We start from the raw sequence: 71,034 nt of genomic DNA on the forward strand, positions 1-71,034 counted from the left end.
TGGTTCTCCACATGCTTTTGCGGCTGGTTCCCGCTGGCCTCGGCGACACCGCCGCCGATGTCTTGGCGCCTTGCCTGCACCTATGGCTTGCATTGTCCTGGCAATTGAGTCATGTGCCTATGCTGCGCCCGAAGGAGACACCTCGATGGTGATCGAAAGGGCCCGTCGAGCAGCCGCTAGGTACATGCCGGCGAAGGAGGAGCAGTCATCGATGGAGCCATTAGAGACGGAGAACAAATCATCTTCCCAACACATGCTCTTCGACCTGCCAGTAGGGTAGGGAAAAAATGGAGTGACGTCAGGGGAGAGTAAGGAGGGGGATAGCTCAGCGCTGGTAGGGGAGGTGGCTAGTGGTGCCAGAGCGGCATCCGGCAGGCTAGCCAGGAGGGAGTAGGCAGGTGGCATTGAGGGAGGGAAGGAAAGGAGCGGCCAAAATGTCGCCGTGCCGTTGCCGACGGATGTAGAACCACCCGTGCAAGAGCTACACATGCCAGATCCGTCTGTAGGAGGCGCCAGCTCCTACGATGGCTGCACAGCGGGCTCATCCCCACCGGTAGCCACGCTCGGCCCAGAGTCCAGCGGCGGCGGCGGTGCCCAGGTGGGGGTGTATTTATGGGGGTATGGCCCCCAGTATCCACATGACAAGACGTGGGCCGCACTATCAGAGGTGGCCTAGCCCACAAGATCAAGGCATGCGGAGCACGACACTGGTCGGCGTGCACCGCAAGGCTACAATAAGATATTGTAATACCAAATAGGATATTTTTCTTGTAACCCTACCCCTCCAGAGTATATAAGAAGGGGCATGGGTCCCCTAGACGATAGATCTGATCATACGCAATACAACCCACCAAAAGACACAGGACATTGGGTATTACACTAGGTCGACGGACTGAACCTGCCTAATTGTTGTCTCTTGTGTTCTGTGTCACTGTCCAGTTCCCTCACGCGCACCTCCACCGATTCATCTACTACCGTGGACATACCCCTCGATAGACTGCCGGCTGTATTTCATCGATAGTGGCGCGCTAGGTACAGGGTGTGCGTGCTGATTCCATAGTGAACCAGATGGAAATTTTTTCTTCAACCAACATCGCCGACACCTTGGCATTCGGCGACAACTCAATGTTGGCACGCAACAGATTGCTTTCTTCGGTGAACGGTTGCGCGTGTTGGAGTTCGATGCCTTGCCATGCGCCTCCAATAGACGCAACACGCGACGACAAGATCAGGAATACGTGCAAGGCGGAGTCAAGCAATCTAAGAAAGCTAAGTCAAGTCGCTTCCTAATTAAATATTGTTATACTCCTAGATATATCTGTATGTCTACATTATTTCTATTGGCAGCAACCCGATTTAATATGCAAGATAGTTGTCACGGATCATGATGACCCGTAATCAAGAAAGGCGGCCGATGATAAAGCGATGTGGAGCAGTGTTTCCACCAAAGATGCTAATCGGCCGTACAAGCTAACTGGTGTAATCGAAGAAATATAGAAGCACGTATTCATCTAGATCTATGAAGCCGTGGGATCCAAGCTAGTAATTAGAATAGCAGGGCTCCCTCATACTCATGCATGTACATGCTTAATATGTGCGTACGCGTTTGTGTTTCTAGGATCCGATTCCAACTCGATGTCGAAACATGCAGTTTCATCAAAAGCTAAGTCATGACCTTTCCTATTTTAATTAAATATTCCATATAATGCGTCTCCGGATGTCTCTACATCTATGTGATGATTAATGGTAGGATCTCGATTGTGCCCTGTCATTAGCATCGACTCATCGGTGTCATGCGTCGACCAGCCTATCATCATCTCACATCGGCCCACGCTGATGACACCCGTCGATCCTCATTGACGCCCCCATCGACGGATCCAACCTCGTCGCTATCCACAGTGACACTTGGCTCTGTTGATCCCGTCGGCGGTGCAGACCTCAGTTTCGACTCATCAACGACACATTCATCGGGCCTTATCGCCTGCTGGAGACAAAGCTACTTGGCACTACTACCTTTCCCGATTAGCAAAAGCAAGAAGATCTCGGACTGCGTCTCGCCTCGGTTGGACACGCCCAAGGGTTTTGCCTCCCAATGCGAATTGACTCCGTTAGGCTCCGACTACGCCCGTTCACCTATGACTCCGCATACTCGTCCGAGCGGTTAAGCGAACCGTCCGAGCTATCAAGCGTACTCGTCCAAGCTGTTAAGCGAACCGTTCAAGCTATCAAGCGAGCCGTCCGAGCTGCCAAACGAACCGTCCGAGCTATCAAGCGAGCCATCCAAATCACATCTATCTACTCGGACATCATGACTCGCTGGCTCCTCTACTCCACTCGGCATCAATCAAGCTAAGTCATGCTTTAATATTCTTCTAAATATTCTCTAATCTTCATACGTCTCTAATGTCTCTTTATGCTGTTTTCTCCATAATTATTCTCCAAACGACTTTTTTCTCCACGTATACCATCTCAAAGATGACACACGCTTTTGACTTAATAAATCCTCGAATAGTCATGTTGACGCTCGGATGTCTCCAGAGACAGCCCTGTCTTCGGCTTCTCCCTACACATGCACGAGCGTCTGCCCTTGACGTTACGGATGGTCGGCAGCGTCTCCTTGGCAACGCTTTGTTCTTCCTATACGCACATGGGCTCCTCGCTCCGCGTTATGGTTAACGGGCTAGCTATGGCTAGAGACTCAACTACAAACTAACTATTCAGATGGTTTATATTAAATATAAACACTTCATCCAAAAACGAACATAATGTTCATCTACAACTGATCGCCGAGCTGCATACGCTATTTCATCACTGCTGATTTTCCTCCGGGTTTCATATATTTTATTTTTACATAATGAACTACTCATTCTACATATTTTTATTTCAGGGGCTTGGTTCAGTCAACGAGCTTGGATCCGTCAGGAAGGACAAGAGGATCATCGTCTGGGTGGTCGCACCAGCTGGCACTCGGACTTCACCGTCGATGAACTGGTCGGACCGTTTGGTTTATAGACTTCATCGCCGACCAGTTGGTTGTACTGTTCGACGCTCACTTTCGCTCAGGCATTCACTTCACCGCCGATCAGTTGGTTGGACTGCTCGATGCTCATCACCAACCCGTTGGTCAAATTGCTCATCGCTTTGGCTTCATCGACGGCTATGCTGGGGACTTACCAGCTATGCTGGGGACTCCTCGACGCTTGGATTCTTCGTGCAAGAGTCACCAGCTAAGCTGGGGACTCCCTTAGCGTTTGGATTTTGCTACGTATCATCGTCGTGCTTTCAAGTTGCTCCATGTTGTTCGGATTAGGGTGCTGATCTTGGATAGCACGTCTAGGGTCTTGATACGCACATGACAGATGATGTTGGCAAGCTTTTAAGCTTATTTTCTTTGACCATGCTAAAAGATTAATTTCTTCATCTTTCAGCAGGCTCGGGGACTAAATGGCTACACTTCACCTGACGGTGAATGTAGTGCTCTTTTATTAATTTACCCTCCTTATTGACTAGGTCATGGATGATTCCTCGCAAATGGAGTATAAGTGGCTACACTTCATCTAAGTTGAAATTTTTTTAAATTTTATCTTGAGCTCCTTACATCCTTCTGGTAAGCCTTACTCACGCAAATCCAAGGCCTACCGACCAGTCTGCTTCAATCTTCACCGCTCAGATTACCAGTCAAACTGGTCGGTTTCAATCTTCACCGCTCGGTTTCATGATAAACTGCTCGGATTTGATCAAGACGGCATCACCAAGCGGATACAAGATGCTCGGGGACTAGCTATGGGGGTATGACCCCCGGTATCCATATGACAAGACATGGGCCGCACCATCAGAGGTGGCCCAACCTACAAGATTAAGGCGTGCGGCGCACGACACTGGTCGACGTGTATCGCAAGGCTACAATAAGATATTGTAATACCAAATATGATATTTTCTTGATAACCCTACCCCTACAGAGTATATAAGGACGGGTAGAGGTCACCTAGACAGCAGATCTGATCATACACAATACAACCCACCGAAAGACACAGGACGTGGGGTATTATACTAAGTTGACGGCCTGAACCTGCCTAATCGTTGTCCAGTTCCCTCACGCGCACCTCCACCGATTCATCTACTACCATGGGCATACCCTTCGGTAGACTACCGACCGTATTTAGTCGACAGCATCCCCCGACGTCGACAGGAGGCGGTGTCCGAGCATCTTTCCCGTGAGCGGCTAGGACCTAGGCATCCGCGCCAGTCCCGCCGGAGCCATCAGAAGAGAAGGAGAGGGCCGCCGGCACCGAGGAGCCAGCCGGCGGTGGCATTGGGGAGCCGCGTCCTCCTGACGGCGTAGATCTGTAGCCTGAGGGAGTAGTGGTGGAGTCTATAGTTAATTATTGTGTGGATGTTGTCTCTTGCCCGTTACCATCCCGACGCGTCTCATCTAGAAGATGAGTAAAGATGGATATATACTTTTTCTACATATATCGAGGCCCACAAGCCAATGGCCCTGTTCGCTTTTCTTATAATTCGTCTTTTCCAGCTTGTTTTTTTAGCCAGAACAGTATTTTTCTCTCACAGTAAATCAGCCAAAACCATGTTTCGGTTTGTTTTTTCAGCGAAGCGAACGGGACCCATGTCCACATTAATACTATGGAACCAAAGTTCGGTTTTGTTCTTTCGGAACTATATGGTTCGCTGTAATACTTTTGAGCTAAGTAGGAAGTTTGCCACCTAGTAAGAGCAATAGAAAAATATACCGCAGAGGTGTAGACGTGCTTTTCCTCTATCCATGTGAGTTTAGGGAAATATGACTTTTTTAAGCCCGGAGCCCCGGACCACCTTTTGCCCTACCATATGAGTTAGGCATTTGTTTTACAAAAACTGGATCGGAAGGTATAGTATTATTCTTTTTCCCTACGCATCTGGGAAGGCATCGCTCGCAGAGTCGCAGTGCAACGACAACGAACAAGGCATTTCGTTCCTCCCGTGCACGTCTCCGACTTGCCCAGCACCTCGGTGCGCAGCTCAGCTCTCTCTCTCTCTCTCTCGCGTCTCAATAATCCTACTACGGAGGAGTAAGTTCACCCACCAGGCCACCACACTCACCGACACGGCGGACTCACCTATCAGACAATTTGTGGGCCCCGTATAGCAGAGTCAGAAGCTGGTTTCTGTTTCCTTCCCGTACCCGCAACAACGGAAACAACGGCCCCGTCGCTTACCCCACAAAAGACCAACCGGAGCGAGGAGAGCAAAAAGGGGGAGATAAAATGAATTGAAACGAAGAGCGCGACTCGCGACGCGAGGGAACTACCACCGGTCTCGGCGCCTCCGCGGCCACAGCCTCTCCGATCTCGAGCGCGGTCCGGTCCGGCTCCTCCCTGCATCAGCTCGCGAGGCCCTTGGAGCTTCGAGTCAGATCCGGGCGGGCGGCCCAGGGTGGCTATGGTGCCGTTGAGCCGCGTGATGTAGGGTTTTCGAGCGCCGCAGAGTGGGAGTGGGAGCGATGGGGCGCCGGAAGATGTCCGCGGCGGCACCGCCGTCTCGGAGCTGGTCCAACGTTGGCGGAAGCGTCATCCCCGGTGAGATCCGTGGCTTTGTTCCATGTGTGGCGTGAAGGCGCTGTGAGGTGTTGTGGATCGGCTTTGTTTCATGTCGAGCTAATTTAAAGGGCGTTTGGTTTGACCATTCTAAATGAGGTGCAATGATTCCATTCCTCAAATTTGGTGGAATGACTCCATTCGTAGTCCTAATTATTAGTTTGCGAGGAATGAATTATTAGCTTGTAAGGATTGAGGTGATGATGAATAGCCCATTCTACTCTACCAACCAAACAAAAAAAAAAAGAGGAGTGAGAAGATGATGGACTAACTCATTCCTCAAACCAAACACCCGATTAGCTTTTGGTTTAGGTGTCTAGCTGATGACTGGTGCTGTTGGTCTGTTTTCCTTTTATCTCATGTATTTGTTTATTTTGCAGAACTTCGAGCGAAACACAAAATGGACTTGGAGAATTTGACACTGACAAAACAGCCACTCAGAACATTGCATTATTTCCTGTTAGCCATGTTACAATACTTGAAAAGATTAGCGACATACATCCTGAGTAAGGGTGGTTTCTTCTTTCTCCTAATTGTTTTGTTGGTAGCTTCTGGAATCTTACTCGCCGTTTCGGATGGCCAGAATAAGAAGGTGTGTTGCATGTCCTTCTCATGTCTTTGTCTTAATCTATGGGATATGGATAGTCATTTTCATAAGAATGCATGGTGCTGTATTTTTTTGATAGCATCTTGGTAATGTATTTGAACACTAATGTTGTTTGGCTGACATGTGTGCAGCATGTGCAGGAATTCCTTAATTATGCTAAATTTGTGTTGTGGTGGGTTTCATTAGGTGTGGCCTCATCAATTGGACTAGGCAAGTTGTATTTTCACACCTCTCAACACTGTGGACTTTAAAATAAAAGCAAATTAATAAAATGTCGCTGGAGTTTGCTTATTTACCTCTTTGGCCTGTCCTACAAATATTCGGTTATCATGTCTTAACTGTATAGTCAGTGTGGTATGCTTGAAGGCTTTGAAACATATATATAAAAAAAAAAGGACGTACCCAGTGCAGAGAGCTCCCGCTCTGTGCGGGTTCTGGGGAAGGGTGTCAGTGGCAAGCCTTACCCTCGCCTGTGCAATGCGAGGAGACCGCGACTCGAACCCGGGACCTTCCGGTCACAGGCGGTAAGACTCTACCGCTTGCACCAGGCCCGCCCTTCTTGAAACATATATACTTCAATAAATTATTTAGGCAGAAAAAAGGGGTACTTTATTTTGGTCTTCATTGCTGAACCTAGTGTATCAAAGGTACGATATGAGCTATCCTATTCCTGCTTAGTTAGTGTTTGCAACCTTATTAGGACTTTATAAAGAAAACAGTTGAAGGTGGGCACCAATTGCCAGATTACATATAAAAAACAGACAACAGGAGAAATAACTGGCACTAGCTTGCAGTGAATAGTGGCTTAACTGTTTTCCTTTTTGATACCGTAATTATTTGTTTCTCAATATCTAGTTGTCACATGATCTAGAATTCTAGATCCTTGCCAGTTTTTTGTGAATGATTCATCAGTAACTGATTCTTCATCTATTTCAGTACACTAGATTTAGTTACCCTACAACAATTTACTGTGCTGGCACTTTTTCTTTTCTTTTCTTTTTTGCTGCATGTACGTAGCTGTCTATGCAGAGCAGCGACATCAGATAAGTATGCAGAAAGCTGATGCAAGTAGTCATGCCTTTTTTGATAAACATGGTCTGTTTGTTATCTGGATTTTACTGCCTACAATTAATGCTTGTTAAAGTTGGAAACTGGGACATGTAAATTTGGAATATTTTATTGCTGCAACAGAGAAGAAAACTCATTTTCTAAGCTGACGATTTGAAATTTTAAATGCAGGTTCTGGTTTGCATACATTTGTGCTGTATCTGGGTCCTCATGTTGCTCTGTTCACTATTAAGGCTGTTCAATGTGGTCGAATTGATCTGAAAATGGCTCCATATGATACCATACAGCTAAAGGTTGGGCCATCATGGCTTGACAAGAAATGTTCAGAATTTGGACCGCCTGTGTATCCAGCATCAGCTCATTCAGTTAGGATCCCAGTTTTTGACTTATTACCTCAGATACAGCTGGAAGCAGTTCTTTGGGGAATTGGGACTGCGCTTGGCGAGCTCCCCCCTTATTTTATATCACGAGCAGGTAAAATTGCAATGCCTTTGTTTTTCCTTCTAAAATTAAGTAGTGATATTATTATATAGAGGAGCGGCGCAGTGGTAGATCCTCCACTTGGGGCCTGGGGGTCTCAGGTTCGAACCAGCCTCAATGCAAAATTGGCAAGGGAGATGTCTAGAAACCTTCTCCAAAGTCCAAACCTACCTTTGCATGAACTTTCATCACTGGGTGGTATGTCCGTTCAGTGATATTCTATGCTATATTCCTCGACAACTTTTGCCAATTGCTGTACAGAAGTGTTACTAGCCTCTGTATTGCTTCTAACTGAACTATTTCAATTACAACAGATACATCTTTCCTACAGTTTTACTATGTAGCATGCTGGCTCTCTGTCGCTGCATTCATTTAACTTTGACTTCATGTCCTTTTAGAGCCCCCAGAATATTTTGCATAATTAGTATATGCTATATTGCTATGTTGAGTTTTCCCCCCTTAAATTCATAAAACTCATCGTATGACTGAATAATAGATCAATGCGAATAAGGCCGTGCCCATTTTTCTTGACATGCTATAGCTGATTATTTGAGGTTCTGTGGAGCTTCAATCAGAGTGATGGATTTTAGGGAAAAACTATTTCTAGGAATGTTGCCCGTGAGTTCTTGGGAAGAATTGCTAGTTGTGGCATTCTGTTTCTGTTCTTTTAATCGGTTTAAGCTGCCTAACCGAAATGGATGTTGTGTCATGTTGCAGCTCGCTTATCAGGAAGCGAGTCAAAAGCTGTTAAGGAGCTTGATGCCGCTACTTCCAAAGAAGATGGGCCAGTAGCATCCACTCTTAATCGAACCAAGCGTTGGCTTCTCTCTCACTCTCAACATCTCAACTTCTTCTCTATCTTGATACTTGCTTCGGTTAGTCTCCTGTCTTCCTTCCTTTGTTAGCAAGTTCTTCAATGTGGATATTTTACACCCGTAATTTATGAACCATTTGACCTTCTGCCTTCACAATTAATCTGTTTTGCACCTTTTTTTTGCGAATATCTTTTTTGCACCTTTGGACCATGTGCAAGCTTTAGCTCCACATTTAAAAGCTGTCTAGATAAAATTAGATAAAATGACACCAACAAATAAGCGTATGGAACATTCCCTGTACAGCAGTTACCATAAGTTCCTCTAAAGGATTTTTATTCTATTTTTAAAAAATATTTGCCTAATTTTGATGCTCTTATTAGGTTCCGAATCCATTCTTTGACCTTGCTGGTATTATGTGTGGGCAATTTGGTGTGCCTTTCTGGGAGTTCTTTTTTGCTACTTTGATTGGGAAAGCCATAATCAAGACTCATATTCAGGTGAGGTATCTAATCTCATACTGTTATCTTATAATAATAATAGCCAGTAGTTATGTTTATTGTGATTTGTGTGTGCCTTTGTTCTACTTGTTGCCACACACTTTATTGTTAGGGCGTGTTCAATCTTTTGTAGAGATTTCCAATGATGGTTAGTGGTCTTTTTAATCTTTGAGTCGACATTCATTTAGTAACTTAATTAGATGGAAATGTTCTTCCATGTTGTATAGTTTTATATGCTTGTATATCATCATTCTTATTGACTTGGATTCATATTTTGAAATCTTACTGTCTATCTGAGAAAAAGCCAACAACATAATTAGATTTAGACTGCATGCTAGTCTTGTTTGATATTTAGGACGTGCACATGTTAGGCCTTGAAAGCTTAGCCCCTTGGATATGATTTCAGCACAAACTATGTCAGGATTCTTATGAGTTGCTTTGATCTATTAGTATAGGATGAGCGCTCAGTGAGTTGTGTCCTGTTTATTTCTCTACCCCATAATTAATTCTTGAATTCCTACTTGCAATAAAACTAATGATAGTTCAGTAATGGAACACAATGTGATGAGCTGGATTTGGTTTGATTCTGTAGGTTTATTTAGTATCCATAATTAGAGAATATAAAATCACTGACAATTAAAATGAACTCTTATTCCTGAAGCACTCACTAAAATTAATTGTGATACCTCTCTGGTTAAGCTTATTATGGTACCTGACTTCCTGAATTTTTGAGTCATTTTGTTTTTGTCAGGTGGTTTTGACTCCAATAGTGGTCTGACATGCATCATTTTTCCTTCTCTCGCAGACACTCTTTATCGTGTCCCTGTGCAACAATCAGCTCTTGTATCTTATTGAAAAGGAGTTAATCTGGATATTTGGTCACATTCCTGGGTTTTCTGCCACCCTTCCATCTGTGATTGCCAAACTCCATGCTGCCAAGGACAAGTATCTATCACCACCAGCCCCAGTCTCACCGTCCTCACAAATGGGGGTTAGTACCTTCAGTTTAAATCTGTGACCCTTTGACTTTGAGCTTGAATGACCTGTCTTACCCGCCCTTAATTATTCATCTCATTTTCTTATTGGTTCAATAATTGTACCATGTACAGGAGAAACAGTGGAATTTCTCTTTTACATTTGTCTGGAACTCTATAGTGTGGCTTGTGCTTCTGAACTTCTTCATTAAGATAATCACGTCAACAGCACAGGATTGTCTTAAAAAGCAGCAGGATATGGAGATGGAACTTATTTCCGATTCCCCGCTCCTGGACCATTCTAAAACTAACTAGTGGCGCAGCTAGTGGTGTTTATTCAGCTGCTAGCTGCAAAGATTCGCCTGAACTCCTGGCTAAGCCACTGCAGATGATTTCAAGTTCCAACAATTAGTATTAGTAGTTATTCGTCTGTACAGTGAACAAAATCATGGGCTTGGTTAACTAGTCAGGTGATGGCTGCGACCTTTTGTCATTGTGCCTGTACTGGCAGTTCCTCGAGGAGTCATTCTGTTTATTTTTCGGACATCTACACGGATAAACAGTAGGGATTGTTTATGGACCACGGTTGGCTTTGCCGAGATGTATCACTCATACCTGTTCCTATTTATTTTGGGGACTTGAAATGCAATAGAAACCTGGGAGGATTCAACAATGATACATCACTGTGTCAAGTTTACTGTGTTCATTTGTTTTGCCATTGGCGGCAGCAGAAGCAAGCGCGCCTCATCGAATTTGCTAGCTCCGCCCTTGGGGTCACGGTACCAAAGTCTTCCGGAGCAGGTGGTGCATAGTCTCCGGCGGAACAATACGAATCATGTTGCACTAATGGATATGATAGATAATGGGTGTTATTTAAAGTACGAGTACCACAGATACGATTTGCACCAAATTAGAGCTGCCACCAAGAAATCAAGAAAGGCTCGTCATCCCACCAGAGTCCAGACCAGCGAAAAACTCTGACGTGCAATCAGCGGGCATTCATCTTAAGTTCTCAACGTTTTCAAGGTACATATGCTAGCCAATCAGCAGGTATATGATATGAACAAGCGAAGATATGAGTCGTCTAGCATTTCGGCGTTCGGCTCGTCGTTCGCTGTCACCTTGTGATTTGTCATGGATCGAAGCACACGTGCAGTGCAGCTCTCTGGAGTCTGGATCTCGCGATCGTGTCAGGTGGAGTGCGATTACACCTCAGCAAAAACCAAGCTAAGCAAACTGTACCGCAACTTTTTGTGTTGTACGTACTGCCGCCGGGACTCGTTAGAAGGAGGCGAAGACCTTTACTTCCACGGAACCAAACAACTGTGATAGTTGTAGAAATGTAGAATACAAACAGAACGCGCATGACATATTACTGGCAGTCGTAGTGCGGCACGACGCCGAAAGTTGTAGCAAAGATCAATGAAAAAAATTCCAAAGTTAGTATAAAGCTTAGTGCTCTCACGCGGGGAGGAGCGAAGACAGAAAGACACCACATCCCCTGTTTACCAAGCGTTTCTAGCACTACTCCGATCAGAGTCATTGTATACTTTTGCATAAAAAGTCTCTGGTCGAGTAGTCTTGTGTGAAAAGGCTGAAAGCAACCAATACAAAAGAGCGATCGCTACCTAATGCCGTGCCTAAGCGTCATTGTAGTTTTTGTTTTTCCAGACGCCGTGCCTAAGCGTCATTGTTTGTTTTTGTTTTCCATACAATTTTCATACTAGGGAGTTGGTCCATTGTTTGTTTTTGTTTTCCAGACAATTTTCATACTAGGGAGTTGGTCCATTGTTTTTGTTTTTGTTTTCCAGAAATTTTTCATACTATAGGGAGTTGGTCCACGGCGCTCCAGCGTTAGCTGCTGGCAGCCAAAGGGTGGTTTCAACTACTTTGCTCGCGCTGATCACTTGAGAAACTCGGAAGGAACAAAATTCGGGCATCTTCAGAAACGCGGCAGCACAAGCAAATCAGTCTCTGTCGAGTGTCGACAATCAAGCAAGAGGGCGGGAGGATTGCAAGAATAAGAATCGCACTTAGGTTGCCTTTTCAATTTAGGGGATAAATAGATCTTAGCCTTACCAGGCCTGTTCTTGTAATCTACTGGAGTATTCCCTGAAAAAGGGCTGATCGTGTAGACGAACCATGTTTTCTTTTCAATATATAGTATATAAAAATGCACAACTCTTCTGCGTATTCAAGAAAACGCATCAAAAAAGGAAAAGAAAAGGACAAACGGTGTACTCCATATTCACATCAGGTCACTTCCAAAACACCAGCAGTTTCCTCGAAGATTCGCTATGCACGACGCCACGACCTGCCAAGAATGAAGGATGAAGCATGTACGTGTTCCCACTGCCACCGGTCGTGGCACGTCAGCTGTACAAGGTAATGCACTAATGCTGCTGCTGCTGGCACGGAGCCGAGCGTGGATGCACAGATTTTTCGTGGGAATCACTGTGGTTCCCCGGTGGCACGAGGCCGAGTCGGCGAGTCCTCGACCCCGAGCCTCCGTCCGTCCGTCGCCCAGGAGGCGGCAGGCCCTAGTCCCCGCCGCTGGAAAAAGGCCAATTCCGGTCGTAGGCAGCGTGTCACGTCATTCGCGAGCGTGGAAAGGCCTTTTGCCCTGACGCGCACACGCTCGCGGCGGCAGCGAACGGTTACTTGGCACGTCTTTTTTTTTTTTTTTTTTGAGAACGTCATAGCAGAGCACTTCTGCTGTTCTGCAGCTGGTGCCGCAACCAACTGCAAGACACCCGGGCCGGACGGGACGGCCCCTGCTCTCTGCCCGTGGGGGCGGCTGGCCCCTGACTGAGTCCCTGACTATATAAATTGATTGACAAGAGAGACCAAGGGGTTCCATGGACTAAATTTTAGTCTACGTCGGTTCGGATGCTATTTAGAAGAACTAAATATGAGTTAATTATAAAACTAATTACATAGATGGAGACTAATTTACGAGACGAATTTATTAAGCCTAATTAATCCGTCATTAGCATATATTTACTGTAGCACAACATTGTCAAATCATAGACTAATTAGGCTTAAAAAAATTCGTCTCGCAAATTAGCCACAATCTATGCAATTAGTTATTTTTTCGTTTATATTTAATATTTCATGCATGTGTCAAATATCCGATGGGACAGGGACTAAAATTTCGCGTAGTAACCAAACACCCCCTAATCAAGTCTCCCAACCCAGGTCCTGTCTTGGTCCCCAATCCAATCCAGCATCCACCATTGCGAGAGATCATCAGAGTCAGAGGATCGCGTCCAGCCGAAGCGAAGCGGAGGAGAAGGGTCGGAGGCGTGGGATTGTGAGGTGGGCTGATGGCGGCGGCTGTGGCGGCGGGGAGCAGCGATGTCGAGTTCATCCGCGCGCGCAGCGACAAGCGGGAGTACCGCCGCGTGGTGCTCGCCAACGCGCTCGAGATCCTACTAATCAGCGACCCAGACACCGACAAGGTCCGTCGCCGTTCGCCTGCTCTGCTCCTCTCTCACGGGCCGCGGCGCCGCGATATCGAGGAATGCTCGTGGGCCGAAGGCTTACCGATCATCTAGTTTGCGCGATTGATTTGGTTGCTAACCTCTCTCCGCTTCTCGCTCTGCTCAGGCGGCGGCGTGCATGGAGGTCGAGGTGGGCTCGTTCAGCGACCCGGAGGGACTTGAGGGCCTCGCGCACTTCCTTGGTGAGTTCACTACTTCACTCCTCTCCTCAGTACTACCCCCATCCCCCCTCGCTTTGCTCGTTGCCAAAGCTTTGGTTTCTCCTTCGATTCGTTGCGTGCTCGTGCTGATCGAATCAGCAGTCGGATTCGTGTTGATTCGTGGAGTGAGGATCTGGTCTAGGGCTCTAGCCAATGATTGGGTGGGGGATTGCAAGCTGCACCTGGCCCCAGCGCGGCACTTTCGCCCTGCGATTCGCTCGATCGCTCGCGTGCGGGCCTGGCGTGGATCCCCTTTTGTGATCCGGCTGCGGTCTCGGATTGCCTCTTGGAGAATCACGGAGACGCCAGCTTGGCTACTAGAGTTGCCTTTGTTCGTGGTGCTTTCCTCGGTCAAATGATGACGTTGCGTACTTTCAGTCTAAGTGCGCCGTACTACTGTACTTTTCAGCGAACTGTTGCTCGCGCAGCATTTCATAAGCCAAATTTTAGCATAAGCAAACAGGTTAATGGATGTTCCTTCTGTAGCTCGGCGTGTTCTGTCCGTCGGATCAAACAATTGACGGTTTGGATGTACAGCATAATGATATAATCAGAGCAAGAGAGCTGTGCTTGTTTTTGAGAGCGTCCATGATGATCCTACGGCCTGTACGTGCATCCCTTGTGTCCCAAGCTTTTTTGGCCAGGGCCCAGGGGCAATGCATCACTTTTCTCACAAGTCTTAAAAATTGTTGGGTCATGTCAGTTTATAGTAAGTCTTTAAAATTGTTGGGTTAACGTAAGGCCATGTTTAGTTGCCCACCGATTTGGCGCCGCCGGAGTTTTTGGCACTGTAGCGTACTGTAGTATTTCGTTTGTACTTGGTAATAATTGTCCGATCGTTGACTAATTAGGCTCAAAACGTTCGTCTCGCAAAGTACAACCAAACTGTGCAATTAGTTTTTGATTTCGTCAACATTTAGTACTCCATGCATGTACTGCAAGCTTGATGTGACGGGGAATCTTCTTTTTGCATAGTGTCAAAGTTGGGAGTTAGGGGTGAACTAAAACATGGCCTAAGTCGCCTGGTCGGTGACACTATTGAATCGCATCTATACTATGGAGCGATTCAGGAATTGTTTACTCAGGACAGGACCGTGTTTTCCAAATAAATCCAAATTGCTCCTGGACCTTGCTGCCTGGTAGGATCCTTGCCAGCTTCCTCGCTCCTGTTTTATATGATGGATGGGGGACTGTCACAACAGTCCGTGCAGATCTTTATGTGCAGAGTGCAGACTGCAGCGGGCGGGTGAGTTTCACTAGTCACCGCACAAAGTAACGTAGCACTGTGGTACACACGTGGGACTACCAATTACGCAAGCACAAAGTAACGTAGCACTTGCAGGATTGTGCCCAACTGACAGTATTATTTGCCATGCATGCAAGGCAACCTGACAGTCTACGCTAGAGTGGCGTGGGGCGCTGTTTTTTGCACAATGTGTTGCTGTAATCTTGAGACAACATCGTATAAAAAGATGTTTGATGGATACCAGTGTCATTGAACCAAAATTCATTTTCTTCTAATCATAGTCATGATTTCTTAGAAGGGCGGGCCTGGTGCAAGCGGTAGAGTCTTACTGCCTGTGACCGGAAGGTCCCGGGTTCGAGTCGCGGTCTCCTCGCTTTGCACAGGCGTGGGTAAGGCTTGCCACTGACACCCTTCCCCAGACCCCGCACAGAGCGGGAGCTCTCTGCACTGGGTACGCCCTTTTTATAGTCATGATTTCTTACCATCTGTTGTAATCTTGACAATACACTATCTGTTTCTTTGTTTTCTTCCTTGTCTTGGTATTGAGTTATTACCATGGTCTTGCTTACAGAGCACATGCTATTTTATGCCAGCGAGAAGTATCCTGGAGAACATGAGTACACGAAATATATCACAGAGGTACATTCTATTCATCAATTCCAATCCAAGTGTGTGTGTGTGGGTGTTAGGGGAGGGGGGGATTCATTCTCATTTCATTTTGCCAAAAAAAATCACCCTCTGAGTTCAACAATTAACACAAATCACACCACCATATAGATTTGAATGAGTTCGACTCAGTTGCAGTGTGCTCTATATGATTTTAGAAGATGAGCCTGTCATAATGTGAGACCTGAGTTAGTGAAAAGACGAGGGGAAATGCTTTTTTTTTTAGGGAAGAGGGGAAAAGACGAGGGGAAATGCTTTGATTAGACAGGTAGTGTTTTATGACTCGTGCATTGTTCGGGGAACACTGTTTGTAAGGTTGTACCAAAAGGCCATACGGGCATGGTGGTTAGAGTACAGCTCAAATGGTTCAACCTACCAGTCTTACCATACATGAGTAATGCAAATCTGTAGCCTGTCGTGATCTCGAACAAAACACACTTAGCTCTGCAGCTTGTCTCTGTATGGATATTTTGGTGGTGTCTTGTTACCCTTACATGGCATGGCAAATGCTGAAAAAAGGCAATAAAAACTTCCTTTCATAAGTCAATGAGTTGCTAAGCTCTCTACACCTCGGACAGTCTCCTGCCTTGAATTCTGTTATTATGATTTGTTTAGAAGTTGACTGGGCACCTTATATTTTTTCAATAATATTCCTGGCCACTTTCAGTGTACATTGGTTACAACTTTGACTATTTGGTATGGTGTAAAAATATCAGCATGGTGGCTCTTACAATGCATATACAAGCTCAGAGACAACGAATTTCTTTTTCGATGTCAATGTGGACAATTTTGAAGAAGCCTTAGATAGGCAAGTTTCTTGAGCAGTATTTTGCTCTCAGTTATCTATGTATGTTGGATAAGCTTCTGAGTTATGTTATGTTATGTTATGTTCTGCATTACTGCATGGTTATTCATTGAGTAAAAATGTGGTTATTCCTGATGCACAGATTTGCTCAGTTCTTCATTAAGCCACTGATGTCACAGGATGCTGTTCTTAGAGAGATCAAAGCTGTTGATTCTGGTGAGCAGTTGTTTTGTGCATGGTGACTCTATTTGCATTTGACAAGGCATATCCTTCTATTTGTATTCCAAATAAAATAAATAGTAATCCCTGGTTCCAAAATGTAAGTCGTTTTAGTTTTGCCCTAAATCAAACTTCGTTATCTTCGGCGAAGTTTACAGAAACATGCACCAACATCTGCAATATCAAATAAATGCACTACCAAGACATATTCCATGGTGGATTTAACAAAACTAATTTGATGTCGCAGATGTTGGTGTATTCTTCAATTAACTTGCTAAAAGTTAGAGAAGTTTGACATAGGGCAAAATTAAAATGACCTTATGTCTCAAAGCAACTAGCTTTGATGGTTGATTATTTTTATACTAGTCTGAGCTAACAACCATAATAACTATATAATTTGCAAATGTTTTATTTGTAGTAAAGAGTTCCACGTCCTGTCTAATTTGTCTATTTTATTGACCTTACAGAACACAAGAAAAATTTGTTGTCTGATGGCTGGAGAATGTATCAGGTACTTGGAAGTTCAGCATTGTCAGTTAAAGATACATCAGCTAATAATTTTGCATTCTGTGTCATCTCTCTATCAGAAACAACAGTCAGTAGTGCATAAAGGCATTTTGAGTACACAATTTTCTTATTTGCAAGGTGTGCTTCTATATATTAAAATAAAATAACAGTTTAAATCTTTAAGGCAGTCATAATTATGTTACAAACAAAATCAACCATAGTTTGCATTATCAAAGTTTTGGTTCTCTTAAATATCCTAGCTTATCAAATTAATCTTACAAGTTATGCTTCCATATTATGAGAACACCACTGTAATTTTTTGTAGCAATCATACTCACTTTGGAACAAGAATCGACCATACTTTGTATTATCTAAGTCTTGCTTATCCTCAAAATTTCTTCCAGTTTTCAAACTTCAAACTTACCAGCTCACTTTAAAGTTTTGATCCAAAAGCCATGCTACATTGTGGCCTCAGTTTCTTTCTTTTTTTTCCTCTCACAGCTTCAAAAGCATCTGGCTTCAAAGGATCACCCTTACCACAAATTCAGTACAGGTAAGAATGCTCTATGTTCAGATAGTTGCAGTGGGTGCTCATTTTGGCAGCTTATTATCTTTGTTAGTTGTTGGACCTAACTAGTTTGGGAAGCAAGAATTATGCAAAGAGAAGAGCTGAAGGAGCTAGTAGTAGTATTGCTTTTCAATCACTCACAAAGGTTACTCATACATGGAGGTAGTACCCTCCTTATATAGGCATTTAGGTCTGGCTGCTTCAGTAGTCAACATAGCTACTGTAACCAACTTTCTATCAGTACTTTTTCTCTCTCTCTGGCACAAACACAGCTGCTATTCATTGCATTAGAAGCATAGATCTGACTGTTACAACTCAGTTCAAGCTAGCAATCTAGGGTCATCTTCTGGCCATGCATTATTGTGTATTCATGGGAGTTTTTAATCCCAAATATGTAATAAGTTTTGGATTTGTCATTTTGATTTTTCTAATTTCCCATTTAATATATCAGGAAGTTGGGAAACACTAGAAACTAAACCAAAAGTGAGGGGCCTGGATATCAGACTTGAACTTCTGAAGTTTTACGAGAATTATTCAGCAAACCTTATGCACCTTGTTGTTTATGGAAAGGGTAAGTATTGCAAATTAGTACATTGGAGTACATAAGCCTATTTGTTACTGATAAAATGATTTTGTAGAGAGCCTCGATTGCATTCAGGGCTTGGTTGAGCGTATGTTTAGTGGCATAAAAAACACTGATCAGAGAAGTTTCAAATGTCCAAGTCATCCTCTTTCAGAGAAACATTTGCAGGTAGAAGATGGAATGCTTGTCAGTTCTATTTGTCAGCGCATTTGACAGTTCTATTTGTTAGAGAAAATTGGTTTAATGACGGCAAATGTGGGCGATTTCTGTTATACAGCTTCTTGTCAAAGCACTACCAATAGAAGAAGGGGACTATCTAAGAATTATATGGCCAATTACACCTAGCATCCAGTTTTACAAAGAAGGTCCTTGCCGTTATCTGAGTCACCTCATTGGGCATGAAGGCGAGGGGTCCATCTTCCATATTATAAAGGAACTAGGTAAGTTTACTTCCACAGTTGGTTGTTTTACTGACCTTATCTACTCGAGATATAGTCATGTCATCCTTTACTTGTCAACCTGTAACATATCTAATCTGGTTACTGTAGGATGGGCCATGAACTTAATGGCTGGAGAGAGCACTGACAGTAATGAATATTCCTTTTTCTCAGTAAGCATGAGGCTCACTGATGCTGGTCATGGTCAGTTTTGATCCATATTTGCTTACTTAAACTAGCATAACTATTTTAATTTGAAGCACTTTGATATTACTTAAGCCTTTTATGCTGCAATGATTGTACGTTGTAGAACACATGGTGGATATTGTTGGGTTGATCTTCAAATATCTTCATCTATTAAAAGAAGACGGAGTCCATGAGTGGATATTTAATGAGGTAATGGAAAGGGTCATGGCTTACATATTAAGTAATATTATATTCGATGAATTGCTTGTTTTCATGTTATATTTTCCTTTCACAAAATATTTAGAGGTTATTTGTTGCCAATACCGGTTGATAAGTCATAATATCAACTCTTCTACATGTGGTTAGCATCTTGTGGAACAAATGAATTGATTTACATTCAGTTACACAAAAAGTAAATGCTAATATTGTCATTTTCTAGCTTGTGGCGATAAATGAAATGGAGTTCCATTATCAAGACAAAGTCCATCCAATCAACTATGCGATGCATACTGTCTCAACTATGCGGGTATATTTCGCTACAACCTATAGCATGGTCCAGCTTTTGCAGTTATTTCTAATATAATTTTATCTTTATAGGTAATATATTGTCTTGTGGTATTCTCTTTCATTGACAACACTAATCAACAAACATTCTACTTAGTACAATTTCTTTATTGTGTCAGAAATCTGTTGAACTGTAACTTCGTCTGTTCATTATTATCCTTAGACTACAGTTTCAAATATTTGTAAGCTGTATTGCAGTTGTTCCCACCAGAAGAATGGCTGGTTGGAGCAGCATTACCATCAAAGTATGCACCACAAAGAATAAATATGATACTCGATCAACTATCACCTGAAACAGTAAGGTATGCTCTGCAGTCTGCCATCTATATCATTATCCTTGTAAACACTTATACATGAAATGGTTCTTTTCTAAGATATAAAAAGGGGGAGAGCTTGTAAATCAAGCAATAGAATCAAAATTATCTTCTCTTTTGCCACTTCAGTTACTGATGAGTATGCAGATCAAAAGAAAAGAGCAGCAAAGCTGTATTAAACTTTGTCAACTAGAGTACCTTCTTCAATCTCATAGTTTAGCTAGCAGTAGGAGATACATTAGTAACTCTGGCAAATCTTGTGAAATCTGCCTTCCTGTCACTGGGGGGCAAATACAACAGCCTACTCACTCTTCTCAAATATAGCTGCTCTTTGATAATCTCGGTTTATGATTTTGTTCATTCACATGTGCATATATGTATCAGAAATGCTGGGAGTTGATGGAACTGTGCTCGGATGTACAGTGTTTAATTTTGGAAAAATCATGATCTGGGAAGCTCCACATGCTTAGTGTAAGCACGTGTTTGGCCTAGCTATCTTATAATCCATACCCACCCACCCACCCCCCCACCCCCCAAAGAAAAGACCAACCAAGGACTAACTTGGTGGCTTTATATTAAGAGAAGAAAATAGAGCACTCAAATTTGCCTCGACGAGGACTTGACCTCAGTCAACTGACTCTTATAGTCCATACAATTTGGGTAACTCTTTCATAGGTGGTAGTTAAAATGTTAATCCCAGTAGCTGATTATTCCGCTTTACTTTCGTATAATCGAATTTATTTTCCATCTACTTTGCCCATTATACCATATGCATTTGTTCTTTCTTTTATGCAATACTTCTTTCTCTTTATTTAGAATATTCTGGGAGTCCAAAAAATTTGAAGGATCTACGAGTTCTGCTGAGCCCTGGTATAACACACCATATTCAGTTGAAAATGTCACTCCTTCTGTGATACAGGTTCACCTTTTCAAAAGCCCCGTTTTCTTGTATTCCCTCATCTTATTGAATTCCATCTTATTTCACCTAACCTGTTGATGTGCTAACATATTGTTATTGATTTTCTCTACTTGACAGCAATGGATTAAAAAAGCTCCTACTGAGAAACTCCATCTCCCAAAACCTAATATCTTCATACCAAAGGATTTATCTCTTAAAGAAGTGCATGAAAAGGTCAGTTTTAGAGTACCTCAATGCTAACATCATTGTACTTTTTTTACTCGAACATGCAGGAGAATCATCTGCGTACTCATATTCATATGAAATTGTTGGGACCTTGTGTAGTAAATAACTCTAACGAAAAGAACAATGTTTTACCAGGTTACTTTTCCAACAGTGTTAAGGAAGAGCCCACTTTCACAGTTGTGGTATAAGCCTGATATGCTGTTCTCCACACCAAAGGTTCACATTATCATTGATTTCCACTGTCCATTATCCAGCCACTCCCCTGAAGCAGTTGTTGCTACTGAGCTCTTTGTTGATTTGTTAGTAGATTATTTGAATGCTTATGGTAAGCACGAATCTGTAAATTTGGTGTACTTTTATATTTTTCCCATGCATAACAATCAATTTAGAGAGTACTGCCAACTTAAGGTTCATGTATACTATCTGCCTTTTTTTGCAGCTTATGATGCTCAAATTGCTGGTTTATTCTATTCAATATATCTTACTTCGGCTGGATTCCAGGTATTTTTAGTTATTATGATTGCTTATATCCCTCAGTGCACACAGTGGTGCTCCTAGCAGCTATATGCTTCACATTTATAATTATCATGCTGACTGTTGCAGTTCTGATGCAATGTGAAGTTACTGCTATTATGCTAATTTTTGTTAGAACTCTCCCATTTAACTTTAAATGTTTATTAAAGGTTTCTTTAGGTGGTTACAATGACAAGATGAGAGTTCTCTTAAATGCCATACTAGTGCAAATTGCGAATTTTGAAGTTAAGCCAAACAGATTTTCTGCCCTGAAGGTAATATGTGGATCTTATTACTTTCGTTATTGTTCTCTTTCATAATATTTCTAAGCCGCATTTAACCTTACAGCTGATATGTTATGTCAGATTTGAGTTGTTGACATGATATTTGGGAGTCTGAAAAAGTACCAAGGTTCCATGGACCTTGTGCTCTGCATGTGTTATTATTATTCATTATTGAGATATATTTGTTAGCTTACAAGTTATATGGAAGTTATGGTAGTCTTCCAAAAATCATCTAGCTAAATAGAAGGTTTTTATACTTAAATTTAGTTTATACAAATGAAGCGATCTAACATAATTCTTTTAGAAAAACAAATTGTCTTTATTTTGGTGTCTAAGCTATGCACCTAACCATCCAGTATTACAGTCTTAGTCAATACCTATTAGAGATGCTAACAAATGTGACCTTTCCAAATTATAGGTTGTTTTGGCTTTTCTAGATCTATAGTTTTTATTATGTATCTAGATTCTAGATATATCATATATCTAAGTGCATAGCTTTTCTAACTCTACAAGACGTGGAAAAGTAATGAACTTCTTTGTTTCACGTTTCACAAATAGAACAAAGCTAAATTAAGAATAAAGTGAAGTTCATGGTAACCAATAAAGGATGTAAATTTTGAATGTGATCAAACCTTGATGCGAATTTGTTGACATGAGGTCAATAGAATTGAAGCCATAAGCATCCACGTCCAGGAGGCAAGAAGCCATAAAGATATTACACACTGTCCAGAGTAGTAACAATGTGGGCTTTGGCCGTATGTGGAACCTAACCCATACTTTGGAGCAAATTTTAGGCTTGACATAACTGGACTTAGTGACTAAGTAGTGATTGGGGGTCCTTAATTTTGGGGGGCTTGGTGCTATCGCGCAACTGTGTCTAGTTCCAAGGTTTAACTGTTTTGTGATGGTGCAGTTGTTTATGCATTCATGCATAGCAAGTGGCACATTGCATCATGATGATGAAATTGAGCAATATGCACATTTCGAAAAGTCAGTGATGCTAAGGATTATCGTTATTTCTTATGAGTAATTACTGACCAACATCTTAAATCTCAGGAAACTTCTGTCAAGGACTACAAGAATTTCAATTTCCGACACCCTTATTCTCAAGCTTCGTACTATGTCTCTTTGATATTGGAAGATAAAAAATGGCCTGTAGCTGAGAAACTTGAAGCTCTTTCTAAGCTTGAATCAGATTCTTTTGCAAAGTTTGTACCACACCTACTGTCGAAAACATTTTTGGAATGTTATGTTCAAGGTTTGGGATTTGTACCGATCATAGTGTTAATTTATTTATGTGAGTCTTGAGTGGAAAATATTTCTAATTGCACGTTTACAATTCTCCTTGTAGGGAACATTGAACCAAGTGAAGCAAAATCTGTCGTAGAAGAGATCGAAAACACTATATTTAATGCCCCCAATTCTTTGTTCAAATCCATGTCTCCATCAGAATATCTGACTAAAAGGGTCATCATGCTTGAAAATGAGTTGAAATGCTACTACCAAACTGAGGGATTAAACCAGAAGAATGAGAATTCATCAGTTATCCAATATATTCAGGTATAGATGTCATTTTTTTTTTTTGAAAGAAGGTATAGATGTCTTATGTCCTTCCATGCAGTAAGGGCCTGTTTGCTTTGTGGACTGGACCTGTCTGGCGCAGGCAGCTCTCCCAGGCGGGGCTGGATGAAGCTGCCTGGCTGGTGCTGCCCAGGCCAGGCTCCCAACCAAACAGCCCTAAGTGCAATCATACCTCCATTTTTAAATATATGACGTTTAGGACAAACTATTTTGTTAAAAATAAACTAAATAGCTTGTCCTCAGCGTCATATATTTGAAAACGGAGGGAGAATTAATCAAAACTTAAGTGATTGGTGGTTTGTACTTTGTACCTTTAAATATTGTGGAGAGGATTGTTGGTGGTTCACTGGTTATCACTGAGTTGTGCACTCAGTGAAACTCATTAGATTCAGCAAGTTTTACCCCATTTATTTAACATTTTAAAGCTCTGTGATACAATATTCTGCTTACATGCAAACTAATATCAAATACTCAAACTCAACAAGAATTTATTTATAAGTCGGAATGACTTAAGTCTTCTCTGACCCATAGTCAATATAAGAATTAAACACTCTCCCTGGTTCAATATATCTGATTTTCTGATTATATATGGAATGTATCTTGCTAGGGGACATTCAAACTAACTGTAAGCATTCCAAGATACTAAGTATCTTTAATATATTCAGGTGCATCAGGATGACGCCATTTTGAATATCAAACTTGAGCTGTTCTCTCTAATAGCAAGCCAGCCAGCCTTCAACCAGCTACGAACTGTTGAACAACTTGGGTATATAACAAGTCTTTCTCTGAGGTATATGCTTGAGGTTTTTGTTACATGTACTGCTTGTCAATTTCTCCTTTTAGGAATAACATGAAGATTTAGTTCACATTTGAAAATTGAAATATCATTTATCTCTTAGCTTACAATGATTGCTACATTCTACAGATTCGACTATGGAGTCCGGGCACTCCAGGTTGTTATCCAGTCCACAGTAAAGGTACACGAGAACCTAGAGTAGTTTTTTCTTTCTTTCTTTTTTTCTTTTTTGAAAAGAACCTACAGTAGTTGTTGCTCCTGCTGATATTTTGTTGGATGCCTAGGATCCTTCATACCTTGATGTTAGAGTTGATAAATTCTTTAGGATGTTTGAAAGCAAAATCTATGAACTCTCCGACAAGGATTTCAAGGTTAGTGCCTTTGGTTTTCCATTTGCACCTAATGAATTTTTCCAGTAAACCATGTGCTTTGCAATGCAAAATTGTTGTTCCTTTTGTAAGTACACCATGCAACGCTCTTTAACATCTCCACCATTGGATTGAAAGAAGCCACATTTACCACAGGACTCACTATTGGTGAGAACATGTGGACTAGATAGTGGATCAAAAGTATGGGAAACTATGGGTAAAAAAATCAGAAATATGACGTCATAGTCTAAGTTTATCCTCATTTTTTTATTTTCCTGTAATATTGGACTATTTGTATGCTCATAACCAAAGGACCTTAATTCATATCACTAGACTAGATCTTCTGCGCTTGAAGCATTGACATGGGCTTTGTTATTTCAGAGAAATGTGAAATCACTAATTGATTCTAAACTGGAGAAGTTTAAAAACTTATGGGAGGAATCTCATTTCTACTGGGGAGAGATTGGGGCTGGAACTCTGAAGTTTGATAGAGTCGAGTCTGAGGTAAGTATTCTCCTTTCAGCAACAATGCCTGTAAAGGAAATTGTATCAAGTATAAAGCAAACAGGCTGTAGCCTTTCAAGTAAACACATAATACTGTAATAGTTGAAAATTATCACGAAATTTATAATTGTCACTACCTTATATTCAGAGGAAACAGAAATAAGAAGATTGTGCCAATAATTGTCAAGATGTATGACCTTCGCTAACAAATGTAACAGGTCGCTATGCTAAGAAAGCTCGAGAAAGAAGAATTCATTGAGTACTTCGACCAGTACATAAAAGTGGACGCACCTCAAAGGAAGACACTAAGCGTGCAAGTCTTCGGCGGCAACCATTCGGCAGAATTCAAGAAGGCAATCGCCGAAGCCGATCCGCCCAAAATGTACAGAATTACAGACATATTCGGCTTCAAACGATCGAGGCCGCTGTACAGCTCACTCAAGGGAGGTCCGGGCAGGATCACCATGGACTGACAGCCATCATGCAGCTATTCCTTAGTTTTCCTGTACTTAGTGTAATGGCCTGTGCATACGCATGAATTCGATTCTGAATCCTGCATCAGATTCGATTGCACGATTGATGCTATTCTTCACTGATGGTTTTAACCAATAATGCACGACAGCGTGTCACTTTCTGGGCAAATCTAGGGAGCTGTATAAAGTCATGTATGTTCACATGCCTGTTTGCGTTTCTTCTGACAGCTATGCAGTTTGTACAGTTACATATCCACAGTGCACTCTAAGAACTAGAAGGCGCCATGAGGAGCTAGCCGAGAGATCAACACAGCATCTACACACAAATATACAGCTTCAACCAGGCTGCCCGTGCCCGACGCCGGCCGAGAACCGTCAAGGCGCCGCCATCCGCGCGTGCATCGCCGTCCCGGCTTCAGCACGCCCCGGCGTGTTCGCGATCGGCCGCCGGCGCCCCCACTCGAAGCCGCTGCGGTGCAACCGGCACCTGAACGAGCCCCGGTGCGCCGTGGGCGAGCACACGCAGTAGTAGTGCGGCGCCGCGTGGCGCGCCCGTGGCACAGACGGTGAGGGCGACGGTGCCACGGCCGCCTGCCGCCTGACCGCGCAGCCCGGCGGCAGAGGCGGCAGCCCCGGATGGCACATGCTTCTGGGCTGCAAAAGGTGAGACGATCGGCAGCTCCACCGGCTATAAAACAGAGGGCGCCAAAGAATGGAATCGGGTTCCGGCGTTTTCAGGTGGTGGGAGATGACTAGACGTGGGGAAAAGGGCGGGGAATATTTGTGGGCAGGGTGGTATGGTATTGGTATTGGTATGGTAGCCCGCAGGCGATGGTTTTGCGAGCCGGTGTGACGTGGAGGGAAAGGTGGGGTGCGTGGCCGCCCGGGAGAGGAGTGGAGAGGAGAGCGTGGCGCGCGCGGCGTCGGCTGGGATCGCGTAATGAGGGGTGCGCGGCCGTGGCATTCTGAATTGCTCTGGTTCTTGGCTTCTTCCACGCGACCGGGGCGCGCGCCGGGCCAAAGACACACAGGACAGGATGGTGGTAGATGGTAGAGCACAACTGCACAAGCACGTATAGTTGTATATACTTCCATCCTCCCGCAGCTTTGCTACTTTGCGGCGGCGTTTCTTATCCTCTCGTTTCATCCGAGCCAAGTGGCGTGGAGGGCCCAACTGACTGCTTGGGACGTCCGGCTTGCAAAATGGACTATAGGATTATAGGAAGCGGTATTTTTTATGTTGCGTGTCAGTTACTGAGGGGCGTTACCTCTGGGATGCCATTGAAATGCTGCTCACTTCTACGACAAATTAAGGGTCCAACAAATTAAGGGTCCGTATGGTTCCATGGGGCTAAAGTTTTGTCCCTAAGTTCGTTTTAGTCCTTAAAATGTTAAATAGGGTGACTAAAACAGGGACTAAAGGCCTATAAGGACAGCTCCATCCCTCGTCATTGTGCAAGGCCTGCAGATTTTGTGCATTGATCAGGGGTGTTCGAGATCACGGAGCCAACGAAAGCGAGCCCAGCTGAATCTCCTTGTGGGCCACCAACTCATCATGGGCTGAGCCAAAAGAAAATAAGGGTATGTTTGGTACCCCGGAGCAGCACCGCCTGGCCCATCTCATGCAGATTTCACGTGTTTGATGTCCTAGACTGCACCTGGAGCCAGGCCGAACAGATGCAAAGATTCCCTTCGGGCCAGGCTGACCATGAATGCGGTTGAGTTTCATTTCCATCGAGCCTTGTGAAACGAGTTCCACGGAGGGAAATCCATAGCGTCGAAGTGTAATAAGATCGTTGTAGATCATATTACCCAAATTTCAGTCGAATACCACATCCATACAACGATAATATCAAAGTACAAATAGTACGGAATTGCATAATTTATTACATTGCCGCATTGGCGGAATCACAAGTAGCATTCATTCAGAACAGCTTGAAGATAAGATCGCCAAACTCGAGCGTAGGCACGAACCCCTTATCCGTCAAACTCCTCGGAACTATACTCCTCAGCAGAACCTGTGTGCCAAAATTTATCAGTACGATTTGTACTGACCACTCCCAACCCTATGAGCATTGCTTTGTGGAAATTGGATGTAAGTTGGATATAGTCAAAAGAAACCTATAAGGCTGGGATTTCCTATGTATTTTAGCATATCAAGTAAATAACAGTATAGCCAAGTTTCAACACCATTCCCACACCTTTTCCACCCATTCCCATTCCAGAGCCAGGTTTCGATCCTGGGATCGACATACCACCATCTCCACACCATCATCATACCATACCATACCATACCATCACTCAGTCGACAGGCCAACTCCCTCTCAGCACTGTCTCAAAGCCCGTAGCCCCTGGCTACGACCGAACACTCACTCCCAGGGGGAGAAGAGAAGGACTCATCTCTCTATCTAGTTTAAGCGAAACCCAGGAAAGATCCATAGCCGACGGGTCGGCACATGTATCGATCGATCAACCATACACTCTGCAGAGGTTTTACATAACTACAAGATCCGCCTTCCTCGCTGACCGTCGTCAACTAGGCTGATTTCGGCCGCTTACTAGCCTAGGATAATGCCACTCTACCATTCAGCCCTGGTTCACCCCAAGTCAAGTCTGGGGTGGCTGAAACTGTGAGTCATGAGCCGGGTCCACAAGGTCTCCATGAAGTCTCGGAAGGGTGTGGGGGGAATCCTCCGCGCCCCGTACCTCCTTACACTGTCCGCTATCATCCTAGCAGTAGTGGCAATATCCTACCAAGTAGTCTAGTCGTCCCGCACCATATAGGGCGAGTGGTACGTAAGGCTTCTCGGTGAATCTGAGTACTAGTAAGTCCTTAGGGGTGACCAAGCCAGAATGTCTCCATCAGGGTTTCCATTTACCGTGCCACCACAGCACCTCCATCCCGGGCTCTACCCGTCACAGGTTCACACCCAGGTCCACCTCATATATCATTTTACCCACCACAGGTATCCATTCCAGGGGTGCCCAGGTAGCACCCCATGGCAAGACTTGCCCCAGGCTCATCATATACTCCAACTTGGTCGACACAACCCTCACCCTCCACACACCAAGTTACACACGCAGCACTCTCCCCATAGTCCAAGTAACACCAGTTTCCACCACGCACGTAGTATAAGCGTAGTAAAGTATAAGTAATAAAATATATAGCAGCAAGCGTGTGTCTAGCCTAATAGCAGGGTGTGCAGGGGTAAGGTTGCGTCAAGGTAAAGGCTTTCGAGCAAGCATACTACCATGCAAGTCCTAGCATAATATAATCGCAGCAGTAAAGTAAAGCGATAGCAGTTCTATATAAGCCATGCGTAATAGGTGCTACGAGATTGGGTGGGATGTGGCACCTTCAGTGTAGTCGTCTTCGTTCTCCTCACGGTACTCACGGTCCTCGTCCATCCGGTTCTCCTCCGAGTCTGCAAACGACCGCATTATAGTCGCGTTAGCGACATCTATAGAATAGCATAAAGAAGCAATAAAAAATCAAAAGAACCAAATGCACTCAAACATGGGTCCATTGCGTAGAGCTTGATTTTAGATGAATTTTGGTCCTAGTTTCGTGTTTTTCCGAGGTTGTATGAATTAGTTATGAATTTCCGAAGATTAAATCTATTTCTAAAAATGGGAAAAGGCTGAATTAATCCTGGGCTGACACGTGTCATGCTGTGGTTGGTCCACGTGGCTTGCTGATGTCAGCATGACGTTGTCATCATGGTTCTGAGCTGACAGGTGGGCCCAGCTGACGTCAGCATGACGTCATCAACGTCGTCCACACCGACAGGTGGGGTCAAAGACTATTGGGTCACTGACAGGTGGGGTCCGGTCAAAGTCAACATTAGTCAATGACAAGTCAATGGTCAACGGTCAACGGTCAACAATCACGGTCACTGACATGTGGGCCTGGTCCTGCTGACGCCAGCAGCTGATGTCAGCGTGACATCAGCATGACGTCACCTCGGCTGTGCTGGCTTCTAACATGTGGGTCCCATGTGATGTCATCATAACGTTAGCATCTGACGTGTGGGTCCAGGGTGTCCGTGTCACTGACAGGTGGGGCCAGGTCAATGGTCAATATGGGATGGGTCCGAACTGGGCCAGTTGGTCTTCGGGTTGGGCCGGTCTGGGCCGGGCCGGGCTAGACACGTGGCACGCTATGACGCTGCCACGTCATGGCTGTGGGCTCTTACTGGGCCTCGTGTTCAGGCTGTAGGCATGGGCTCGGCTCACGGTGGACCCAAGTTCACGGTCCATGGTCCGTAGACTGGTCTACAGTGGACCGAGTCCATTGTCTGTTCCTCTCGGCTTGGCTCATATGCACCGAGTTCACGCAGGGTTGTCAGCGAGAGGGGGAATGTTTCCCCTGTCTTTCCCCCACGGTGGTGCTCCTGCCGGCGGCGAGCTTCGCTGATGAGCCTCTGTGGCAAGGCTGGTGCCCAACTGGGAAGGGAAAAAGCTACCCTAGGCCATGACGATCATGGCCCTAGGGCCCTAGGGGTGGCCGGGTTCTTCCAAGGCGTTGGCCACGGCGCCTGGCGGCTCGACGGTGCCCGCCGGTGGCGAGGTCATGCACGCCGGCCCTCCAGTACCAGGCTAGGCAAACGATGGCTCTGGTGGTCCTATGGGTGCATGATGAAGGCGTCTAGGGCTCAAGCGAGGCTTCAGACTCCTCGGTGGCCGTTAGGGGCTCCCGTGGCCATGGCGACGCGGTGTCGATGGTGATGCGCACGCTGGTGCACTATGGGCTTCGGTGGGGCGATCACGGTGTGTTACTGATGTGTGCGAGGGTGCGGGCGTTCCAAGTGGCTAAGGCAAGGTACTGGCCTACGCGCTCTAGGCGTGGAGCGCCATGGCCGACGGTGAGGTTCGGTAGTAGAGAGAGACCGGAAGAGGGGAAAAAGTTCACCGTGGGTGGCGTGGAAGACTAGATGGCGATGCCGTGTCGATGCGAGGCCATGCAGCTCCGGTGTGGCCGTGTAGTGCCGTGCCGAGCCACGTCGGTGACGAAGCGCCGGCGTCATCTTTGGCTCTGACGACCTCCCCCTCCGCGGCGGCTTCGGCGCTTTCTTCCTCTCCTTCCTTCCCCTTCTCCCTCCTCTCTCTTGGTTCTGGTGTGCAGCGTATGGCCACCAAATGGCGGCGGGTGATGGACGATCGCTAGGGCTCTAGGGCTGGGGCTCTTATAGCCGGTGCTCCAAGCTCCATGGCGGATGGCTGAGGATCGTGCCGAGCGCATCGAGCAGCTTCGCGGGGTGTGGGTGGTTGGCATGGCGTTGGCGTGGGCGCTGCACCAAGGGGGGGCAAGGCCATGGCCCGGGCGTGACCCCCTGGCCCGCCCTGCCATTGCTGTCGGGGCTCTATCGCGTGGTGGTCGTGCATGGCGTGGAGAAGAGGAATAGTAGGGCTGACTTGTGGGGTCCAGCGGCAGCGGCTGCAAGCGGAGGCAGGGAGACGTGCGGGTGTGGGCGTCGTGCGGCTGACACGTAGGGTCCAGCGGCAGCGACAGCGAGCGAAGGCGGGGCTAGGCACGTGGGCGGCTGTGGTAGCCTGGGCCTGCTTGCTGGGCCTGCATGCGCGCGTTGGGCTGGCTGGGCCGAGCAGCTGGGCTGTGAGGCCTTCTTCTCCCTTTCTTCTTTTCTTTTTTTTGTTTTTCATTTCTTTTTCATTGTTTAAATTCAAATTTGGTTTAGATTTCGAATTTAAAACTGAGGTAACTTGTTCATTGGAGTTTAGGGAATTTTGTTTAGTAATAAACTTTATAGAATTGTTAGTCATAACATAAAGCAATGAGAATCCAAATCACAATTTAAGTTAATCATGTATGCAACATCTATTTAATAGAAATTATTAATCATAATCAACATATGACATGCTATGCTTATGTATTTACTTAGGTTGGGTTACTTCTAATGCAACTCCTGGTTGGGTTACTTTATATGACACTCATCATCACATGGAGGTTTTGAGAAAAAATTTTTGTAGTTGGTATTTTTGGTGTGTGGATTGTTGGGTTGTTACAGTCCTACCCCCTTAACAGAATCTTGTCCCTGAGATTAAAGCATAACGTACTCTTCGAAGAGGTAAGGATATCGTAGCCGGAGGTCACACTCTTTCTCCCATGTTGCTTCTCTCTCGGTATGATTACTCCATTGGACCTTGCACATAGGAATAGTCTTGCTTTGGGTCTCTTTGGTATCTCTGCCCAAAATTCTGATAGGATGTTCTCTATACTCAAGTGTATCTTGAATGTCAAGTGTACCAGTTGGGACTGCTTCATCAGGTACTCTTAAACATTTACATAGCTGGGATACATGAAATACGGGATGTACACCCGTCAATTCCTCAGGTAACTCAAGTTTGTAGGCGAGCTTTCCAATTCTCTTGCAAATCTTGTATGGGCCAACAAATCTAGGGGCAAGCTTTCCTTTCACATGGAATCTGACCGTTCCACATAGCGGGGATACCTTGAGATAAACGAAGTCCCCCACATTGAACTCAAGTTCTCTTCTCCTTTTGTCAGTATAGCTCTTGTATCGGCTTTAAGCAATTCTTAAATTCTCCTTCACTTGAGCAACTCCTTCTTCGGCATCTTGAATCTTGGCGGAGTTAGAGAACGATCTTTCTCCCAGTTGGGACCACATCAAAGGTGTCTTACAAGGTCTGCCATATAGAGCTTTAAATGGCGACATCTTGATACTGGCTTGGTAGTTGTTGTTGTAAGAGAACTCTGCATAGGGTAGGCATTTCTCCCAATCAGAGCCGTAATTCAATACACTTGCGCGAAGCATGTCTTCTAAGATCTGATTTACTCGTTCAGTCTGTCCATCTATCTGTGGATGATAAGCAGTACTGAAGTCAAGTTTTGTTCCAATGGACCTATGTAGGGCTTCCCAAAATCGAGACACAAACTGAGGGCCACGATCGGATACAATACTAGAGGGAGCTCCATGCAATCTGAGAATATGTTCAATGTATAGATCTGCTAGTTTTTCGGCATTGGTCTTGGTCTTAACTAGTATAAAGTGAGCCACTTTGGTCAAGCGATCAACAATCACCCAGATGGAGTCATTGCCTTTCTGTGAACGAGGCAATCCAATTATGAAATCCATGGATATGCTCTCCCATTTCCATTCAGGAACATCAAGAGGCTTTAGCAATCCTATAGGCCTTTGATGTTCAGCCTTGACTCTGTTGCAGGTGTCACAACGTGCCACATGTCCTATAATGTCTGTCTTCATGCCTTTCTACCAAAAGTGTTTCTTCAAGTCTTGATACATCTTTGAATTCCCAGGGTGTATACAATACTTAGAATCATGGGCTTCTAACAAAATTTCCTCTCGTAAGGCTGGATCAGAAGGTACATAGATTCTATCCTTGAACCAAATGGTTCCTTGTTCATCTTCATGGTGGTTGGTCTTGTAGCCTAGTTTCATCAGACCACGGAGATATTCGATCTCTTCACAATTTTTCTGAGCTTGATAGATGTGATCTGTGAGATCATACTATATGCGGAGCTCATTCAACAAGCCATGCGGTAGTATCTCTAGTTGGAAATCATCAATCTCTCCCTTGAGCTCAGGTGGTACTGATTCAGTGATCAAGGTGTGACAGTAATTCCTGCGACTAAGAGCATCTGCGACTACATTAGCTTTTCCCGGATGATAGTGAATTTCTAGGTCATAGTCCTTGATCAACTCAAGCCATCGGTGTTGCCTCATATTCAAATCTTCTTGAGTGAAAAAGTACTTCAAGCTCTTGTGGTTGGTGTAGATATCACACTTGTTGCCTATCAAGTAGTGCCTCCAGATCTTCAAGGCATGCACCACTACTGCTAACTCAAGATCATGAGTAGGGTATCAGTTCTTGTGTTCTTTCAACTATCGAGAAGCATAAGCTATTACTTTTCCATCTTGCATCAATACACAGCCAAGTCCTTGACGGGATGCATCACAATAGACCACAAAATCTTTGCTGATGTTAGGCAATGCTAGCACAGGAGTTGTGGTAAGCTTCTATTTCAATTCCTGGAAGCTTTGTTCGCACTCGGGCGTCCATTCAAACTCCTTGGTCTTCTTTAGAAGATTGGTCATTGGATGGGCTATCTTGGAGAAGTTTTTGATGAATCGATGATAATATCCAGCCAATCCCAAGAAACTTCTGACTTCTGTCACATTATGGGGTTGATCCCACTCTTTTATAGCTTCAATCTTGGCTAGGTCAACTATGACACCTTCAGCTGATAGTACATGGCCTAGGAAGGCAACTTCCTGTAGCCAAAACTCACATTTGCTGAACTTTGCATAGAGCTGATGTTGGGCTAATTTCTCGAGCACAGTTCTCATATAATGTTCATGTTCTTCAGCGGTGGATGAATGGACAAGGATGTCGTCGATGAATACCACCACGAACTTATCCAGTTCTTCCATGAAAACCTTATTCATCATGTTCATGAAGTATGCGGGAGCATTCGTGAGTCCAAATGATACCACAGTGAACTCAAACTATCCATACCTAGTCACGAAGGCTGTTTTCGGGATGTCACTCTCTCGAATCTTTATCTGGTGATAGCCGGATCTGAGATCAATCTTAGAGAAGTACTTGGCACCTTGAAGCTAATCAAGCAGATCATCAATTCTTGGTAGGGGGTACTTGTTCTTGATGGTAACTGCGTTCAAGTTCCGGTAATCAATGCACATTCTCATTGAACCATCCTTCTTCTTGACAAACAGAATGGGGGATCCCCAGGGTGAGGCACTGGGTCTGATATATCCCTTTGAGATGAGCTCATCAAGCTATTTCTTGAGCTTAGCCAGTTCATCAACTGACATGTGATAGGGTCTCTTGGCAATGGGTCCTGTTCCTGGCAACAGATCAATGATGAACTCTACATCACGATCTGATGGCATACCTGGTAATTCTTTAGGGAATACATCGGGATAGTCTCTGACTACTGGCACATCATGAACTGTCTTCTCCTCTTTTTGTGATTCTGAACTTGCTTTAAGGGCACATAGGATAGAGGTGGACTTTCTGGACTGGGGTTCACATCTAATGACTTTGCTTGATGGGTGGGTCACTTGGATATATCTAGGTGAACATGATATGATACCTTGGTGAATGGTTAACCAATCCATACCTAAGATGACATCTAGGTTTGTGGAAGGTAATAGGGTTAGGTTGGCTTTGAAGATAAGACCCTCAATGGTAAGACTCACTCCCTTGCAGATGTGGGTGCATTTTAGGTCTCCTAATGGTGAGCTGGTGATGATAGGCTTTTCACATGGGGTTACAGATAGGTCATGTTCTTGTGCAAACTTGGATGATATGTAAGAACAAGTTGCTCTAGAGTCAAATAGAACTGATGTAGTGTTGCCATTAACTAAAAACATACCGTACACCACGTTAGGAGCAGCTTGTGCTTCCTCGGCGTCCAGATGGTTGAGACGTCCACAAGTAGCAGATCCCTTGAACTGAGACTTCTGAGCAGCTGAGTTCTGAGGGCACTCAGCGGCTTTGTGACCTGGTTGGCCACAAGCAAAGCAGGTGAAAGGTGTACCGCCTGTAGGGGTTGACGCGGGTGCCTTCCAGTTTCCAGTGCTTGGTACAGAGTGGTTCTATGCTGGGCGTTCATTCGCTGTGCGGGGACGGTTGAAACGGTCCTAACTGTTGCGGTCCTGAGCATAACAGTCCCGGGTGTAACGATCCTGAGCAGGGCAGGAGTATTTAGCGGTGTAGCCTCCACTTCCCCTACTCGATCTAGGGTTGTCATCCTTATTGTGACGAGAGCGTTCCCTAGATGGTGCATCTCTATGGAACCTCTTGTGATCACGGCCACGGAAGGACTCCTCAGGCTTACGCTTCCTCTCCCTGTACTCTTCTCCAGCTTTAGCACGATCTTTCTCGATCTAGATGCAGCGATCCACCAGAGCACACAATGTGTTGCTCTCAATACCGCCAAACTTTAGCTTGATATGCGGGTTGAGTCCCTTGCGGTAATAGTATAGCTTCTCCTTCTCAGAGTTCACAACATAAGAAGGTGCATAGCACAGAAGGTTGGTGAAACGAGTAGTGTACTCAGTCACCCTGTCCTTTCCCATCTTGATGTTGCGGAACTCCTCGGCTTTGGCCTCCATGATACTCTTGGGAATGTGATACTCAGTGAATGCTTCAGCGAACTCATCCCATGAGATGTGGGCAGGGTCCTCATGGGAATCACTGAAACTATCCCACCAGGCGCATGCTGCACCCGTGAGCTAGTGTGTGGCAGCTCTGACACACTCATCATCAGTGAAAGTAGTGAGGTCAAGCTTCTTCTCCATTTCCTTGAGCCAGTCATCGGCTACAAGCGGGTCAAGGTCGGTGCCATCATAGGTAGGTCACCTCAGCTTCAGAAATCCCTCTAGCTTCCTTTGGAAGTCGTTCTGCTGACCTCCCTGGTGACGGTTTGCTCCTTCAACAAGAGCTGCAAGAAGCTGGGTCTGTTATGCCATCACTTCTGTTAGGTTCGGTGGTGGTGGTGGTGGAATGTTCTCCTCAAGCGGCGGAGTATTCTCCAGGTGGAAGGGTATCCCTCCACGTCCACGGCCATGGCCACGACCATGGTTGTTGCCACCACGTCCCCCATTAGGTTCAACTGGTTCAGGGGTGGGCGCACATCCTCGATTCATTAGGCAATTAGAATGGCAGTTCAGCATCTGCAATCACGGATCATCGAGAGTTTAGTGCTTGTGACATAAGTGCTTATAATTCAATATGATTACATGATTTTGACGATTTAAAGAAAAACATTTATACTATCCAACACTCATTACAAAAGAAGCAATAAGATTCATAAAGATGCAATAAGATTCGGAACATTCATTACATGGTTTTTATTACATAGCATCATCTCCAGTAGCTACACTTAAAGACGTGCGAGAATCGTACTACGCATAATGTCTCATAATACATCTCATAAGGGGTACATCATGGGGTACATCTTATGGAAGCTACTGACATGACTCATGACCACGCAGGGTCATTCTACTCTAGCTCGTATACCGCAGCTGGGATACGACTGTTCTCGATCTCGATCTCCTCATCAGACTTGTGAAGTCGGGACACGTACTTTAAGGCCTCGGCGAGCTCCTTAGTAGGCTTGGCTCTAGGTAGGGTAGGGCATGTGTCTAGGTTGAGGCAAGTTGGGGCTAACTCAAACTCCTCTATCCTAGGCTTCATCTTGCTACGAATCTCCTTGGGTAGCCGATCCCACATACCCTTCATCTCCCTGAGGCGCTTCCTGTTAGACTTCTACCAAGCCTGCCATGTCCTCTCACACTTGTCCTATAGGTACTTGGTCTGCCTGAGTGCCTCAATTAGGTGACCCAGGTTGCGAACGGCCTTCTTCCTGGACTCCTCTAGCTCCTGAGTCAGGGTCTTGTTCCGAGATTGGATCTTCAGCATATCAATCCCTTTGGATCTCTCTCTGTCTCCTCTACGCTTGAACTCGGCCTTCTTGTCATCCAACTCTCTCTGCAACTCCAAGACCTTGCTGTCAAGGTAGCAGTTCCTATTGCCTAGGTCAGCTGCTTTGTCCTATAAGTCAGCGACCTTGGCTCTATGGTCCTCCTCACGATGGTTGAGCTCATCCTGCAGCTTGGCAACTATCTCCAGTAGACTAGCTCGCTCCTATGCTCCCTACGAGTCTCGCTCCTGGTACTCCCACCGGAGGGCCTGGTCCTAACGTCTCCTCTGCTCCAGCTAGGTCACATACCTATCCTGCTCCAGTAGGTGAATAGCTGAGACGCGAAGGCATCTATCCTCCTCGGCAAGGATAACTCTGCCTGCTGCAAAACTCAGCTCACTGGGGGTAAGGCTGAGGTCGAGGGCCTGGGGAAGTAGACGGAACTCTATCGTCTTTAGGTGCTCGTAGTGATCCCTCATCACTCTGCGAAGCACCTTGTGTGAGATGGCCTGCAGTCCCTCCTCGACTGTGTCCTCTATAGTCATCTCGGTGAAAGCTGGGACAGAAGGTAAGGTAGTGCTAGCTGGAAACTCCATTGAGGTGATAATCGGTCCTTCGATTCCTCCTTCCTTAGCTGGCTTCCCGGTGCAGGTGACCTTGACAAGCTTGTCGGGGACACCTAACATGATGAGAACTCGGCAGAGGGTCTGTGCAAAACCCTCGAGCTCACGTAGGTCAAAGGTAAGCTTGGCGTGGTCTAGGTGTAGCGGTCCTAGTGGCGGCCAGTCGACGTTTGTTGCCATCTGCATGTTTCAAGGGGACAGGTGTTAGCAGGTCAATAAATAGATAAGCCTTGCATAAAAGTAAATGCAGGGTCGGTATATAACCAAAAGAAGGGTTGTCCACGTCCTATTCTATCGTCCTTTTCTTAGGGTTTCGTCCTATGGTCAAGTATGGCTCTGATACTAGCTGAAACGACCTCGATTTCCACGAAGGGAAATCCACAGCGTCGAAGTGTAATAAGACCATTGTAGATCATATTACCCAAATTCTAGTCGAATACCACATCCATACAACGATAATATCAGAGTACAAATAGTGCGGAATTACATAATTTATTACATCACCGCATTGGCGGAATCACAAGTAGCATTCATTTAGAACAGCTTGAAGATAAGATCGCCAAACTCGAGCGTAGGCACGAACCCCTTATCCGCCAAACTCCTCGGAACTATACTCCTCAGCAGAACCTGTGTGCCAAAATTTATCAGTACAATTTGTACTAGCCACTCCCAACCCTATGAGCATTGCTTTGTGGAAATTGGATGTAAGTTGGATATAGTCAAAAGAAACCTATAAGGCTGGGGTTTCCTATGTATTTTAGCATATCAAGTAAATAACAGTATAGCCAAGTTTCAACACCATTCCCACACCTTTTCCACCCATTCCCATTCCAGAGCCAGGTTTCGATCCTAGGATTGACATACCACCATCTCCACACCATCATCATATCATACCATACCATCACTCAGTCGATAGGCCAACTCCCTCTCAGCACTGTCTCAAAGCCCGTAGCCCCTGGCTACGACCGAACACTCACTCCCAGGGGGAGAAGAGAAGGACTCATCTCTCTATCTAGTTTAAGCGAAACCCAGGAAAGGTCCATAGCCGATGGGTCGGCACATGTATCGATCGATCAACCATACACTCTGCAGAGGTTTTACATAACCACAAGATCTGCCTTCCTCGCTGACCATCGTCAACTAGGCTGATTCCGGCCGCTTGCTAGCCTAGGATAATGCCACTCTACCATTCAGCCCTGGTTCACCCCAAGTCAAGTCCGGGGTGGCTGAAACTGTGAGTCATGAGCTGGGTCCACAAGGTCTCCATGAAGTCTTGGAAGGGTGTGGGGGAAATCCTCTGCGCCCCGTACCTCCTTATACTGTCCGCTATCATCCTAGCAGTAGTGGCAATATCCTACCAAGTAGTCCAGCCGTCCCACACCATATAGGGTGAGTGGTACGTAAGGCTTCTCGGTGAATCTAAGTACTAGTAAGTCTTTAGGGGTGACCAAGCCAGAATGTCTCCATCAGGGTTTCCATTTACCATGCCACCACAGCACATCCATCCCGGGCTCCACCCGTCACAAGTTCACACCCAGGTCCACCTCATATACCATTTTACCCACCACAGGTATCCATTCCAGGGGTGCCCAGGTAGCACCCCATGGCAAGACTTACCCTAGGCTCGTCGTATACTCCAACTTGGTCGACACAACCCTCACCCTCCACACACCCAAGTCACACATGCAACACTCTCCCTATAGTCCAGGTAACACCAGTTTCCACCACGCACGTAGTATAAGCGTAGTAGAGTATAAGTAATGAAATATATAGTAGCAAGCGTGTGTATAGCCTAATAGCAGGGTGTGCAGGGGTAAGGTTGCGTCAAGGTAAAGGCTTTCGAGCAAGCATACTACCATGCAAGTCCTAGCATAATATAATCGCAGCAGTAAAGTAAAGCAATAGCAGTTCTATATAAGCCATGCGTAATAGGTGCTACGAGATTGGGTGGGATGTGGCACCTTCAGTGTAGTCGTCTTCGTTCTCCTCACGGTACTCACGGTCCTCGTCCATCCGGTTCTCCTCCGAGTCTGCAAACGACCGCATTATAGTCGCGTTAGCGACATCTATAGAATAGCATAAAGAAGCAATAAAAAATCAAAAGAACCAAATGCACTCAAACATGGGTCCATTGCGTAGAGCTTGATTTTAGATGAATTTTGGTCCTGGTTTCGTGTTTTTCCTAGGTCGTATGAATTAGTTATGAATTTCTGAAGATTAAATCTATTTCTGAAAATAGAAAAAGGCTGAATTAATCCTGGGCTGACATGTGTCATGCTATGGTTGGTCCACGTGGCTTGCTGATGTCAGCATGACGTTGTCATCATGGTTCCGAGCTGACAGGTAGGCCCAGCTGACGTCAATATGACGTCATCAACGTCATCCACACCGACAGGTGGGGTCAAAGACTATTGGGTCACTGACAGGTGGGTCCGGTCAAAGTCAACGTCAGTCACAACAAGTCAATGGTCAATAGTCAACGGTCACTGACATGTGGGCCTGGTCTGCTGATTTCAGCATGACGTCACCTCGGCTGTGCTGGCTTCTAACATGTGGGTCCCACGTGACGTCATCATAACGTCAGCATCTGACGTGTGGGTCTAGGGTGTCCGTGTCACTGACAAGTGGGGCCAGGTCAATGGTCAGTGTTGACCAGTCAACGATCAATACGGGCTGGGTCCGAACTGGGCCGGTTGGTCTTTGGGTTGGGCCGGTCTAGGCCGGGCCAGGCCAAACACGTGGCACGCTGTGACGCTGCCACGTCATGGCCGTGGGCTCTTACTGGGCCTCGTGTTTAGGCTGTAGGCGTGGGCTCGGCTCTCGGTGGACCCAACTTCACGGTCCATGGACCGCAGACTGGTCTACGGTGGACCGAGTCCATTGTCTATTCCTCTTGGCTCGGCTCATATGCACCGAGTTCACGCAGGGTTGTCAGCGAGAGGGGGAATGTTTCCCCTGTCTTTCCCCCGTGGCGGCGCTCCTGCTGGTGGCGAGCTTCGCTGATGAGCCTCCGTGGCGAGGATGGTGCCCAACTGGGAAGGGAAAAAGCTACCCTAGGCCACGACGATCATGGTCCTAGGGCCCTAGGGGTGGCCGGGTTCTTCCAAGGTGTTGGCCACGGCACCTGGTGGCTCGGCGGTGCCCGCCAGTGGCGAGGTCACGCACGCCGGCCCTCCAGTAACCAGGCTAGGCAAACGATGGCTCCGGTGGTCCCGTGGGTGCATGACGAAGGCGTCCAAGGCTCAAGCGAGGCTTCAGACTCCCCAGTGGCCGTTAGGGGCTCTCACGGCCATGGCGACGTGGTGTCGACGGTGATGCGCACGCTGGTGCACTATGGGCTTCGGTGGGGCGGTCACGGTGTGTTACTGACGTGTGCGAGGGTACGGGCGTTCCAAGTGGCTGAGGCAAGGTACTGGCCTATGCGCTCCAGGCGTGGAGCGCCATGGCCGACGGTGAGGTTCGGCGGCAGAGGGAGATCGGAAGAGGGAAAAAAGTTCACCGTGGGTGGCGTGGAAGACTGGATGGCGATGCCGTGTCGATGCGAGGCCGTGCAGCTCTGGTGTGGCCGTGTAGTGCCGTGCCGAGCCGCATCGGTGACGAAGCGCCGGCGTCGTCTTCGGCTCCGACGACCTCCCCCTCCGTGGCGGCTTCGGCGCTTTCTTCCTCTCCTTCCTCCCCCTTCTCCCTCCTCTCTCTTGGTTCCGGTGCGCAGCATATGGCCACCAAATGGCGGCGGGTGATGGACGATCGCTAGGGCTCTAGGGCTGGGGCTCTTATAGCCGGTGCTCCGAGCTCCACGGCGGACGGCTGAGGATCGCGCCGAGCGCATCGAGCGGCTTCGCGGGGCGTGGGTGGTTGGCATGGCATTGGCATGGGCACTGCGCCAAGGGGGGGCAAGGCCATGGCCCGGGCATGACCCCCTGGCCCGCCCTGCCATTGCTGTCGGGGCTCTGTCGCGCGGTGGTCGTGCACGGCGTGGAGAAGAGGAATAGTAGGGCTGACTTGCAGGGTCCAGCGGCAGCGGCTGCAAGCGGAGGCAGGGAGACGCGCGGGCGTGGGCGTCGTGCAGCTGACACGCGAGGTCCAGCGGCAGCGGCAGCGAGCGAAGGCGGGGCTGGGCGCGCGGGCGGCTGCGGTAGCCTGGGCCTGCTTGTTGGGCCTGCGTGCGCGCGCTGGGCTGGCTGGGCCGAGCGGCTGGGCTGCGAGGCCTTCTTCTCCCTTTCTTCTTTTCTTTTTTTTTGTTTTTCATTTCCTTTCCATTGTTTAAATTCAAATTTGGTTTAGATTTCGAATTTGAAACTGAGGTAACTTGTTCATTGGAGTTTAGGGAATTTTGTTTAGTAATAAACTTTATTGAATTGTTAGTCATAACATAAAGCAATGAGAATCCAAATCACAATTTAAGTTAATCATGTATGCAACATCTATTTAATAGAAATTATTAATCATAATCAATATATGACATGCTATGCTTATGTATTGACTTAGGTTGGGTTACTTCTAATGCAACTCCTGGTTGGGTTACTTTACATGACACTCATCATCACATGGAGGTTTTGAGAAAAAAAAAATTGTAGTTGATATTTTTGATGTGTAGATTTTTTTTTGGTTGTTACACGCTCGCACGATGGCGCCCGCGCGCGCATGTGGCCGATTTTTGCCTCTCCGCATGCAACTTTGTTGCTGCATCCTGTGAACCAAACAAAATCTCTGTGTGGCCTGGTTCTATTTAAACGGATCGACATCCTAGGCCACACCACGACAAAATTCGCAACAAGATTTCAACGAAGTCAAGGATCCACAGACTAAACTCCCCTATCTGAGTGGTCTCATATAGACAACGCATCCCTTTCCTTTTGCAATGATAATACTTGACGATGCAACAAAAACAATAGCCATTCCAGCAAACTGAAAAGCATAGTGCAACAAGCCCAAGACCATACAGAAATTGCAACAAATAAAAAAATATTGCTGCAGCAGGCCTACAAATTCCAGAAAATTGGCAGCGCAACGGTGCAAGTAGTATGCAATACACATGTAACCGAAATGATCTCGCGCTAGACAAGTAGATATCCCTAGCTATTCCAATCAACAAGCAACCAATTTCATCCACCGCAACAGATCAAATCCTAAGTACAGAGGAAGAGAGAAAAATGGATGCTATGAAATCAGATCGGACCCTCCAAACATGATTTTTTTTTTCAAGTAATCCTCCATGCTCCGACTCTATAAAGGTGGCCAGGGCGGTAACTTACAGTTACAGGCGGTGTCGATGTTTGAAGTCCTGTGATAAGGAAGCGCGTTGTTTCGCGTCGTATGATTGCAATTTTCTCCCGCTGTCGCCGCCGTGCCGATCCTCATCCTCCTGCTGCCGCACCCCGTGGCGCCATTCTCCTTCACATACAACTTCACCTAACCCTCGGACACGCCGCCGCCCGGGATTGCCTTCCAGGGGGACGCCTTCTACAACAAGGCGATCCGCCTCACCCGCGACGAGCGCCTCGGCCCCATCACCAGCAGCACCGGCCGCGCCTTCTACTCCCGCGCCGTCCCGCTCGCCGACCCCGTCTCCCGCCGCCCGGCCTCCTTCGTCACCGCCTTCGCCTTCTCCATCGTCGCCCCCGACCCGGCCTCCGCCTCGGGCGACGGGCTCGCCTTCTTCCTCTCCCCGTTCCCCTCCGCCCTCCCCGAATCCTCCGCGGGGGTACTCCTCGGCCTCTTCAATTCCTCCTCGGTCCGCGCCGGCATGCTCGTCGCCGTGTACCGGGGGTTCCTGAAGGAGCTGGGCTTGGAGGTTGCTATCAAGAGGGTGTCCAAGGGCTCGACGCAGGGGCGCAAGCAGTACGCCGCCGAGGTGCGCATCATCAGCCAGCTGCACCACCGGCACCTGGTCCGCCTCGTCGGTTGGTGCCACGAGCACCGGGGCGACTTCCTGCTGGTGTACGAGCTCATGCCCAACGGCAGCGTCGACCACCACCTCTACGGCAAGGGCGTGCTCCTCACCTGGCCGATGCGGCACGACATTGCGCTGGGCCTCGCGTCGGCGATGCTCTACCTCCACGAGGAGTGTCTGCAGTGCATCGTCCACCGGGATATCAAGCCGAGCAATGTCATGCTGGACTCCACCTTCAGCGCGAAGCTCGGGGACTTTGGCCTTGCCAAGCTCGTGGAACACTGGGCTACTTGGCGCCAGAGTGCGTGATGACAGGCAAGGCGAGCCGGGAGTCAGACGTGTACAGCTTTGGTGTCGTGGCGTTGGAGATCGCGTGCGGCCGACGGCCGGCAGAGCTCAACGAGGAGCCAAGCAAGGCGAGATTGGTGCCGTGGGTGTGGGAGCTGTATGGCAAGAACGCCCTCCTTGAAGCAGCAGACTGGAGGCTGAAGGGGCAATTCGATGAGAAGCAGATGGAGCGCCTGATGATTGTGGGTTTGTGGTGTGCTCACCCTGACTATGCGCATAGGCCAAGCATCAGGCAGGCCCTGAACGTGCTTAAATTCGAGGCGTCATTGCCGGCGCTGCGGCCGAAGATGCCGGTGCCGACGTACTTTCCCTTGCCTGATCTGGTTGCTTTGATTTCTGTTGCGGGAACCTCGAGCACCACCGAGGATCCAGGTGTTAGTGATCATGGGTCTTCAGGTAAAGTTTCATCAGTCAGGGATAGGCTGCTGGAGCCATGAGCTGAAACCATAAAAACATTGCTGACCCCAACAGGAAAATGTTATTGTTGTGCTGCATTGTGTTTTTTACTTTATACACGAGGCAGTGATTATGTGATTTTGAGATTCAGTTGTATAGCATGGAAATGTGTTGATTGTTGATTCATAGGTAAGGGTGGCAAAAATAAGTTCTCCTGTGTTACTAACAAGTTTGCCATCATATGCAGTTTTGGTTCTGTTACGAGATTCACGTGCTAAGGTCGGAAATGCTGATGATAACCTGCTAGGGCTCCTTTCGAACATAAATAGGGGTACAGAAATGCCATATAACACACGTATGTTTTAGCATAAAAAAACACATGAATTTTTTTTTATGGCCCTATCAGCACGGCCACAGCTCTACTCAGGGTCTCAGGCAAGCGACGGCACCATTGTCTTCGTCGTCCCCGATTTCGCCGAGTCCTCCTTCACAGCCACCTCTGTGCAGTACTGCAGCAGGACTCTCTGACATCCTCTCCATGCGTCCGAGGCGTCGAGGCGGATGTCGCTGTCGTGCCGGGATCCACTCCCACCGGCTCCTCTTCGACCCAGGTACGTGTACGTCAGACAAGAACTCATCCCCGAAGAGAAGTCCGCTGCCTACGCGGGCGCCGAAGAGGAGGTGTTCGGTGGCGGCGTGGTTGTCGCGTTCGAGTCCGCAGACCCAGACGCCGGCCATGGCAGTGGCGGCGGCGGCGACGGATCTATGATTTATCTTTTCTTAGAAAAAAAAAATATGATCTGTGATCTGTGGATGTTGAAGGCTGAAAGTAGAAGAAGGGTGGAGGCTATTGGATCTTAATCCTATATTGCAAAAAAAATTCATGGGATGAAACTGCAGAAAACACATGGTTGCGTAGTAGACAGACTTGCATAGGGATATTATTATTATCAGAATTTTATAGAAATGCAGTTGTAAAATAGAGGAATGGAAAATATACAAATTTTGAAGAAAAATTGTAGAAATCCTAAGGGTTTTTAACCGTGACGAAGTTTATTTTTTCACTAGTTGATGAAACATGAACAATGTCGTTTAAATTCAAATTATCTATTTGAATATTTATCAATTGTATAAACTATTAACATTTTTGTTTGAATTTATATGTTGGGTCAAATAGGTAGAATACAAAGAGAATGTGAGAAAAGAGAGAATGGAAAGAGCATGTTTGGTGGAGCTCCAGCAGCTCCAAATCTACGAGATCCATCGTAGCACCACCGTGGATGTATAGCTTTGGCTCTGACATGGACTCGCATGTATCGTAAGAAAATATCCAAGGAGCAAATTGGGGATAAAATTCTTCCACGAGACACTGCATGGAGAGCAGCCGCAGTGGGGCGATGCTCGCCGGTCGCTCCCTTGTGGAGGAGCCGCGCACAGCATCTGCAACCGCCGGCGAGGGCGCAAGGCAACATCTAAGCGGTGGGCCGGGCACGCGACCATCGGCGAGGGCGCGAGGTCGTGGAGCTAGGCGCACGGTCGGCAGCCAAGACAGGAGCGTGGACGATGGCCCGACACTCTCGACAGAAAAGAAGCGAGAAAGAGAAAGAACAACGAACCGTTTTTTGAGGCGTATAACCAGTGACTCGTGGATAATTTTCTCTAACTTCACCTGTCGAGTTCATAAACCCGGGGTCCTTCGGGGACCGACTTTCACGCCCGGGCTCGGCCTAGGAAAACAACGTGTAGTTCATGGGCCGGCCCAAGAGTCTAAAACACAACGGGTCGGAAGGGCAGTCCGATCGCCGACCGGAAGGTCTACCCAAAAGAACGAGCGCCCGCTCGTCAACTTCTTTGGTCCACCTCTCCGACCGGAGCACTCGCTTCAGGCACCAGCTGCCTCTAAGCGGTCTCTCCAATCGGAAGGCCTGACCCAAAACGCTGCTTCCTACTCCGTCCCCGCGACTCCGACCCTACGACCGGGGCTCGTGGGAACCCTGCTCACCGCTCTTCTCCGACCGGCGCACTCAGAGCCGACTGGAGCCATCTGACCAGGGGCGTCCCATTCGATAGGAACCAGAAGACGTGCGGAGAAAGACAAGGCAAGGCTCACAAGTCAAAACCACTGTACCAGGGACCATACCCTGCACAAAACAATACTCTGCAGCCACCATCTCCCCCTACAATATTGTAGGGGCCACTAAAACTCCCATATGGTAAGCCCTCTGCGTGTCTCTGGACATCGATCGCGGTATAGGTACCATGATTTGCTGTACCGGGTGAACATAGCGCGGCTCCTCACATACCACTAGGCATCAAATAGTATTTGCAGGTACCGACATCCATCCTTCCTGAAGAAGATAGCACGACCTCCCGTACGCATCCAACATTCTACAACGACATCAACAGTGTTAGGGGTGCCTACCATTATCCAGTCTTCATCAGCGTGGGCAACAAGGCTTAGAAGCATCTGTACTCTCTCCCTCTCACCTGTAAAGACATCCCCTTCATCTATAAAAGGGGATACGCTCCCTCCAACGGAGGGGGGTCGACTTCTTCAAGCTCAGACTCACTAGATCGATAGCTCACAACCCCTCAAGCACACGCTTGGACTTCTAGCTCATAGTGGAGTTCCGGTCGCCCTCGGCCCTTCCGGTCGGACCCGACCGGGCCTCTTGAACACCCCTCTTTTCTCCTTCTTGTTTGTAACCCCACTACAGACTTTGAGCACCTGGGCTCAGGAATAAAGTCACCGACCGACCCCGTCTGGACGTAGGGCACGTTGCCTGAACCAGTATAAATCCTGTGTCATTGAGTGCTAGGCCACCTCCGATCACAACGTACAGCAAAACTACAAATATTCACTAGTTGGTCACTTTCTGCACCGACAGTTGGCGCCGTCTGTGGGGAAGACGTTGTACGTTCAACACTTTTTGGTCATCGGATGGCCCACCTTTCCGCTAACCTCGCCATGACGGGCTCGGGCGATACGATTCGCTTCGGCTCATTGGAGTTTCCTGCGCTCTCGCCCGCCAGGATACGGGTTTCACTCGTCTTCGAGCCATCCCAGGCCTTCCGCTTCGGAAGCCTAGACTTCGTCGCCGACCGGCTCGGCATACTCCACCTCCACGAGAAGACTCGTGACCCGGCACTCATTGGAGGGACGTCCTCCACCGACTCCGGGACGCGCAACTTCAACGGCGTGACGTCTGCGCTTTATTTCGAGCAAACTCTCTGCTCAAACCCCGCTGTGAGTAATATACATGCTGTTATTTATTTACTATGCTCTATCTTCCACCAAATACCCAGCGGGTTACCGTTGTCCCCGTCGCAGCCGCCATACGGCCAGTTCTCCTATGGCCTCGTGTCTTCCGCGGACGCATACGCCTAGGGACTCTAAAAGGTGCTGGCACCGCACCCTCTCACGTCTGAGTTCATGGGGATGGTGAGCTATGCTCCCACCTGTTTCCTTGACATCATGGATGACGACGTTGGGAGTGACGGCTTCAGCATCGGCGATGTGGTGCCTAGCCACCGTCGGTCTCGGGAGTACGCTATGGCGGACGCCCCAGAACAGCCGCTAAGGGTAACGGAGTCCTTTCGGACCCACGCGCCGCTGGGCCCTCACGTGAAGACCCCCGAGATCACACGTGAGCACAGGGAGGATCTACGACGATAGTGCCCGCATTAGCCATTAACTGCACCAGCGCGCTCGGCGCACCACACTACGCCTCGTGTGCATCGACTGGCGAACGGCGCTTGGGGTCGCGCCCGTCAGCCCCAGCGCAATGCCCTAATTCGGGGGGACCGACCCCCCACAGTTTGCTCAGGCCAGTCAGAACATTGCCATCACGGTAATGCTCCTACGCAGCCTGTCCGAGCCGAACGACCCTTGCGAACAGACGATCCACCAGAACCTCCGGGCACTGGTGGAGACCACCGCCGTTCAACAAGCGGAGTGCTCCATATCGTGACGCCAACTCGTGACCTCGCTCCTCGTCTAGGGAACGGGGACGCAGCAGATGGGGCACTACACCCCGTCACCGCCACAACCACCGAGTGCAGCACAGGAAGCCGCAACCGCACCTCGTCTTGACTTGATGACCGCCCCGTGCCAACCGCCTATCTATGCGTGGCTCAGGCCAAACTAAGACGCACGTAGTGTCGACCGAAGTCCCAGCCCTGACCGCCTGGGACCACGGACCTTTGTCCAACCGCTCCAGCAAGCACCGTTCCTACCATGCTTCAACGGAGGCCGCGACAAAGGTAAGGCCAAGCGTCAGGATCAAGACGAGGGCACCTCCACGCAGAGGGGAAAAAGAACAGAAAGGATCGCCGCCAATCGGCTAACTTCACGTCGGTCACCGCGGCCGATCACGTGGGCATGTAGCCCCAGCAAGACCCTCTGGGCCACTTCCATGATCTCATGGAGAGCCCGTGCACCAACCACGACTACCCCATCAAACACCTCTACAAGGACTGCCAGCTCCTCAAGCGTCTGCTGAGGTAACCGGTAGGCCAAAGGAAGAAAAAGGTGAGGAGGCAGTGACCGAAGAAGGGGGCGCAACGGGCAAGGATCCAGACGACTGAAGCATGAAGTGATCCGATCGGAAGCCTACCGACTGAAGGACAACAACGACGATGCTCTCTCCGAGGACCTTGGAATAGCTATGTCATTTTCTTCTTTTCCTAAGTTTCGGTCTTACCTTTACTTAGCGAATGCTCCTATAAGAGCACCTCGACCCGAACACTTTTTGGCTCGGGGCGCTTGGGGGCTCCACTAGGGGGCTCTACTACCCCTCTATTTTTGTTTTTACCTTAAGTACTCTTTTACTTTCATATGGAGAAACTCCTTCCTACCCAAACAAAAGGGCAGTTCGTTCCTTTGATTTACCTTACGTAACTTTGCTTTAGAACATTCCGACTGATCGCACCCCGCCTTTTCCTACGGCTACGATCGACCGAGCCTCGCGGGCCACACCCTGGGCTCGCAAAGTTGCAGCCCATGGAACAAACAGGCAGGTACGAGAGAGAAAGAAATTTAAAACAAAATTATGCTAAGGGAGAACTAAGGAACGAAAGGGAACAAGCTTCCCCGAATGGAGCAACTCCATCATAAAAACAAAAACCGATTGCAGTCATTAAAACACACATGAACGTGTTACACAGGGGTTCCCCCCATGAACTTAAACTTCTTACATTTTCTGACTACTTATATTTAAAAAGGTATTAAATCGACCCGACGGCATCTGCTGATGGCGCGACCGACGAAGGCGCAGGCTGCTTGCTCCTCGGCAGCACGATGTTTGGCTTAATTAGGGCCGAGGCGATGCCCCCCCACCGAAGCAGGCTCCATGCTATCTGCAGGCTCGGAGGCATCCTCTCCACGCATGCTTCGGGCCATGTCTTGATGGTGAACATCCATCACCCACTCGATGGAGACTTGCTCTGACACCGATCGCGCGTGCGGCAGCAGGTTCACCCCGATTGACTGGATGTCCTCCATGCTCAGGCCTTCAGCATACCCACCGTAGATAGTGGCAAAGTCTAGATTCGGGTGGTATGTCACCACCGAGGTCAGTACCCCCGACGCTCCATAAAACAAATCGCTCCTGACAAGGTCCTTGACCGCGTCCAAGACCTCCGCCAGCTGAACCGCAGGCGTGCTAGTACTTCATGCTGACCCAAAGACTTCCAAGACGACGAGCTGGACAGCGTTGCAGATTTGACCGAGCTCCCCTTCGAGAGCACGTCGCTCTTCATGAGACTTGGCCAGCTCCTCTACATTTTGGCTGAAGTTCGCCTTGGTCGTCTCTAGGTCTCGCTCCAGTGCCTTCACCTTTTCACCCAGCTCTGCAAGAAGGGCGACAAGCTCAGAAATAGGCTAGGGGGGAAAATCAACATCACGAGAAAACAAAAAGGTATGCACCGATGCGAGAGGCCTTAAGGGTGGAGCGATCCTCTGCCTGCCGAGCCACTTGCTTGCGTAGCCAGGCACTCACATCCTCCATCCCCATCACCTGGTCCTGGAGCGCGAGCACCTCCCGATCCGCTTCCGACTGGGCCCTCTGCTCCACCTCTTGGGCCTTCTACGTTGACTCCAGGGTGGCCCGCTCTGGCTCAAGGGCTGCCAAGGCCTCTTGAAGCGCTGCCTCAGTGTTCACCAGGGACATCAGCAGCCCTGCCTTAGTCTCCTCCTAATGGACCTTTGGCACCTCGAGCCCTTGCTCGGCAGCAGTCGCCCGCTCCACCGCACGCTCCCCCTCCACCCGCGCTGCGGCTGCCTCGGTCACCCGGACCTAGGACTCATGGCAGGTGGACTCCACCCGGCGCTTAAGCTCGACCATCCGGGCATGTTCCGCCTGGAGGAAGTGAGACTTATGGGACGACACCTTCCTTATTTCCTGTGAAAAATAGGCATGATCAAAACAACCAACGAAAGATTCAAAGGGCAAGGAGAAGTACCAAAAACTCACCTTCGTGGTGAGCTGCAGGTCGACCTCACCCAGCTGCCGGGCAAACTGAGCCTGCTTCTGGGTGTTCTCAAGCTTCACGGATAGCTTAGTGAGCTCGAACACTGCGGCATGCCCTTGCCCCCCAAAAATGTCCTAGAGCTGGTGCTCCTAGGAATCTCGGAGGATGAACCTCGCCTTCGATGGGTCCTCAGGGAAGGGCCACTCCAGGTCACCCTCTGATGAACTGCTGGAGGGCCTAGCCTCCGACCGGACCACCACGAGCTCTCGCGGCGACACCGCCAGCTCCTGCGGCGACACCGGTGGTTCCACCATGGTATCCACCTCGTCGTCAGACGGGATCTCCACCACCATGTTCACATGGGACGCCGCCTGGCGTCCCAACTCTGTCTCGGCCACGCTTCCCTCCTATGCCTTTGGCTCCGACGGCAAGGATGGGTCATGTAGCTCTCCACTCAGCGAGGTGGGGAGCTCGCCCCCCTCGTCTCCTCCACCGCGATCGGCGGAGGAGGGGCCGCAAGAGTTACCTCTGATGCCACCTCTGCCGTCGACACTGGGATCACCGCCAACAATGTCGCCACCGCTATCACATTATCAGTAGCCGCCCCGGGGGACACCACCACCGGGAGGGAAGGCTTCACCGCTGCCCTGCTGACCCCTTCGCTCGCCACAACACGCTGCAGAGTGGGCCTCCAAACCTCCCGCATGGAGGTCGAGGCGATGCTCAACCCCGGCATCCCCCGACCACTAACAAAAATCGTGGGTGCGCCACACTCCAAAAAGACAGGTGGCGAGCGGCACTACTCTGAAGACAGGTGTCGGGTACCATAAAATGGGGTACCCCGAACGTTTAACCGAATGATTCACTTAAGCCCTATCAAAGACGAAGCCAAAAGGTAAACCATCGGTTGACCTCCGGCATTGTTCGAGCCCACTAGCTCTCCGCCTCGCACAAGGCTTCGCACAGGAGGCCTCGATGGCCTGCCAAGTCTCCGCCTCGCGAGAGGCCTCGTGCTGGAGGCCTCAACGAGGAACCAATTCGACGAGGCACGATGCGAGCGGGGTCACCCCGACACCACGCAAACTCAGGGCGACACGCCGCTCTCCATCGGTGTCCCACGCCCAGCTGTTGGCACAAGGTCCCTGGTTGGGGACCTATCTAGCCTGAGCCTGGATAAGGGAAAGATGTCGGTGGCATGCCACAACTCCTCGTCATCAAGCTCTGCCCCACCACCTCCTAAGGAGCCAGCTCCAGCGAAGCAGAACCCAGCGATGGCACCATCTCGGTACCCCTTCAGGTTGAGAAATGCCGCCGCCTCCTATGCTTATGCCTACTCTTCTACTCACGTGAAGCCCTCGGGACACCACCAACGTTTCGCCCTCGACTTCGGTACTATGACTTCGACTCACTCCCACACCAACTCCTCGGAGGAGGACAAGGTGTGGGCCGGAGCGGATTTCTTCGGACTTCGTGACCCTAAAGCCATGCGCCGCTTCCTGGCCGTGAGTGACTATTGCTTCGGCTACTCCAACTCTGACGATGAAGGTGCTCACGATCCCACTCGTGAGTGCTTCCACATCAGACTCGGGATGCCGAGCACGGGCGATGAGGACGAGGGGGCAGGCAGCCGTACTCCGCTTCGCCAGGGAACGAGCGACGCCACGCCCTCACGCATTATCCCACTAGTAGCACAGAATGAGAACCTTGCCCTCGGATAGCTTTGATGCCTAGACCTAGAGCAGCTCCATGTGCTTTAGGCCAAGGTCGAGCAAGATCGACTCCTTCTGCAATAGCTCTGAGACACTCTCGAGCAGGAGCAGTAGGGTCACGGTGACGGTGGAGGAGCCCGACGGCAGGCCCGCGACGTCCACCACCGCATCAACGACGATGAAGGTGGTGAGCATCCCCCAATCTTCAATCGCGTTAGCCAGAATGTTGTGGCTGCGGCGATGCTAGTCCGCACGATGCCTGAGCCCTCTACCACGGAGGGGCGACGGGTCCGCGGCGAGCTCTGAGATCTCCTAGAGACCGCTGCGGTGCAGTAGGCCGAGAGTTCTGCCTCCTGATGGCGTGGAGCCGCCTCGGACCTCCCCTCAGCACTGCATCGGCAGGATAGGGAGGCCTTGGTTCATCCCAAGCCCGCTCGGGCACCGACAATCAACAGGGTCCCCTTGCTACCTGACCGCCTCGACAACCAACGCGAGGCACGGGACAACCACGAGGTGGTCAGCAGGCGACGACACCACGACAATGAGGGGCCCGCCCACGGCTACCATCCATATCGAGGTGGCCGCTACGACAGTGGGGAGGACCGCAGCCCCTCTCCTGAACCGCCTGGCCCCCGAGTTTTTAGCAGGGCCATCCGCGGCGCTCAGTTTCTAGCCCAGTTTCGCCAACCGACCAACCTCACAAAATACAGCGGCGAAACCAACCTCGAGCTTTGGCTGGCCGATTACCGCCTAGCTTGTCAGCTAGGTAGCGTGGACGATGACCTGCTCATCATCCGCAACCTCCCCTTGCTCTTGTCAGACTTGACACGAGCCTGGCTCGAACACCTTCCTCCCTCACAAATCCACGACTAGTGCGACTTGGTTAGGATCTTCGTCAAAAATTTCCAGGGCATGTACGTGCGCCCTAGAAACTCCTGGGACCTTAAGAGCTGTTGCCAGAAACTAGACGAGTCTCTTTGAGACTTCATCCGACGCTTCTCCAAATAGTGCATCGAGTTGCCCAGCGTCGGCGACTCAGAAATCGTCTAGGCTTTCCTCTTCGGCACCACCTGCCAAGACTTGGTCCGAGAGTTAGGCCAAAACATGCCGCACTTGGCCGCTGTGCTCCTCGACATCACCACCAACTTCGCCTTGGGCGAAGAGGTAGTTGGAGCCATCTTCCCCGACAATGACGCCAAGGGGAAGCGGAGGGACGAGGCCACCGAGGCCTCGGCTCCCCGCCACCCTAGGAAAAAGAAAAAGGGTCGCCAGGGGAAGCAGGAGATCCTTGAGGCTAATCTAGTCATGGCCACAGAGCGCAAGAATCCTCGAGGCCCTAGGGGCCCCAGGCTCTTTGACGACATGCTGAAGAAGCCCTGCCCTTATCACCAGGGCCCAGTGAGGCATGCCCTCAAGGATTGCACCATGCTCCGACGTTATTACGCCAAGCTCAGGCTCCTCGACGACGACGCCAAGAAGAGGGGCGCTGGCGACTAGGACGACGACAAGGATGAGGGGTTCCCCGAGGTGCACAATGCCTTCATGATCTTCGGTGGACCCTCGGTGTGCCTTATGGCACGCCAGTGAAAGAGGGAACGCCGAGAGGTCTTCTCGGTTAAGGTGGCCACTCCCCGATACCTCGACTGGTCTCGGGAGGTGATCACCTTTGATCGGGATGACCACCCCGACCATGTCTTGAATCTCGGGTAGTACCCACTCGTTGTCGACCCGATCATCAGCAACACCCGACTCACCAAGGTGTTGATGGACGGAGGCAGCAGCCTCAACATCCTCTACACCAACACCCTAGAGCTCCTAGAGATCGACCGGTCGTGGCTCTAGGGTGATGCCGCGCCTTTCCACGGCATTGTGCCAGGGAAACGCACGTGACCCCTTGGGCGCATCGACCTTCCTGTTTGCTTCGATAGCCCCTCCAACTACCGCAAGGAGGTCCTTACCTTCGAGGTGGTTGGGTTCAAGGGAACCTACCATGCCATCCTGGGGTGGCCATGCTACGCCAAGTTCATGGCAGTCCCCAACTACACCTACCTCAAGCTCAAGATGCCGGGTCCCAACGGCATCATCATGATTGAGTCCACGTATGAACATGCATACGACTGCGACGTCGAGTGCATCGAGTATGCTGAGGCTCTCGTGGAGGCCGAGACCCTCATCGTCGACCTAGACCGACTCGGTAGCCAGCTGCCCGAGCCCAAGCATTGAGCTAGGGCTTTCGAGCCCGCGGAGGCTGTCAAACTTGTCCTAGTTGACCCTGCCTACCCCGACGACCGGGCGCTGAGGATCAGCGCCACTCTTGACATCAAATAGGAAGTCTTTCTCGTCGACTTTCTCCGCGTGAATGCCGATATGTTCGCATGGAGTCCCTCGGACATGCCGGGCATACCAAGGGAGGTCGTTGAGCACGCCTTGGACATCTGGGCCGGCTCTAGGCTGGTGAAGCAGTGCCTACGCTGATTCAACGAGGAAAAAAGCAGGACCATCGGCGAGGAGGTGCGGAAGCTCTTGGTGGCCAGATTCATCAAGGAAGTATCTCATCCAGAGTGGTTGGCTAACCCCATGTTAGTCAAGAAGAAAAATGGGAAGTGGAGGATGTGTATAGACTACACCGATTTGAATAAAGCCTGTTAAAAGGCCCCTTCCCATTACCTCAAATCAATCAAATCGTTGACTCCACTGTGGGATGTGAGACCCTGTCTTTCCTTGATGCGTATTCTGGTTACCATCAAATCAAGATGAAAGAGTCCGACCAGCTCGCGACTTCTTTTATCACACCATTCGGCATGTACTGCTATGTGACAATGCCTTTCGGCCTCAGAAATGTAGGGGCCACATACCAGCGATGCATGACCCATGTCTTTGGCGAGCACATCGGGCGAACCATCGAGGCCTATGTAGACGACATCGTGGTCAAGACCAGAATGGCTAGGGATCTCGTCGATGACCTAGAGATAGCCTTCAACTACCTCAGAGAGAAGGGCATCAAGCTCAACCCTGAGAAGTGTGTGTTCGGGGTCCCCCGAGGCATGCTCTTGGGATTCATAGTCTCGGAACGCGGCATCGAGGCCAACTCAGAGAAGGTCTCGGCCGTAACCAGCATGGGACCGATCTGAGACCTCAAGGGAGTGTGGAGGGTCATGGGATGCCTTGTGGCACTGAGCCGCTTCATCTCATGCCTTGGCAAAAAGGGCTTGCCTCTGTACCACCTCTTGAGAAAATCTGAACGCTTTTCGTGGACCCCCGAGGCCGAAGAAGCCCTCGCCAAGCTCAAGGCACTGCTCACCAATCCTCCCGTCCTGGTACCGCCAGCCAAGGACGAGGCCCTCTTACTCTATGTCACCGCAATAACCCAAGTGGTCAGCGCGTCTGTGGTAGTGGAGAGGCAGGAAGAGGGGCACGCTCTACCCATCCAATGACCCATTTACTTCATCAGCGAAGTGCTCTCTGAGACCAAAATGCGCTACCCCACATCTAGAAGCTGGTTTACGCCGTAGTCCTGGCCCGGCACAAGCTATGTCACTACTTCGAGTCCCACCTAGTGACCGTGGTATCGTCTTTCCCCTTGGGAGAGATAATCCATAACCGGGAGGCCTCAGGTAGGATAGCCAAGTGGGCCGTTGAGCTTATGGGGGAAGCCTTGACTTTTGCGCCTCGGAAAGCGATTAAGTCTTAGGTCTTGGCTGATTTTGTGGCTGAGTGGACCGACACCCAACTACCACCTGCTCAAATTCAGATGGAGTGCTAGACCATGTACTTCAATGGGTCCCTAATGAAGACTGAGGTAGGCGCGGGTCTGCTCTTCATCTCGCCCCTCGGAGTACACATGCGCTGCATGGTTCGGCTCCACTTCACTGCCTCCAACAACATAGCCGAGTACGAAGCCCTCGTCAATGGCTTGCAAATTGCCATCGAACTTGGGGTACGGCGTCTCAACGTTCATGGCAACTCATAGCTCGTCTTTGATCAAGTCATGAAGGAGTCAAACTGCCTCGACCCTAAAATGGAGGCGTACTGCAAGTTGGTACATCACCTAGAGGACAAGTTTGATGGTCTTGAACTCAACCACATCGCACGGAAATACAATGAGGCCACAGACGAACTGGCAAAGATAGTGTCAGCACAGGCTCTGGTCCCCCCAAATGTCTTTGCTAGAGACCTCCACAAGCCTTCCATCGACTATGCCTCGGCAGCGGAAGAGGGCCCATCGGCCGAACCCACCGTAGGGCTCAACACCCCCTCTACCACCGAGACTCCTTCAGCCGAGCCTGAGGTCATGGAAGTCAACACGGAGCCTCCCTAGACAGACCAGGACACGGACTGGCGAGTCCCGTTCCTTGATTGGCTCGCTCATGGAGAGCTTCCTACTGACAGGACCAAAGCCCGACGGCTTGTGCGACAAGCCAAAACTTACGTCCTCTGCAACGACGAGTTATACCGGCGAAGTCCATTTGGCGTCCTCCAATGATGCATCACCACCGAGGCAGGCCAGGCCCTACTTTGGGACTTGCACGTGGGGGCTTGCGGGCACCATGCGGTGCCTCGGATGCTCGTCGGGAATGCCTTCCGCCAAGGGTTCTACTGGCCAACGGCGGTTGCTGATGCCACCAAGTGTGGGGGTATTAACCCCTAGACCCTTATAGCTAGGCTTGGGCTAGCCCGGATCAGTGGGTCTGGTCCACCAAAAGACGACGCGTGGCCTGACCAACCTGATCAGAGTCCCACGCAAGGAGTCAAGGCAGATTTGGCGATCAAGCAAGATCCTGGTCGGTTAGAATAGGAATCCTTATTCGACCACATATGGCAATTGTAACTGGCTAGGATTAGTTTCCAGATCTATAACCCTACCCCCCGGACTATATAAGGTGGGTAGGGGACCCCTCTAAAAAACATCTCTCATTAACATACAGCAATACAATCAGACGCAGGACGTAGGTATTACGCCTTCTTGGCGGCCGAACCTGGATAAAACCTCATGTCTATCTTGCTTCACCATCTTGTTTGAGGCTTGTGCATCTATCTACCGACAATCTACTACCTTGGGCATACCCCTAGGTAGATTGCCGACCATATTTCGTCGACAATGGCACGCTAGGTAGGGGGTGTGCGTACTGCTCTCTAAGCAAACAGGATGGTCATCATCTCTGGCTCCATGGCTACGCTGAATGGCCTCACGTTCACCGTTGGCCAGATCACCTGGACCACCAGCTCTGATGACTTCATCGTCATGACCACGAAGGAGGCGTGGATTCAGTCTGCGCCAACCACTGCCTCACCTACATCGGCTACGGCTCCGACCACGATGGATATGGCTCCGACCACGATGGATACGGCTCCGACCACGATGGATCTAGCTCTGACCATGGTACATCTGGCTTCGACCACACCTGTATCACTTTCATCCATGCCGACAACCCATCATCCGCTTCCTCGCTTCAAAGGGAAGCAGATCGTCAACACCGACCTGCTCGACTCCATCGATCGGGTCAGCACCAAACTCACTGAAACCCTAGCTCTGGTAAGTATGATTCAAAGTCAACCTAATGAGCAGGTAACCACACCCCACAACAGATCTACCCGGCCAGCTCGGGCCAGTCGTCCTGCATGACTTGGTATGGATCTCGTGGTCATATCTACTCCTAAAGGGCGCTCCGCTCGTCGCCGGCCAGCCTCCGCGATGGGTCTCCGGCTCTCTAAGTACGAAGCCTCGATGGAGAACTACTAGGCCCAGCTCTACGGCCTACGCAATGCTACCTCCAACTACGCGTATAACATACGACGCTGCTCGGATCTAGGTTTTGTACATCAACCTCATCTGAGGCCAAGCAACTTCGTCAACATGATCCGGATTGAGGATTATCAAGAAGGATCCGTCCATACGCTCCAAGAGGGTGACTCCAGCTCCTTGTCTGGCATCGCATCTAATGCCTCCGTGCACACCGAGCTCTAGCATCACGATGATGAAGGCGTCGAATACAATCTAGATATCCCAGACCATGCCTTGGGTTTCCCACAATTCCCGTCTTTCCCACCAAGGCGAGGGGGTTTGATCAATGTTGTCAGCAATGATGAACTACCAGCAGTTGGCAAAATAGAACAAGAAAGGATTGCACGTGAGGCACGCAATATTGACTGGTTTAATCGCCGGCAAATCGAAGCTGAAGCAGAAGAGGAGGCACGACGCATAAGGGTCCAACCACGCGACCTCAACAATGCTTTCGACAGGGTGGGGGACAAATAGGTCTTTAGGACCCCAAGCGCCAATGTAGCCATCGCCATGGCGATAATGCAATGGCTACCCAACACCCCGGAAACCCAGGTAGTTCGCGATGATATACAAGCTTATCTGACAGCTGCTATGGCTCAGACCGCAGAGATGGTGAATCAAGCCCGGGCTTCATCTATTTCAGTCGAGTCAAGCCACAGTCGCCAATACTCAAGTCGCTCATAGCCACTCAACCAACGTGGCTCACACAACAACGACCCATCAGACGACCGTCAAGGCGAAAACGGTGGTCATGATGGTGGTCGGGACGACAACCGTCGTCGAGAGGACAACCGCCGCGATGTTCGGGATGACAACCACCGAGATAACCGCGATAATCACCGCGGTCGTAGGGTTAATCAGGATGGCAACCGGGATCACCGTGACGGCAATAACGATCTCTGCCGCTACCTCGGGGAATGTAATTTGCGCGATCGCATCAACTAGAGAGCCAACGATCGAGCATCCCACAAAAGTTATCACCGTATGGAATATGGCACTGCCCACGGCTCGCCGGGTCTAAAGCAGTTTACTCCGCACCTTCGCCAAGTCATATGGCCCAAGAACTTCAAGCTCGAGAAACTTCAGAAGTACGATGGCAAGGAGAACCCTGAATTATGGGTCATGCTCTACGAAACTGCGTGCAGATTAGCCATGGCTGATGAGCATGTCATGTCTAACTACTTCCCAGTCGCTGTTGGCCACGTAGGTCACCAATGGCTGGTCAGCTTGCCGGCGAACTACTTTGATTCTTGGCAAGAGCTCAAGCAGGCTTTCATTGACAATTTCATTGCAACTTGCGAGCAACCGAGAAACAAATACGATCTGCAATAGATTCGAGGTCGAAAAGATGAGCTGCTACGCGAGTACGTCTAGCGTTTCTTAGAGATGCGCATCAAGGTCCTGTCAATCTCCGACAATGAGGCAATTGAGGCTTTCATCACTAGCCTCCGCTTCCACGACGCCCTAAGGGACAAGCTCCTCCACAAGAGGCCCGAGTCGGTTACAGCGCTCCTGGCCACCGCTAAGAAATATGCAGACACCGACAACACTAAAAAGATAATTATTGAAGAAGCAGCAAGGGTTCCACACTCCAACCACCCCCCACACCATGACGACTACCACGGCAACCATGGTCGGAATGACAATTTTGACCGCCGTAACCAGCGCAATGACTCCCGCGACCACCGCGACCAACATAATCAGTGGCGTAACCGCCGTGATGATTACAGGAGCAAGCGTGCTTGGGAAGATGACAGCGAGGTCAACACCGTTAAAAAGGGTGGCGGACGTTGTAATTACGAAGACGACTATGCCAAAGCATTGAAAGGGCCCTACCAGCTCCATCCTAAGTCAAACCATACCATGGAGAATTGCCGCGTTCTCAAGTCTATCTACACGCGTCAACAGGCTCCGGATACATCCGATAAGCCTAACGACGCAGGGGAACAGCGCAATGAGGATAACGATGATGATGATGTAGACCCTCGTCACAAGTACGTCAAGCCTACCGATCGCGTGCACACCATCATTGGAGGCAAAGTGTCCATTGAGACCAAACGAGAACGCAAGCTGCTCGCCCGTGCTTGCTTGAACGTGGCCAACACCGACAACCTCTTCATCGATCTGTGGCTCCCTCCGTGGTCCCACCGCAAAATCTCCTTTAGCAGAAAGGACCAATGGGCTGCAATACCTAAGCCAGGACATTTTCCTCTGGTCCTCGATCCTTGTATTAATAAGGTTCAGTTCGACAGAGTACTGATCGACGGCGGCAGCTCCATCGATATACTGTTCAAGAACAGTCTGCTCACCCTAAAGATAGCTCAGGTGGACCTCATGTCGTACGAGGCACAGTTCTAGGGTGTTCTCCCCGGACAGAGTTCTACACCTCTCGGGCAGATCACGCTACCTGTGCAGTTTGGGACCCCAAACCACTTTTGCACTGACTACGTCAACTTTGTGGTCGCTGACTTCGATGGCACCTACCATGCTATTCTTGGTCGACCGTCGCTCACCAAGTTCATGGCCATACCTCATTATAGGTATCTGGTACTCAAGATGCCTACCGAGAAAGGAGTTCTAACCCTCTGAGGCAACGTGTATGCAGCTTATACCTATGAGGACGATAGTTTTAAAATAGCAGAGGCTCACAACCTCTCTATTCGCATGGCCGAGACCATGCTCGATGCCAAGAAGACCTCGGCCGACCACCTAGAGATCCCAGAGCTCGAGGCTCCATGCAAGAACATCAAGTCCAAGGAGCACAAGGTGATCCAGCTAGTCGACGGTGATCCCAGCAGAACGGCCCTTATTAGGGCCAACCTAGATCCCAAATAGGAAGACACGCTCACCAGGTTCCTAAGGAACAACGTGGATGTGTTCGCATGGAAACCTGTTGACATGCCTGGTGTACCTCGGAACTTGATCGAGCACTCCTTGAATGTCAAAGGCAAGGCCAAACCTATCAAGAAGAAGCTACGACGGTTCGCTCATGACAAAAAGGAGGCGATTAGGGTAGAAGTTACATGGCTTTTGACAGCTAGATTTATCAAAGAAGTGTATCATCCGAAATGGTTAGCCAACCCGGTTCTTGTACGCAAAAAGAATAATGAATGGAGAATGTGCGTTGATTACACTGATCTCAACAAACACTGCCCTAAGGACCCCTTCAACTTACCTCGCATAGACGAGGTCGTAGATTCAACCGCCGGTTGTGAGCTCCTTTCCTTTCTCGATTGCTACTCTGGTTATCACCAGATCGCTCTCAAAAAGGATGACTAGATCAAGACATCTTTTATCATGCCTTTCGGCGCCTACTGCTACATGACCATGTAGTTCGGGCTCAAGAATGTTAGGGCTACCTACCAATGTGCTATACAAGCTTGCCTCAAAGATGAGATAAAAGATGACCTCGTCGAGGCTTATGTTGATGATATAGTTGTCAAAACCAAGGAAGCTCATACCATTGTTGATAACCTGGAACGCACCTTTGCAGCCCTTAACACATTTTAGTGGAAATTAAACCCAAAGAAGTGCATCTTTGGTGTTCCTTCTGGCATACTACTTGGCAACGTCGTCAGTCACGACGGCATATGCCCTAACCTAGAGAACGTTAAAGCTGTCTTGGACATGAAGCCGCCCAAAAAGGTGAAGGATGTTTAGAAGCTTACCGGATGCATGGCCGCCCTCAGCCGTTTCATATCAAGATTAGGCGAAAAAGGATTACCGTTCTTAAACTACTCAAAGCATCCAAAAAGTTTGAGTGGTGGGGGGGAAGCAGACGCTGCCTTCACACAGTGGAAACAATACCTTACGTCACCTCCGGTCCTCACTGCTCCAAGAGAAGACAAAACACTCCTGCTTTACATTGCGGCTACTAATCGAGTGGTCTCCATGGCCATGGTGGTCGAGTGTGATGAGCCCGGCCACATCTACAAGGTACAGTGACCAATCTATTTCATCAGTGAGGTACTCAATGAGTCTAAGACTAGGTACCCATAGATTCAGAAGTTGATCTACGCCATACTGATAACATCCCGAAAGTTGAAACATTACTTTGATGGATATCGTGTGGTGGTCATGACTGAGTACCCTCTGTGAGATATCATTAGCAACAAGGATGCGAACAGGCGCATCATCAATGGGCAATGGAGCCATGCCCCTTCTCCTTGGAATTTGCAAGTCGTACTACAATCAAGTCTTAGGCACTCATCGATTTTATCGTCGAGTGGATAGACTTAAGCACGCCTGCCTGCCTCCGGGATCTGACGAGTATTGGACGATGTACTTCGACGGCTCTCTCAACATTGACGGTGCGGGAGTAGGAGTCCTTTTCGTGTCACCATCCAAGGAGCAGCTCCGGTATGTCCTCAGGATTTATTTCCCAGCATCTAATAATGTCGTCGAATACGAAGCATGCCTACATGGTTTGCGCATTGCGGTTGAGCTCAGCGTTAACATCTCTATGTCTATGGAGACTCGGCTCTGGTCATCAACCAACTCAACAAGGACTGGGACACGACCAGTGAAAAGATGGATGCATACTGTAAATCGATTAGAAAGCTGGAAGGCAGGTTCTATGGCATCGAGTACATACACATGGTCTGGGACAAAAATCAAGCAGCGAATGCGCTGTCAAAGTTAGGATCATCTCGAACCAAAATCCCACATGGCGTATTCGTCCAAGACCTGCTCACGCCTTCCATCGAAGAGGAAGATTCCACGGCAGACAAGCCTCTAGACCAGCAATTGGTGGCTACGGTTCTTGGCGTTCGAGCACCCACCTTAATGCCTCCGACCACTCATGAGCCTGACTAGAGAATACCTTTCATCAAGTACCTAACAGATGGCAGGCGTTACACACTGATCGAACAGAAAAACGAGCGCCTGATGCGTCGCAGTAAGCAGTACCTGCTCATCGATGGCAAGTTATGGCGCAAGAACACAAAGGAGGAAATCTTGATGAAGTGTATAACCCAGGAGGATGGCGAAACATCTCCTGGACCAAATCCACTCTAGCTCCTGCGACAACCATGCGGCCTCAAGAAATGGCTGGTCAGGTAAGGCTTTCCAAGCAAGGTTCTATGTGGCCATCAGCAAGTAGCCGACGCAGAGAAGCTAGTCCACCACTGTGAGGGTTGTCAATTTCTTCACCAAGAGAATCCACATACCAGCACATGAGATCCAGACAATACTAGCCTCTTGGCCCTTTCGCATGTTGGGGACTGGATATGATCGGGCCCTTCAAACCGGCTCCAGGGAAATTTACATGCGTTTGTGCTGATCGACAAATTTTCTAAGTGGATAGAATACATGCCTTTGGTATAGGCATCCTCAGAAAAGGCTGTCACATTCCTCGACCAGGTCATCCACCATTTCGGCCTACCCAACAGCATCATCACTGATCTGGGTACTTAGTTCACCGGGAATGCTTTTTGGGACTTCTGCGATGAAAGGAGCATATTAGTAAAATACGTCTCGGTGGCGCACCCTAGAGCTAATGGACAAGTCGAGCGGGCAAATGGCATGATCTTGGACACATTGAAGAAGAGGATGTATAGAGAAAATGACAGCTCCTGGAAGATGGCTCAAAGAGTTACCAGCCGTGGTCTGGGGCCTCAGAACTCAGCCCAGTCGTAACACCGGCGTCTCACCATACTTTATGGTTTATGGTGCTGAGGCAGTCCTCCCAGCAGATATAGCTTTTAGATCAGCACGGGTAGAGAACTTCGATGAAGGCAAGGTCAATAAGTACAAGAGCTAGAAGTGAATAGCGTAGAAGAGAAGCGGCTCGACTCTTGTATACATACAACCAAATACCTTGCTGTTTTGCCTAGGTACTACAACAAGAACGTTCAAGAGTGGTTCTTCGTGGTGGAGACCTGGTCCTAAAGTGGAAAATGAACCAGGCTGGTGTCTATAAACTCACAACTCCATGGGAGGGGCCCTTCATGATCAAGGAAGTCATACGACCAACGTCTTACAGGTTAGCTCACCTGGACGGTACAGATGTACCAAACTCGTGGAACATCGACAAGCTTAGACGTTTTTATGCTTAACTACTGAGATGTGTACTCTCTTGTACTTTCAATTTACTTCAATAAAGCTATTATGATTCCTTCGACCACTCTAATGTGTCACTTTGAATTTTATGGTTATTCTAACTTAGCCAGTAAAAGCCGACCACCATTCCTTCTACGGTTTTTGGAGCAGGCCCCTATCTCCGGTTCCTCCCAACACATGCATGGGTCCGCTCTCTATGTTATGGGTGATCGGCAGGTCCCCCTTGGTTTGACTTGTCCACATCTATGGTGTACAGGTCATGCACCTCACAACTCCGACCACATGGCAAACTAGGGCCGCATAAACTTTTGGGATGACGTTATGTCGATGTCGAGCAAAATGGTACAACTAAACAGAACGTTAACATGTTCTCACTTAGTTACACCAACATGAGTTTTCAAGCTTAATTACGTTTTATACAAAGCAAATAAGCTTATGATGATATACAGTTATGTTATTACAAGCTTGCCTGAAGAGGCCCAAGTTTACAATAACACAACTATGTCCTTCTTCTATAGCTCTCTAAGCCTATTCCTTGGCTGGTTAGGGTGCGCGGCACCTACTGCTCGTTGCTTCCGATATCCTACTCGAGTCTTGGGGACTCTTGTGCTGGTCGAGCTGAGGGGGATGGCCTGCCGATGCCTGGCTAGTCAAGACCACAGGCTTCATCGGCTGGCTTGCAGCTGATGGCGTTTCCAACTAACTTGTCGATGGCGTACCTATACAGGTGATGTCCCACCTCCACATAGGTTAATGTCACCAATTATCTTTGACGATAGGTCTAGCTAGGCCATCTAAAGCTCCTAGCCTTGTCTGGGTCTACCCCTTCGGGTATCCAGCCTCTAGGTGCTTGAGATCGATCAGGGGGTAGTGGGCACGCACCATGCTTAGCACATGTGCACCTGTGTACTCACCCGCCTCCTTCACGAACTCTTGGAACCATCCCCATGCTTTTCTGCATCTCTCGACCAGTCCGAGCTGAGGTGTCCTCGGCTCTTCCTCTGTGAGCGCCGGGTCGATAAGGTCGAGGATGGGCAAAATGCTAGTTGCCACTTCCTAGCACCGGTTCTTCCATGTATCCTGATCCTCAGTGGTCTCTAGGCATCATGCCTTCCAGCCGTCATGATCTTTCATCACGGCTTCTAGATGTTTCTTAGCATTGACTTTTAAAACTGCAAACTGTACAAGACATCAAAATGTAACGGCACGACAAGATAAGGCGGGTAACAGAATGATAAAGGTGGTCTGGAACACTTACTTTTCAGTTCCTCCTTCATCTAAGTTGCGTGGTCCTGGAGTTGAGACTGGTTGCACGCCCAGTTTCTCGTTGTCCTCCTTCAGGCGATCACACTCTACTACGGTCACACGGCTATTCTCCTCCTAGAGGGCGGGTTACTTCGGCTTCTAAGCCTGCACATAGCTATCACTACCAACAATGCAAACATGTGTCATGCACTTGCTATGATAAAATGACAACTTACTTGTTTTTCCTGCTCTTTGTTACTGAGCTGGACGACTAGGTTCTGGTTCTGTGCCTCTTGCTCCGTCCTCTCCTGGTCGGTGGCTTCAAGTTGGCGGCACAAGCATCCACCTCGGCCACCAGTTCTCTATTGTTGGCATGATTCCTCAATCTAGTCGAAGCACCTCTTTGGTACTTTGCGGTCTTCATCAAGTCCTGTATATAAATAAGCTAAGTCAGACAGTTCTAAATAGCAGGATCAAGTGGTCAAGCCAAACATACCTGGACTTCTGTCACCAGATGCTTTGCCGCTCGTTCAACTTTTAGGATCTCTTCAACCTCTAGGATTTCATGCATAACCCATTCATCGTTCCGCTAGCGCGACACATATACATGTTGTCGTTTGTTTGGGGATGGCCCAGGATCTCTTCTACTTCGTCCTCTTTAGCCTCTTGTTTAGGAGGTGGCGCTGGTCTGGAGTCTATAGTCTCTGCGACCACTATGGCTTTCCCACGAGCCGTAGCATCGACAAGCGTGTCTGTGCCACCTCCGGCTGCTGTTCCTCGGCTTGGTCTAGTCCCTTGGCACGAAGTGTCCCCCTTAGTAGGGTTAGTGCTCAGAGCACTTGTACTTGGCTCGGCTCTCTTCTCGACCAATTGCTCAGGGACTGTCGCCTGGCCGCTCGTGCTGAGGTGCCGTTGGATTTCTTCCACAGGTTCCTCCATGGCTTACTGGGCAGTTTGTTTCGCCATTGTGGTGAAGTTGTACCGCACCCGACTAGCTGGTCAGGATTTTCGTGGACGCCGACCTAATATATCAGAGAAAAGTTCAGAAGACTTATATCAATAAATTGTAAGCTTACATCAAGGTTACAAATACTTACAGCTTGGAAGCATGGAATGACATGGCGAAGGAGCGTCTCTCGACCGCGTGTCCACGTGCTCGGCGGGTTCCACCGGGTCTTTTCCACAACCAGTACTGGCGTCGAGGTTTGGTGCTCGACACTTCCTCGCTTGTCCTCTGTGTTGCAGAGGTCGGTGATGCGATCCACTGCTGGCATAGAGGACCATCCTGCTCATCGACTCCATTTGTCTCCTCTTTCGAGGGACGAGTCAGAAGATGGCCTGATGATGTTTGCTGGCCGCCGGCGCTTGCCAGCAGCCCTGGCCATTTGCCTTCGCCCCAACCCTGAGTACCGCCCAGTCGACGTCTTTGGTCCTGGCACTGGTCTAGGCGGTTGGGCCAGCAACTTGTGGCCAATCACACTAGGGGGTGGAGACACGAACACTGCTGCCCGGTCACGACCATTACTCTGGGAAAATAGAGGCGAAAACACAGTCAAATTTGTTACAACAAACTCTACTGTACAAGGAAGTATAATTTACCTTTGGGGGAGGTCGGGCCAGATTGAAGGCATGCTCAATGTCGCTTAAACAGGACATAATTGGGATCAGCTAAGTTGAATAGCTCCCCAATCCTCGCCTGACTTCGATCTGTCAGAGCCTCTTTCCTGGTCCTAGTTGGATCTACGCTCCCCCGGTATTCATATCTAGGATGTACCCTCTTCTAGCAGGGCTAGATCCTTTGGCTGATGAAGTTCCTGACCATACTTGGACCATCCAGCTTTCCCCACGGGATCATCCCAAGTAGTTCTGCGATTTGCTCCAAGTGCTCGGGCTTCTCCGACCAGCTATTCTTCTTCTCCGGAATCAACCCCACGTCGCACAGGGTGATCGTGTTCGGCACTTTGCGGATGTAGAACCACTTCTTGTACCATTCATCCAGTGAGGTGTTCCAGGGGCAGTGCAAGTACTAGGCCTTCATACCATCACGCAGATTGAGGTATATGCCTCCGGCTATCTTCGAGCCGCTACTCCCTTTCTTCCGCAGACAGAATAGATGGCGAAAGAGGTTGAAATGGGGCTGGAAGCCACCATAGGCTTCGCAAAGATGGATGAAGGTGGAGACAAGAAGAATTGAGTTGGGATGCAGATTGCAAATCCCAATCTCGTAATACAAGCAGAGCCCCTGAAGGAAAGGGTGCACTGGAACCCCAAAACCCCGCTTGAAGAAATCCTCAAAAACCACAATCTCACCTGGTTGTGGATCGAGGAAGCTTTCTCCTTCCGGCACACGCCATCCCGCGAGTGCCTTGTTGTGGAGCACTCCCATGGTGATGAGGTCTTCGATGGTCTGCTCATTGCTCCTTGACTTCCACTACTCCTTCGCCATGACTCCGCCTTTCTTCTGGGCGTCTCTCTTCGCCATTAATCTACCCTTGCTAAAGGGGTGGATGCGGTGGAGGGGGGATTGGTGATGATTTTCGAAGGAATAGGGTTCGGCAAGAGGAAGAAGGTTGCGGCGGCGAATGACAATGGGGATCGGTAAAAAGTAACTTACCAGTTCTATATTATAAATAACCAAGAGCTCCGTCATTTCGTCCGCCTGAGATTCTTGGGAGACGTGCGCACGCGCCGTAGACGGTTGTTTTCACAACCTCGAGATCTATGCCAATAAACGCGCCGCTTCGTTACCAGTGTATGCGCCTCTTCGTTGATAGTGTGAGAGGGCCCACACTGACGCACCTCCATATAGGTGCCAAGCGACTGTTTGCTAGAAAAAGCAAGAAGACAGAGTGACATGTTATACCCGTCTGCTTTTTTGACCAGACGTGTCAGATTGGACTTGACAGAGTAAGGAGATAAATAAATACACCAAATAATAATACAAGCGGCGTTCGTTTTTTCGCTGCATGTCTTGTGCTCAAGGTTGGACCAGACCACTACTGTGATCGAGGACTGCCTAGACCACTGCTGTGCTCGGAGACTGCTCAGACCACTGCCGTGCTCGGGGACTGCTCCGACCACTGCCGTGCTTGGGGACTGCTCCGGCTACTAATGTGCTCAGGGACTGTCCAGACCACTGCTCGAAGATCGCTTTCCTTGGCTACATGTGATTTGTACTCACATATAGTTGAGGGACATTTATTTAGACCTTGCTACAAGGCTCATACTTTGCCTTCCAGCAAGCTCGGGGACTATATCGGTACGATGCACCTGCCAGTGCATCTCGTATCGCCTACACGATGATTGGATTCTTAACTTTAATAGAAATTCTTTTTTAGACCCTGGCACCACATGCCTGCGTCACCTACTACCAGGCTCAGGGACTAAGTGGGCACACTTCACCTTGCGGTGAACGTGTTTATTTAATCGACCCTTATGCTTTGACTGATTGTAAGGATTACTATCGTGCTTGGGGACTGTCCAGACCACTGCTCGGAGATCGTTTTTCTCGGCTACATGTGATTTGTACTCACATACAGTTGAGAGACATTTATTTGGACCTTGCAACAAGGCTCATACTTCACCTTCCAACAAGCCTGGGGACTACATCGATACGATGCACCTGCCGGTGCATCTCGTATTGCCTGTACGACAATTGGGTCCTCAACTTAACTGGGAATTCTTTTTAGACCCTGGCACCACGTGCCTACGTCACCTACTACCAGCCTCAGGGACTAAGTGGGCACACTTCACCTTGCGGTGAATGTGTTTGCTTTTCGACCACTACACCTCTGATGATCAAGGATGCTACGCTTCAAGATTCACTTACATTTCTTTTCAGAAATACAAGTGGGCACACTTCACAGGATGGAAATCTTTTTCTTTTTTCTTAAGAACACCATACATTCTTCGGACAACCTACTTCTCCAGCAACAATGGTGGTCAGGGATGTCAAGGACTCAAGCCTTACTTGTTGGAGAAGGTAAAAATGGCGTGTCGCAGCATAATACATGGTGCTTGGGGACTAGCTGTGGAGGTATTAACCCCTATACCCTTACGACTAGGCTTGGGCCAACCCGGATCAGTGGGTCTAGTCCACTAAAAGATGACATGTAGCCCGGCCAACCTGATCGGAGTCCCGCGCAAGGAGTCAAGGCAGATTTGGCGATCAAGCAAGATCCTGGTCGGTTAGAATAGGAATCCTTATCCGGCCATATATGGCAATTGTAACTGGCTAGGATTAGTTTCCAGATCTATAACCCTGCCCCCCCAGACTATATAAGGTGGGCAGGGGACCTCTCTAAAAAACATCTCTCATTGACATACAGCAATACAATCAGACGCAGGACGTAGGTATTATGCCTTCTTGGCGGCTGAACCTGGATAAAACCTCGTGTCTGTCTTGGGTCACTATCTTGTTTGAGGTTTGCGCATCTGTCTGCCGACAATCTACTACCTTGGGCATACCCCTAGGTAGACTGCCGACCATATTTTGTCGACACCAAGTTAGTATGCTCCTATGAGGGATGCCAGTACTATGCGCGGTAGATGCACCTCTCGGCCTAGGCCCTCCAAACCATCCCCATTACATGGCCGTTTGCCGTGTGGGGGCTCAACATGGTCGGGCCTCTGCAGAAGGCCCCCAGAGGCTACACCCATCTACTGGTAGCAATCAATAAGTTCTCCAAGTGGATCAAGGTTTGCTCGATCGATCAAATTAAATCTGAGCAAGCGGTGCTGTTCTTCACGGACATCATCCATAGGTTCGGGGTTCCGAACACCATCATCATCGACAACGGGACACAGTTCATTGGCCAAAAATTCTTGACATTCTGCGACGACCACCATGTCCATGTGGCCTGGTTGGCCGTAGGACACCCAAGGACAAACGACCAAGTAGAACGTGCTAACGGCATGATCCTACAAGGCCTCAAGCCAAGAATTTACAACCGATTGAAGAAATTTGGCAAGAAATGGCTCGCTGAACTCCCGTCGGTCATCTAGAGCCTAAGGAACACTCCAAGCCAAGCCACAGGGTTCACACCTTTCTTCCTAGTCTATGGAGCTGAGGCTATCCTCCCCACTGACTTGGAATATGGTTCCCCGAGGCTACAGGCCTACAACGAGCAAAGCAACCACACCACCCGCGAAGATGCCCTCGACCAACTGGAGGAAGCCAGAGATGTGGCGCTACTACATTCAGCCAAGTACCAGCAAGCCCTATGGCACTATCAGGCCCAGCGCATTCAAAGCCGAGAACTAAAGGTAGGCGACCTAGTGTTGAGGCTAAGGCAGAGCAACAAGGGCCGCCACAAGCTAACCCCGCCGTGGGAAGGACCATACATCGTCGCCCAAGTGCTGAAGCCTGGGACCTACAAGCTAGCCAATGAGAAGGGCGAAATCCTCACCAACGCTTGGAACATAGAACAGCTATGTCGCTTTTACCCTTAAATTTCCAAGCATTGTATACATCATTTCTCAAAATACAATTAAGAAGCGTTCTTCAGTTGCTCTAATTCCTCGAGAAACCCCCCTGAGCCCCATCACGGGCCTCGACAGTGCAAT

The 71,034-nt window shown here is 48.7% G+C and overlaps 2 protein-coding genes and 1 pseudogene across 4 annotated transcripts; all 3 read left to right on the plus strand.

Moving 5' to 3' along the window:
- Positions 1-5,214: 5,214 nt before the first annotated feature.
- Positions 5,215-10,710, plus strand: LOC136456671 (vacuole membrane protein KMS1-like). 2 transcript variants are annotated; one of them, XM_066456606.1, is made up of 8 exons: positions 5,215-5,573; positions 5,972-6,183; positions 6,330-6,408; positions 7,438-7,740; positions 8,464-8,621; positions 8,942-9,058; positions 9,864-10,049; positions 10,168-10,710. In XM_066456606.1, the coding sequence occupies exons 1-8, from the start codon at positions 5,498-5,500 to the stop codon at positions 10,345-10,347; spliced, it is 1,311 nt and encodes a 436-aa protein (XP_066312703.1). In that variant the 5' UTR covers positions 5,215-5,497; the 3' UTR covers positions 10,348-10,710. The 2 variants fall into 2 exon arrangements, with proteins under 2 accessions (XP_066312703.1, XP_066312704.1); XM_066456607.1 differs by having other exon boundaries at positions 6,339-6,408.
- Positions 10,711-13,214: 2,504 nt separating this feature from the next.
- On the plus strand, positions 13,215-25,700 carry LOC136456672 (insulin-degrading enzyme-like 1, peroxisomal). Of its 2 annotated transcripts, XM_066456608.1 has the most exons (26): positions 13,215-13,493; positions 13,642-13,717; positions 15,553-15,620; positions 16,364-16,455; positions 16,595-16,668; positions 17,139-17,182; positions 17,680-17,731; positions 18,198-18,317; positions 18,385-18,497; positions 18,607-18,769; positions 18,878-18,970; positions 19,077-19,162; positions 19,392-19,478; positions 19,715-19,818; positions 20,647-20,749; positions 20,867-20,962; positions 21,110-21,299; positions 21,414-21,475; positions 21,658-21,762; positions 22,828-23,029; positions 23,123-23,331; positions 24,018-24,142; positions 24,278-24,329; positions 24,433-24,519; positions 24,898-25,020; positions 25,239-25,700. In XM_066456608.1, the coding sequence occupies exons 1-26, from the start codon at positions 13,359-13,361 to the stop codon at positions 25,491-25,493; spliced, it is 2,916 nt and encodes a 971-aa protein (XP_066312705.1). In that variant the 5' UTR covers positions 13,215-13,358; the 3' UTR covers positions 25,494-25,700. The 2 variants fall into 2 exon arrangements, with proteins under 2 accessions (XP_066312705.1, XP_066312706.1); XM_066456609.1 differs by lacking the exons at positions 13,215-13,493; positions 13,642-13,717; positions 15,553-15,620 and having other exon boundaries at positions 16,386-16,494.
- Positions 25,701-42,852: 17,152 nt separating this feature from the next.
- On the plus strand, positions 42,853-45,856 carry LOC136459153 (L-type lectin-domain containing receptor kinase IX.1-like; annotated as a pseudogene).
- Positions 45,857-71,034: the final 25,178 nt, after the last annotated feature.

This window comes from Miscanthus floridulus, chromosome 6, assembly GCF_019320115.1.
Source record: "Miscanthus floridulus cultivar M001 chromosome 6, ASM1932011v1, whole genome shotgun sequence".
NCBI lineage: Eukaryota > Viridiplantae > Streptophyta > Magnoliopsida > Poales > Poaceae > Miscanthus > Miscanthus floridulus.

What these genes read in the sequence shown, in the direction of transcription:
- LOC136456672 (XM_066456608.1), top strand. Translation starts at nt 13,359, where the DNA reads ATGGCGGCGGCTGTGGCGGCGGGGAGCAGCGATGTCGAGTTCATCCGC. An exon ending in TTTGAAGAAGCCTTAGATAG is followed by an intron (nt 16,456 to 16,594) that starts GCAAGTTTCTTG and finishes CCTGATGCACAG; the next exon opens with ATTTGCTCAGTTCTTCATTA. An exon ending in ATGGCTGGAGAATGTATCAG is followed by an intron (nt 17,183 to 17,679) that starts GTACTTGGAAGT and finishes TTCCTCTCACAG; the next exon opens with CTTCAAAAGCATCTGGCTTC.
- LOC136456671 (XM_066456606.1), top strand. Translation starts at nt 5,498, where the DNA reads ATGGGGCGCCGGAAGATGTCCGCGGCGGCACCGCCGTCTCGGAGCTGG. An exon ending in GGCCTCATCAATTGGACTAG is followed by an intron (nt 6,409 to 7,437) that starts GCAAGTTGTATT and finishes TTTTAAATGCAG; the next exon opens with GTTCTGGTTTGCATACATTT. An exon ending in CACCGTCCTCACAAATGGGG is followed by an intron (nt 10,050 to 10,167) that starts GTTAGTACCTTC and finishes TACCATGTACAG; the next exon opens with GAGAAACAGTGGAATTTCTC.